Here is a 54,382-nt window from a genome sequence, read left to right as displayed (position 1 = left end):
GTGTTCGAGGGAGGGTTCCGGGGAGTGTACGAGGAGTGGGAGGAGTGCAAGAAACAGGTGCACAAGTTCAGCGGCAACCGCTACAAAGGGTACCCGACTAGACACGAGGCGGTTGCCAAGTGGAGGGCGCACCAAGCTAACAAGAGCAAGATGAAGACCTTCCTTGTGCTCTCGCTCTTGCTCACCATCGTCGCGGCGGTACTCTATTTCATCCTAGTGTAGGCGGCGGCCGGTGTCACTTCGTTTGTATCTAGAGATGATGAGAACTTTCTTAATTTGCATGGATTATGAGTTGTATGGAGCTATATGTATAACTCGATCGGGCTCTAAGTAATGTGATGATGATGTGATGATTATATATGTCCATATTATATCTGTCTATATTATATCAGTATATAACCTGTATACGGTGTATAAAACCAGTATAAAACCTGTATAATACACCAGGGAGCACAAAATCGAGTATACCCGTACATAGTTCCGTGGCGCACCAAAAAATAATTCCGTGGCGCACTCTGTTTCGTGGGCGCAGCTACACCACATGCGCCACGGAACTACTTATTTCGTGGCGCACCTGGCCCGGTGCGCCACGGAAACCTTATTTCTGTGGCGCACGACCAGGTGCGCCACAGAAAGCTTATTTTTGTGGCGACGTTTCTGTGGCGCACCACCCGTGCGCCACAGAATCACATTTTCGTGCGCCACTGATGAGGCTTTTCCTACTAGTGCCATCATCACCACCGACGCCTCTCCATCGACCAGCCATGTTTCCCCCATCCATGTGTGAGTAATTCCCCTGCTGTAGGCTGAAGGGGATGGTAGGGATTGGATGAGATTGGTCATGTAATAGTGTAAGATTGTTAGGGCATAGTGCCTAGTGTCCGTAATTGGTACTTTGATGATATTGTTGCAACTTGTTATGCTTAATGCTTGTCACTAGGGCCCGAGTGCCATGATCTCAGATCTGAACATGTTATTATTTCATCATGATATTCATTGTTTATGGTCTTACCTGCAAGTTGTATACACATGTCGCTGTCCGGAACCAATGGCCCCGAAGTGACAGAAATCGGGACAACCGGAGGGGATGGTAGTGATGTGAGAATCACATGTGTTCACGGAGTGTTAATGCTTTGCTCCGGTACTCTATTAAAAGGATTACCTTAATATCCAGTAGATTCCCTTGAGGCCCGGCTGCCACCGGCTGGTAGGACAAAAGATGTTGTGCAAGTTTCTCATTGCGAGCACGTACGACTATAATTGGAACACATGCCTATTGATTGCTTTGTACTTAGACACCGTTTTATTATTATCTCGCAAATGCCCCGCTTGATCGTTACATGAGTTTCTCTCATCCATGCAACGCCCGTTATCCGTCCCCGTGCCTACGGTATTTTAATCCTGCTCGTTTACTATAATCACTATCGCTGTCGTTGTTACTCTGCTGTTGTTATTTCACTACTGCTACTGCTATAAAACTGTTACTACTGATAAACTCTTGCGAGCAAGTCTGTTTCCAGGTGCAGCTGAATTGACAACTCTGCTGTTAAGGCTTTCAAGTATTCTTTGTCTCCCCTTGTGTCGAATCAATAAATTGGGTTTTACTACCCGCGAAGACTGCTGCGATCCCCTATACTTGTGGGTCATCAAGACCGTTTTCTGGCGCCGTTGCCGGGGAGCATAGCTTTATTTGGAAGTTCACTTGGATTGATATTGTTCACTGCAAATTCTCCATCATGGGTAAAACTCGCGATCCTAAAGTCGCCATATTACCATCCACTACAAGAAAAGGTACAACTTTGAGTACCTCTGCTGCTCTTGATTCACCATCTGTGATTGATAAACTTGTTTCACCGCCACAAGCTTCACTTGTCGGTACTTCTGCTGAATCCGAAAACTCTTATGATATTGATAATGTCTCTGCTGTGCTTGATGATAGTGGTTCATTGGGATCCTTTCTAGATGCTACAATTGCTAGGTCTAGACAAATTGAAAATACCGAAACTCCTAATGCTACTACACCTGTTAATTCACCTGAACTTGATTATTCTAGTGATGATCCTGATGAAGATTATGTGGAGCTTAATGATGATTTTATTAATAGATGCAATGCTACTACTGATGCAAGTAAAATTAAAAAGTTTCTCAAACAATATACTGTTAGACATAAGTTATCTCCTGATCCTAAATTTGCCACATCTCCTATATGCATTAAGGATAAAGATTATGATTTTTCTCTTGATTTATCTCATATAGCTATTGTAGAGAAAGCACCCTTTTGTGGTACTGAAAAAGAAAGTGATGTAGAACACATGATTGAACTTTCTTCTATGAGTAGCTTGTTTTCTGATGATATCAAGATGCGTACTTATTTTGTCGCTAAAATTTTTTCCTTTCTCATTAAAGGATGATGCTAAAACTTGGTATAATAATTTACCTCCTGGTTCTATTAAAAGTCCAACTGATTTGCGTGATGTTTTCTTTCGAAAATATTTTCCTGCTAGTGCTCAACATGTTGCTTTACAGAAAATTTATAGATTTGACCAGGGAGATGAAGAGAAATTGCCTCGAGGCTTGGGCAAGATTTTGTTCTCTTATCGAGCTCGACCTGGACATGATTTAGAAAAGAATGATCTACTTGATATATTTTATAGTGGACTAACCATTGAGTCTAGGGCATATTTGGATAGTTGTGCTGGTTGTGTTTTCAGGAAAAGAACTCCAGACGAAGCTGAAGAATTATTGGCTAAAATAGGCCGGAATCATGATGATTGGACTACGCCTGAACCAGTTCCAACGCCAATATTGAAGAAGAGGGGTTTAATTAAATTGAATGATGAAGATATGAGGGAAGCCAAGAAGTCTCTCAAGGAGAAAGGTATTAAATTTGAAGATGTGAAGAATCTACCTCCCATAGAAGATATATGTGAGATAATTCCCCCTTCATCCATGATTGAGGTAAACTCCCTTCAGCGCTTTACTAGGGAAGATATTCCGTATTCAAAACCTCCTGCGCAATGCTTAGATGAGTTTGATAATTATATTGTTAAGCAAGAAAATTTTAATATGAGAGTAGAGAATCACTTAATGGAAAATTCTCGAGCTATTGGTGAATTGCATGATATTGTGGAGAGAACCTCCAATGATGTTAAGATGCTTGTTAAACATTTTCAAATGGTTCAAACTCAAATTGATCAACTCACTAAAGTGCAAAATGACTTATTAAAAAATAATTCTAAAGAGAAACATGCTTATGAAGTAACAACTAGAGGTGGTGTTTCTACCCAGGATCCTCTATATCCTGAAGGGCATCCAAAAGAATTGAACAAGATTCTCAACGCATTGAACCTAGTGCTCCATCTAAGAAAAAAAAAGAAACATAAAATGTTGTAGAATCCTCTGAACCTGTTAATGATCCTAATAGTATTTCTATTTCCGATGCTGAAACTAAAAGTGGTAATGAACATGATAATAATAATGGTAATGATAAGAATGATGTTTCTGATAAAGAAGAAGTTGAAGATGAACCTGAAAAGCAAGATAAAAATAAGAAGTATACTAAAGAAGATTTTATTGCTAAGAAACATGGTAATGAAAGGGGACTGATGTCTACGGGTGCTTCTATTCTTGTAGACAGTGTTGGGCCTCCAAGAGCAGAGGTTTGTAGAACAGCAGCAAGTTTCCCTTAAGTGGATCACCCAAGGTTTATCGATCTCAGGGAGGAAGAGGTCAAAGATATCCCTCTCATGCAACCCCGCAACCACAAAGCAAGAAGTCTCTTGTGTCCCCAACACACCTAATAGGTGCACTAGTTCGGCGAAGAGATAGTGAAATACAGGTGGTATGAATGAATATGAGCAGTAGTAACGGCGCCGTGAAAATAGCTTGTCTGGCGTGTGGTTGATGGTGGTAATATGGTAGCAAGTAGTAACGCAGAGAAAACAGTAAACAAGCAGCAATAGCAGTATTTAGGAACAAGGCCTAGGGAATAGACTTTCACTAGTGGACACTCTCAACATTGATCACATAACAGAAGATAAATGCATACTCTACACTCTTGTTGGATGATGAACACATTGCGTAGGATTACACGAACCCTCAATGCCGGAGTTAACAAGCTCCACAATTCAATGTTCATATTTAATAACCTTAGAGTGCATGAAAGATCAATTCGACTAAACCAAGTACTAACATAGTATGCACACTCGTCACCTTCACACTATGTAGGAGGAATAGATCACATCAATACCATCATAGCAATAGTTAACTTCATAATCTACAAGAGATCATAATCATAGCTTACGCCAAGTACTAACACGGATGCACACACTCGTCACCATTACACCGTGCAGGAGGAATAAAACTACTTTAATAACATTGCTAGAGTAGCACATAGATAAATTGTGATACAAAACACATTGCAATCATAAAGAGATATAAATAAGAACTTCACTATGCCATTCATAACAGCGAATAAGTATTCTGTGAAATATAGCCTAAGAGACCCACACGGTGCACACACTGTCACCTTTACACACGTGGGACAAGGAGTCTCCGGAGATCACATAAGTAAAACTCACTTGACTAGCATAATGACATCTAGATTACAAGCATCATCATATGAATCTCAATCATGTAAGGCAGCTCATGAGATTATTGTATTGAAGCACATAGGAGAGAGATGAACCACATAGCTACCGGTACAGCCCCGAGCCTCGATGGAGAACTACTCCTCCTCATGGGAGCAGCAGCGGTGATGAAGATGGCGGTGGAGATGGCAGCGGTGTCGATGGAGAAGCCTTCCGGGGGCACTTCCCCGTTCCGGCGGCGTGCCGGAACAGAGACTCCTGTCCCCCAGATCTTGGCTTCGCGATGGCGGCGGCTCTGGAAGGTTTCTCGTACCGTGGCTCTTTTTGTCTCGTAGTTTTAGGTCTGGGACCTTTATATAGGCGAAGAGGCGGCGTCAGAAGGTCGAAGGGGCGACGACACCATAGGGGGCACGGCCCGGGCCCGGCCGCGCCACCCTCGTCGTCCGGGGCCCACGGGGCCCTCCTCCGGCGGCTCTCGGGTGTTCCGGATGCTTCCGGGCAAAATAGGAACCCGGGCGTTGATTTCGTCCAATTCCGAGAATATTTCGTTACTAGGATTTCCGAAACCAAAAACAGCAGAAAACGAGAACCGGCACTTCGGCATCTTGTTAATAGGTTAGTTCCAGAAAATGCATAAATATGACATATAATGTGTACAAAACATGTAGATATCATCAATAATGTGGCATGGATCATAAGAAATTATCGATACGTCGGAGACGTATCAGCATCCCCAAGCTTAGTTTCTGCTCGTCCCGAGCAGGTAAACGATAACACAGATAATTTCTGAAGTGACATGCCATCATAACCTTGATCATACTATTGTAAGCATATGTAATGAATGCAGCGATCAAAACAATGGTAATGACATGAGTAAACAACTGAATCATAAAGCAAAGACTTTTCATGAATAGCACTTAAAGACAAGCATCAATAAGTCTTGCATAAGAGTTAACTCATAAAGCAATAAATCAAAGTAAAGGTATTGAAGCAACACAAAGGAAGATTAAGTTTCAGCGGTTTCTTTCAACTTGTAACATGTATATCTCATGGATAATTGTCAATGCAAAGCAATATAACAAGTGCAATAAGCAAGTATGTAAGAATCAATGCACAGTTCACACAAGTGTTTGCTTCTTGAGGTGGAGAGAAATAGGTGAACTGACTCAACATAAAAGTAAAAGAAAGGTCCTTCAAAGAGGAAAGCATCGATTGCTATATTTGTGCTAGAGCTTTTATTTTGAAAACATGAAACAATTTTGTCAACGGTAGTGATAAAGCATATGTATCATGTAAATTATATCTTACAAGTTGCAAGCCTCATGCATAGTGTACTAATAGTGCCCGCACCTTGTCCTAATTAGCTTGGATTAACACGGATTATCATTGCATAGCATATGTTTCAACCAAGTGTCACAAAGGGGTACCTCTATGCCGCCTGTACAAAGGTCTAAGGAGAAAGCTCGCATTGGATTTCTCGCTTTTGATTATTCTCAACTTAGACATCCATACCGGGACAACATAGACAACGAGATAATGGACTCCTCTTTTAATGCTTAAGCATTCAACAACGATTAATATTCTCATAAGAGATTGAGGTTTTATGTCCAAAGCTGAAACTTCCACCATGATTCATGGCTTCGGTTAGCGGCCCAATGTTCTTCTCTAACGAGTATGCATACTCAAACCATTTGATTGTGAAAACCGCCCTTACTTCGGACAAGACGAACATGCATAGCAACTCACATGATATTCAACAAAGAGTAGATGGCGTCCCCAGGAACATGGTTATCGCACAACAAGCAACTTAATAAGAGATAAAGTACATAAGTACATATTCAATACCACAATAGTTTTTAGGCTATTTGTCCCATGAGCTATATATTGCAAAGGCGAATGATGGAAATTTTAAAGGTAGCACTCAAGCAATTTACTATGGAATGGCGGAGAAATACCATGTAGTAGGTGGGTATGGTGGACACAAATGGCATAGTGGTTGGCTCAAGGATTTTGGATGCATGAGAAGTATTCCCTCTCGATACAAGGTTTAGGCTAGCAAGGTTTATTTGAAACAAACACAAGGATGAACGGTGCAGCAAAACTTACAGAAAAGACATATTGTAAACATTATAAGACTGTACACCGTCTTCCTTGTTGTTCAAACTCTTTACTAGAAATTATCTAGACCTTAGAGAGACCAATTATGCAAACCAAATTTTAGCAAGCTCTATGTATTTCTTCATCAATAGGTGCAAAGTATATGATGCAAGAGCTTAAACATGAGCACAACAATTGCCAAGTATCACATTATCCAAGACATTTTACCAATTACTACATGTAGCATTTTCCGTTTCCAACCATATAACAATTAACGAAGCAGTTTCAACCTTCGCCATGAACATTAAAAGCTAAGAACACATGTGTTCATACGAACCAGCGGAGCGTGTCTCTCTCCCACACAAGGATGAACTTATTCAAACATAAACAAAAACAAAAACAAACAGACGCTCCAAGTAAAGTACATAAGATGTGACCGAATAAAAATATAGTTTCAAGAGAAGAAACCCGATAAGTTGTCGATGAAGAAGGGGATGCCTTGGGCATCCCCAAGCTTAGATGCTTGAGTCTTCTTGAAATATGCAGGGATGAACCACCGGGGCATCCCCAAGCTTAGACTCTTCACTCTTCTTGATCATAGTATATCATCCTCCTCTCTTGACCCTTGAAAATTTCCTCCACACCAAACTCGAAACAAACTCATTAGAGGGTTAGTGCATAATCAAAAATTCACATGTTCAGAGGTGACACAATCATTCTTAACACTTCTGGACATTGCTCAAGGCTACTGGAAGGTAATGGAACAAAGAAATCCACCCAACACAGCGAAAGAAGCAATGCGAAATAAAAGGCAGAATCTGTCAAAACAGAACAGTCCGTAAAGACGAATTTTAAAATGGCACCAGACATGCTCAGATGAAAATACCCAAATTGAATGAAAGTTGCGTACATATCTGAGGATCACTCACGTAAATTGGCATAATTTTCTGAGTTACCTACAGAGAATTAGACCCAGATTCGTGACAGCAAAGAAATCTGTTTCCGCGCAGTAATCCAAATCTAGTATCAACCTTTCTATCAACGACTTTACTTGGCACAACAAAACACAAAACTAAGATAAGGAGAGGTTGCTACAGTAGTAAACAACTTCCAAGACACAAATATAAAACAAAGTACTGTAGCAAAATAACACATGGGTTATCTCCCAAGAAGTTCTTTCTTTATAGCCGTTAAGATGGGCTCAGCAGTTTTAATGATGCACTTGCAAGAAATAGTAGTTGAAGCAAAAGAGAGCATCTAGAAGCAAATTCAAAACACATTTAAGTCTAACATGCTTCCTATGCATAGGAATCTTGTAAATAAACAAGTTCATGAAGAGCAAAGTGACAAGCATAGGAAGATAAAACAAGTGTAGCTTCAAAAATTTCAGCACATAGAGAGGTGTTTTAGTAATATGAAAATTTCTACAACCATATTTTCCTCTCTCATAATAACTTTCAGTAGCAACATGAGCAAACTCAACAATATAACTATCACATAAAGCATTCTTATCATGAGTCTCATGCATAAAATTATTACTCTCCACATAGGCATAATCAATTTTATTAGTTGTAGTGGGAGCAAATTCAACAAAGTAGCTATCATTATTATTCTCATCAAGTGTAGGAGGCATAGTATAATCACAACAAAATTTACTCTCCATAGTAGGTTGTACCAAAAGACCACTATTATAATCATCATAAATAGGAGGCAAAGTATCATCAAAGAAAATTTTCTCCTCAATGCTTGGGGGACTAAAAAGATCATGAAAACCAGCTTCCCCAAGCTTAGAACTTTCTATATCATTATCAACAATGGTGTTCAAAGCGTTCATACTAATATTACTACCAGCATGCAAATAAGGTTTCATAGGTTTTTTAATTTTCGCATCAAACAATCCATGTTTTAAATCAGGAAATAGAATAAGAAGCTCATTGTTGTCCATTATGCCAAACTAGTGTAAACAAGAAACAAAAAGATGCAATTGCAGGATCTAAAGGAAATAGCTTCGAGCACAAACACAATGGCGCCGAGAAAAGTACGTTACCGGGAACCGGAGTATGAGTGCCTTTTTACCTTTCCTCCCCGCAACGGCGCCGGAAAATAGCTTGATGTCTACGGGTGCTTCTATTCTTGTAGACAGTGTTGGGCCTCCAAGAGCGAGAGGTTTGTAGAACAGCGGCAAGTTTCCCTTAAGTGGATCACCCAAGGTTTATCGATCTCGGGGAGGAAGAGGTCAAAGATATCCCTCTCATGCAACCCTGCAACCACAAAGCAAGAAGTCTCTTGTGTCCCCAACACACCTAATAGGTGCACTAGTTCGGCGAAGAGATAGTGAAATACAGGTGGTATGAATGAATATGAGCAGTAGTAACGGCGCCGTGAAAATAGCTTGTCTGGCGTGTGGTTGATGGTGGTAATATGGTAGCAGTAGTAACGCTGATAAAACAGTAAACAAGCAGCAATAGCAGTATTTAGGAACAAGGACTAGGGAATAGACTTTCACTAGTGGACACTCTCAACATTGATCACATAACAGAAGATAAATGCATACTCTACACTCTTGTTGGATGATGAACACATTGCGTAGGATTACACGAACCCTCAATGCCGGAGTTAACAAGCTCCACAATTCAATGTTCATATTTAAATAACCTTAGAGTGCATGAAAGATCAATTCGACTAAACCAAGTACTAACATAGTATGCACACTGTCACCTTCACACTATGTAGGAGGAATAGATCACATCAATACCATCATAGCAATAGTTAACTTCATAATCTACAAGAGATCATAATCATAGCTTACGCCAAGTACTAACACGGATGCACACACTGTCACCATTACACCGTGCAGGAGGAATAAAACTACTTTAATAACATTGCTAGATCAGAGTAGCACATAGATAAATTGTGATACAAAACACATTGCAATCATAAAGAGATATAAATAAGCACTTCACTATGCCATTCATAACAGCGAATAAGTATTCTGTGAAATATAGCCTAAGAGACCCACACGGTGCACACATCGTCACCTTTACACACGTGGGACAAGGAGTCTCCGGAGATCACATAAGTAAAACTCACTTGACTAGCATAATGACATCTAGATTACAAGCATCATCATATGAATCTCAATCATGTAAGGCAGCTCATGAGATTATTGTATTGAAGCACATAGGAGAGAGATGAACCACATAGCTACCGGTACAGCCCCGAGCCTCGATGGAGAACTACTCCCTCCTCATGGGAGCAGCGAGCGGTGATGAAGATGGCGGTGGAGATGGCAGCGGTGTCGATGGAGAAGCCTTCCGGGGGCACTTCCCCGTTCCGGCGGCGTGCCGGAACAGAGACTCCTGTCCCCCAGATCTTGGCTTCGCGATGGCGGCGGCTCTGGAAGGTTTCTCGTACCGTGGCTCTTTTTGTCTCGTAGTTTTAGGTCTGGGACCTTTATATAGGCGAAGAGGCGGCGTCAGAAGGTCGAAGGGGCGACGACACCATAGGGGGGCGCGGCCTAGGCCCTGGCCGCGCCACCCTGTCGTCTGGGGCCCACAGGGCCCTCCTCTGGCGGCTCTCGGGTGTTCTGGATGCTTCCGGGCAAAATAGGAACCTGGGCGTTGATTTCGTCCAATTCCGAGAATATTTCGTTACTAGGATTTCTGAAACCAAAAACAGCGAGAAAACAGAAGCTGGCACTTCGGCATCTTGTTAATAGGTTAGTTCCAGAAAATGCATAAATATGACATATAATGTGTACAAAACATGTAGATATCATCAATAATGTGGCATGGATCATAAGAAATTATCGATACGTCGGAGACGTATCAGGGACCTTGGGTGCAAAAGCAAATGCCTTTTCCTGCTAAGAAACTAAAATCAAAGGAAGAAGAACACTATAATAAATTTTGTGATTGGATGAAACCTTTATTCTTACAAATCCGTTTGACTGATGCTATTAAATTGCCTCCTTATTCAAAGTATATGAAAGATATTGTTACTAACAAAAGGAAAATCCCCAATGAGGAAATTTCCACTATGCTTGCTAATTACTCCTTCAATGGCAAAGTTCCAAAGAAGTTGGGCGACCCAGGTATACCTACTATTCCTTGTTCTATTAAGAATAATTATGTTAAAACTGCTCTATGTGACTTGGGAGCCGGTGTTAGTGTTATGCCTTTTTCTCTTTATAAGAGACTTTACTTAGATAAGTTGATACCTATTGATATATCTTTGCAAATGGCTGATAAATCTACTGCTATTCCTGTTGGTATATGTGAGGATGTTCCTGTTCAAGTTACTAATAATCGCTTGATATTAGCTGATTTTGTTGTGTTGGAAATGCTCGAAGATGATAATATGTCTATTATTCTTGGGAGACCTTTTCTTAACACCGCAGGGGCTGTTATTGATTGCAATAAAGGAAAGGTTACTTTCAATGTTGATGATAGGGAGCACACTGTCTATTTCCCCAAGAGGATTGATAAAGTATGTGGAGTTAATACTATTTCTAATGTGAGAACTATCAAAGTGGGAACTATCGATTGTCCTATATATGAGCCTAAAGAAGAATATCAAACTCTTGTGATTGGATCCATATCAATACAATTCAAGGTAACATGATTGATTTGAGGTTTATTTCTTCTTATGCTATGTAAAATTTATTTGGTGGCAAGACTTGATCAACCTTGTTAACAAATACTTTTTATATGCATAGAGGAGGTAAACAACATCTCTTTCTTCCTCCACTTGTTCTACTTGCTGTAGCACTTTTGTTTTGTAAAGTTCCTTAGTTAATTAGAGATTTCAAAAAATTTCCTGGCCAGTAATAATAAACTTAATATCCAGAAATGTGCATTTTTCAAAGTTTTCAAAAATTTACAAAAATTATACCATTGGTCCTATTTTTCGACGAGGCACCTGGGAGCACCTGGGGATGACCAGTGGGGCACCCCAGGGTGGCACCCCACAGGCCGGCGCGACCAGCAAGGGGGCGCGCCACCCTGGTGTGTGGGTCCCCCTTTGCCCCACTTCAGCATCTCTTCCTCCCACATTCTTCTCTCTCCCGAAAAAACTCGCACCAGGTTCCTCTCACTCGCGTTTTTGCTCAAGAACTCCAGATTTCTCGATCTCTTTGCTCAGCCCAGACTTCTGTCTGAAATTTGGCACATTTGCTCTCCGGTATGTGACTCCTCCGATTATCCAAGTAGAATTTTGTTTGGTGGAGTATATCTCGAATATTTTGCTGCTGTAGGTAACATGTTTAGTGAGCTTGCATGCTTGTTCTAAGTGGTAGAAACTAGTTTTGATGCATGATTAGTACTCTAGCAAGTTCCTATGGTAGTTTCCCTCAATTATATGTCACCAAATCAAGTTTTATATTGTTTGTTGAAAAATTTCAGAAAAGGGGGATGGACAACTTTAACTTTGGAGAAGTGTTCCAAGGGGAGACAACAAGCACGGGGAGGCCCTCGAGGTCATCCACCCGATTTAGGCAATCCTACAATGAGGATCTCATCGCACCAAGCTTCGCACCCGAGGAAGACAATGGAGTCCCTAACGCTTCATCCTTCCCATGTTATGACTTTTTGAGAAATGCAGGTTTGTTGGATGATTTCTTGACCCTCGTCGGTAAGGCGAGGCTTAACCACCTATGTGGGAGATGAGAGTGAGCAATACTACACGCTCACTAAAATCTTTGTGGAGAGCTTCAAGTTCAATAATAAGCACTTTCACCCGACAGTTTCATTCAAGATCTATGGTAAACCTATTACTATGAAGTTGGAAATTTTTTGTGCTTGCATTGGGTATTGTCCACTGTAGGTACAGCAAGGAAGATCGAGGACAACCCCAAGGAATTGCTGGAGCTCTATCGAGGGATCACCAATGATGATTGTCGCACCATTCAGCGTGGCAAGATAAGAAACATCCAACTCCCCGCCATTAAGTGTTTTGCTTATTACATTGACACTAGCATTGTTGGTAGGGAGAACACTAGTAACATATCTAGCTATCACCTTGGTTTCTTAATTGCTGCACTCACTGGGGACACGCCTTATCATCTTGGTGCTCTTGTTGCTCGCCGCTTGTCTAACAAGGGGCCTATATTTGGAGGAATTATTGCTTCACGCGTTTTAGCATATTTAGAGCTTCCTCTTGACCCTAATGATGTAAAAATAACTCCTATGAGGCTCGATATTGGTGCTATGAAGAGTCATCAATTTGTTACAACCGACTCTAGTTTAGATAAGATTATCTATAGAATATTGTTTGCTGACGGGGAAGAGAGGGAAATCCTTTTGCCGCGACCAGATTTGTTCAGTATTGACAGGAAACCATGGTCGCGCACTAAGGAGGAGGTGGATGAGCAATTAAAGATACAAGGCTTCCACCAGCAGCATGACTCCGAGGACGCCGAGCCCTCCTACGACTACACCGTCACGTATCCGGGTGCTTCTTCTAGCACATACCCGAATATGATCCATCTTCGTACTACGGAGGTGCTACTTCATGGGCACCATGGGATTGATCTCCACTTAGGCCAAAAGCCTAAGCTTGGGGGGAGGTATACTGGCATCACTCATTCTTTGCATATTATGGTTGCTGGATACTTGTATATACTTGTTTAGTTTCTTTGAGTGGTTTTCTAATGAGAGGAAGATGATATTTGGGGAAGTGCTGCCTGAAAACAGATTCTGGACTGTTACTAAAAAAAATCGTGCGCACAGCCAGAACGTTATTTTGAGCTGCCAATTTTTGTGCATGTTCCCCAGGTTGTTATCTAACTTTCATTAGTTGAACACTTTTCGATCTGAGCAACGGAAGTTTTTTGTAAAAATCGATTTCTGTACTGCTGTCAGGTTTTGGCAGATTTCTGCCATCCTGCTTTTCTGTGTTTCTTTTAGTTTTCATTTTCTTATTCTTACTTTGTTTATTTCCTAAAACACAAAAAGACCAAAAATATTTCTGTTGTTTCTCTTCACCACTTGTTTATTTTAGTTTCTTGCTTTTATCATACTTTATTTGCTATCGTTGGTTTGCTATAAGAAAATCCAAAAAGATTTTGCTTTGTTTGCTTGTTTCCTTTTGTTCTTGTTTCCAAATTCGAAAACACCAAAAATATTTGCTGTTCTTCTTTGGTTTTGTAAAGTTCTTTATGAGTTCAATGGTCTTCGGTGGCTGGAGCGTGGTTTTTATTCCATATTATTCAAGCTACACAAGTGAAAAGGCAATAATGACGATCTACGACAATCTGATTGTGGTGAGAGGCTGGTATGAACTCTATTTGTTTTCATTTTTGTACATATACTCATCCATGTGAGCATGCTTAGTTGGTTCATGTGAGGTATATGTCATTTAAGAAAGTCTAGTAGTTCATGATCTCTCATGTTTAGCTCCAATTTATTAATATGAGTAGCATGTCATGGATGTTTGCTTGCCTTTGTTTTATTCATAAATAGATATGATATTGTGGTATCCTCCTCCGAATAATTCGTTTGGATTAACTTGGCACATGCTCACGCATGCATATGACTGAACAAAAGTCAATTAAGCCTCGATGATTTACATTGCTTCGAGTTCTTGTATCACTCTTATGCCTCGGTTAATTTATTTTGCCGCAAGCATGATTATGACGATTGTTGCTCTCTTGATTTGTCGCTCCCTAGTCTTTTGCTAGCCTTCACTTGTACTGAGCGGGAACACTGCTCGTGCTTCCAAACCCCTGAAAACCAAGTTGTTCCAAAGTGTCCACCATAAATACCTATGCATGGCATTTCAAACCATTCCAAGTAAATTCTCATGCGCTACCTTTAAACCTTCAAAATGCTTCTCAATTTGTGTTAATGTTTCATAGCTCATGAGGAAGTATGTGGTGTTTAACTTTCAACCTTGTCATTTACTCTTGACGGACTTTCATTATGGACTAGTGGCACATCCGCTTATCCAATAATTTTGCAAAAGGAGCTGGCAATGGGGTTCCCAGCCCCGATTAATCAAACTTTACTAATAATTCTCTTCACATGTTTTGCTCTGATTCATCAGTAAGCAACTTAATTTTGCAAATAGACACTCCTCCATGGTATGTGATTGATGGAAGGCACCGAGGATTCGGTTAGCCATGGCTTGTGTAAGCAAAGGTTGGGGGGAGTGTCACCCATAATAAAACTAAAATACGTGTGTAAACAAAAGAGAAGAGGGATGATCTACCTTGCTGGTAGAGATAACATCCTTCATGGGAGCCGCTCTTGGAAGTCCGGATGGCGAGGTAGTTGGTGTACCCATTACCATTCGTTGACAACAACAAACACCTCTCAAAACAATTTTACTCCTGTTTAAAAAATGAAAAGCTCTAGCGCATGTTAATCCACTGCTTCCCTCTGCGAAGGGTCAATCTTTTACTTTTACATTGAGTCTCCATCCTTTCTTTGAGTACTTTCTTGAGAGCACAGCTGTCATTCTTAGTGTAATATGCTTGTCTCAAAATATGATTGATTGTGGTATAACTTTGATGCTTTTATCTTTGACAATCACTATTTCTAGTCTTTCTATGAACTTCAGAGGTGCCTGAGCATTTATGTTTTGCTGATCAAATATGGGCAAGCGAGATACCACTTTATCATATCATTCTATGAACATTGCAATCCTGCTTATATACATGATTCATGATGCTTATTATTAATTGTTGGTACCTTTCCATGATTGACATAGCTATTAGATGATCTTATTTGCATGTATCTTATTATGAACTGCCTAAGTGTTAGCCATAGCATGAGAATATTTACATCATATGAACAAATGTGTTCGTGAAAGTTCTTTTATCGCTCGGTTGTTAACTGAATTGCTTGAGGACAAGCAATAAGCTAAGCTTGGGGGAGTTGATACGTCCAAAACGTATCTACTTTCCCGAACACTTTTGCTATTGTTTTGCCTCTAATTTGTGTATTTTGGATGCAACTAACACGGACTAACGCTGTTTTCAACAGAGCCGATTACGGTGTCTCGTTTTTGTGCGAAATTCAACTTTCCAGGAAAATCCTCGGAATTTATGCAGAAGGTCCTATTTTCCTAGAATATTGGCGGAGCCAGAAGGGCGAGCCAGGTGGGGGCACGAGGGCCCCACACACTAGGCCGGCGCGGCCCAGGAGGGGCCCGCGCGGCCCTAGTGTGTGGCGGCCTCGGTCGGCCCCCGACGCCCTCTTTCGGACTACTTATTGCCTTCGACCTAAAAACGCACGGGGAGAGGTCGAAGTCGCCGAAACCCTCCGAACGCCGCCACATCGCGAAACTCCGTCTCGGGAGCCGAAGTCTCCGTTACGGCACTCCGCCGGGACGGGGAATTGGAGGAGATCATCGCCATCATCACCACCGACGCCTCTCCATCGACCAGCCATGTTTCCCCCATCCATGTGTGAGTAATTCCCCCGCTGTAGGCTGAAGGGGATGGTAGGGATTGGATGAGATTGGTCATGTAATAGTGTAAGATTGTTAGGGCATAGTGCCTAGTGTCCGTAATTGGTACTTTGATGATATTGTTGCAACTTGTTATGCTTAATGCTTGTCACTAGGGCCCGAGTGCCATGATCTCAGATCTGAACATGTTATTATTTCATCATGATATTCATTGTTTATGGTCTTACCTGCAAGTTGTATACACATGTCGTCTGTCCGGAACCAATGGCCCCGAAGTGACGGAAATCGGGACAACCGGAGGGATGGTAGTGATGTGAGGATCACATGTGTTCACGGAGTGTTAATGCTTTGCTCCGGTACTCTATTAAAAGGAGTACCTTAATATCCGATAGATTCCCTTGAGGCCCGGCTGCCATCGGTCTGGTAGGACAAAAGATGTTGTGCAAGTTTCTCATTGCGAGCACGTACGACTATAATTGGAACACATGCCTATTGATTGCTTTGTACTTAGACACCGTTTTATTATTATACGCAAATGCCACCGTTGACTTGTTACATGAGTTTCTCTCATCCATGCAACGCCCGTTATCCGTCCCCGTGCCTACGGTATTTTAATCCTCGCTGTTTACTATAATCACTACTGCTTGTCATTTGTTACTCTGCTGCTTGTTATTTCACTACGCTGTCTGCTATAAAGCTGTTACTCTTGATAAACTCTTGCGAGCAAGTCTGTTTCCAGGTGCAGCTGAATTGACAACTCCGCTGTTAAGGCTTTCAAGTATTCTTTGTCTCCCCTTGTGCCGAATCAATAAATTGGGTTTTACTACCCGCGAAGACTGCTGCGATCTCCTATACTTGTGGGTCATCAGTAAGCATGGATCCTTCTTAGTCAGTCACTCTAAAATGAAGCTTTTGATAGGTTTTTGAAATTTCCATGTTTGAAACCCAAAACCACTTCTCTTCATGCTTGACTTCATAAGATCAGAGTTAGGGGGTAGATATACATGATTTGTCTTGTTTGGATATATCTAGACCTTGTTTATCAACTTGAATGCTTACGATATGACACAAGAAGACTATGTGCTTTTGTTTTTCATTTTTCTGATTTTTTTGAATTTTGATGCCCATTTGTATCTTGGACAAATCCTAGGTTTGACAATGATTTAAACAAGTTTAAAATATGAAAATGCAAAGGTAAGCATGGATCCTTCTTAGTCACTCTAAAATGAAGCTTTTGGGAGGTTTTTGAAATTTCCATGTTTGAAACCCAAAACCACTTCTCTTCATGCTTGACTTCATAAGATCGAGTTTAGGGGTTAGGGTATAGATACATGATTTGTCCGGTTTGATTATGTATAGACCTTGTTTATCAACTTGAATGCTTACTATATGACATAAGAAAACTATGTGCCTTGGTTTTTCATTTTTCTGATTTTTTTAAATTTTGATGCCCATTTGAATCTTGGTCAAATCCTAGGATTGACCAAGATTTAAACAAGTTTAAAACATGAAAATGAAAAGGGAAGCATGTATCCTTCTTAGTCACTCTAAAATGAAGTTTTTGGGAGGTTTTTGAAATTTCCATGTTTGAAACCCAAAACCACTTCTCTTCATGCTTGACTTCATAAGACATAGTTTAGGGGTTAGAGGGTAGATACATGATTTGTATGGTTTGAATATGTCTAGACCTTGTTTATCAACTTTAATGCTTACTATATGACATAACAAGACTATGTGCTTTGGTTTTTCATTTTTCTATTTTTTTTGAATTTTCTGCCCATTTGAATCTTGGTCAAATCCTAGGTTTGACCAAGATTTAGACAAGTTTAACACGTGAAAACGAATAAGTAAGCCTGATAATCCCATTTGTTGACTCATTTAACTAGTTAATCCCATTTGCTGACTCTCTGTTGACCATCCACTTGAGGTAAAACTGAGTATATTGCACTAGCCAGTATTAGTACTCAAGGGGAAAACTGAGCACACACAAAATGCTAAATTTCCAGGGTTAGACTCGAGTACGCGTGTTGCGGTGCAGAAGTGGAAGACGTGCAGTTGTTGACGCGTAGACGCGGGTCGCGGTGCAGAAGTCGAAGACGTGCAATCGTGGACGCGTGTCGCGTTGCTTGCCCAAGACGTGCAGACGTTCAATGGTGGACGCGTAGGACGCGGGTTGCATTAACCACCCCTCGCCTTTATAGACGCCTCCTCGCACTATCTCTGTCACTCTCACTAGCTCATGCAGCGCCTCCTCTCACGTCCCATCATCTTCTCCAAAGCAAAAAACCCTCTCCCTCTCTGCCGGCGAGATGGCCAAGGAGAATGCGAATCCCATCGTCCATGACGCCGTCGGCTCCAAGCGCGACGCCTCCCTCTTCGACGCCGTCCCCTCAACGGCCGTCGCCGCCGCCGGTGGCGGTCGGATCCCGCCGGGATGGGACCCCTATGAGGAGGTGCCGTACATCTCGCCTCCGAACCCCTACGACACCTGCATGGACGACCCATGGAACGAGGTAACTATGGTTTGCTCCCTTTTTTGTTCCCCAATCCATTTTGAACCCTATTTTTGCTGGTTCCCATAGTAACTATTAGTGCCGATCTGTAGATGGATGAGTATTGGGTTAATATTTGCGCCGATTTTATTCCATTTTGCTTCGATCCCTTCTTGATTTCGCTTAAGATTTGGAGTTCGGCCGTTCGGTTAATTTATGCAAGTAATAATAAGATCTCAATCAGTTAATTTATGCAAGTAATCATGGGATCTCAATCAGTTACTTTATGCACGAATCAAAAGATATCAACCGTTTAATTTTGCAAATAATCTGGAATCTGTTCAAATTCAGATCTGGAATCTGTTTCTTTGCCTATGATGAATCGTTGGGCACAAATTTTCACAGGGAGGTTTCAGTGAACCATTGCTGTGTACAAATCTGTTGTGCATGAGCTTTGGTTCACTGACTCCATCCCTGTAGACATATAATAGTGTCTACTCTAACAGAGGCTGGCTCTGTTTTTCCTTACTTTGTTATCATGCACGTTAGTCATCGTTTCAACTCATTCACTCATAGTTCCCGTTTGATATGGATCAGCTGTCTGGCAGCGACGTTGGCAGCGACGAAGAGGACCAGCACGTCAAGACTCGCCAGGTGCTGCGGAGGCTGCAGGTCGGCCAGTACGTCTCCTACTTCGCCAAGGGTGTCTACAGGTGCCCCTTCTGCACTAGGAGACTCGGCGGCACTGACTTCAACTGCCTCCTCACGCATGCCGAGAACATCGGCAACACCTTCCCCAAGGTCGGCATGACGGTGAACCCCTACTCCTTCCGCGCCAAGCACAAGGCGCTCGGCATGCACCTCCGCAGCGTCCAGCGGGTGGAGATCTCCGCCGGGCGCATGCCTCCGCTCAAGCCCAAGGCTCCCAAGGGGAGCAACAAGTGGAGGCAGAGGCAAATGGGGTAGGCGGAGTCCTGTACGTGTGTTGCTGCTGCTGCTGCAAAGCAGCTTCTATTTTGTTGTTAGCTAGGGATCCCTTGTTGTTATGTTGTTAGTATGATGGTGTTGTGAAGAACCTCGAACCTGTTACTATGTTGGCTGCTGTGTATGCAGCTTATTATCTAGGGAGGGATCCCTATTATCTATCCCTATTCTACTATATTTTGTTGGCCCTACTTTGTTTTCTCGATTTACTATGACCGTGAATTTGTCGTACATTACCCTGGAGATTTGCTTCTAGATGTACATACATATGGAGCAGAGGGAGTACTCCTACTAGATTTGCTGCCATATTGGGCAAACAACGAGGGCCAAAAGGCACAAATAATTATTGAAGAAAGACAGAAATGCAAGCTTCTCTAGATTTGATACTAATTTGGTGAAAAAAGACAAAGAGAGAAGGGGAAAAGGTGCTCTTAAAAATGCCAATTTGCGCCGAGAGAGACAGAACCCAGCTCCTGCTCACGTACAACCAAACGCGGTCACGTCCTGTCCCACGCGGTCCCTTTCTACTAGCCCCACGCGACGCGACCCCACACGACGCAGCCCCACACGTCAGCACCGAACGGTCAACTAAACGGGAAACCTCCCGTCTGAGCTCCTTCTGCGGGTTACAAATAAGGGCTTGGGGAAAACTGAGGAAAAACATAAGAGCAACTCCAATAGTTGGCTATAAGAATGTACAGTACTACTTTTTCAATGGATGGCCCACCTTTCATTCACACACCTTGCCTAGGAGCACGTGCTAGAGCTAGCTCTTGCATAAGAGCCCACTCACATTCTCTCTCCTCTTCTCTCTCCTCCAACTAGACACAAATATATTATTTTAATCCTTGCAGCCAGCTGACTAGACCTTATTGTACTTGCTCTAAGGCAATCTTATTGACTAATATAGCTGCTTAATTAATAAAAGGATTAGCTACAACGTGCTCAGTTTGCCCATTTATTAAGGTATAAGACTGGCGAGTTTGCAAAACAAGTTCCAATAAAGGAAGAGGAAAGAAGAGGACATTGTGGGCGAGATTGAACACCTTTTTTATGTGTTAAGCTGAGGCCTCGTTTAGCTGAGGATTTCGACTTAGGCCTAATAGCTCAACACACCCACAAATAAATCTCATTGCGCGCACCACCGTCAGCAAAAATAACAAAATTAGCACGCAAGATTAAGAACAAAGTGAATTTAAGTAACTTGGTTAGCTTTTCAAGCAATATATTCAGAGAAAGAGCACACATGTTCAGCTCGAAATAATTGTCAGAGAAGAACAATAAATCTAAGGCACCCCACTTCATCGGCATAAGGGCGCGACAACGCATGGATTCATACCTTGAGTCGACGCTGGCTCGTAGAAGGGCGGCCGCGCCTCGAGGATGCCGGCGACGTCTCCACCTCGGTCTCACATGTGACTTCTTCTCGGCAGGCGGTGCGCCGCGCTATGTAGAAGATCTATCAAGAGAAGAGAGCCCGATGACGCTACCGACGCCTCAACCTTGATATCACCGACCTGTTGCTCCGCACCGAGATGCGCCATGTGGAAGATTTAGCGGATGCGCCAATTTTAGAGATATGGCATGATCGTTGTAACAAATTTCAACGTGATGATGATTTGATCCTGCACTCGGCCTTGAACATAAGTACTAGTACAGTCTCACAATTTTTTTATCATTATACTTTGCGAGATTTAGCGGATGCGCCAAATTCAGAGATAGATCATGATCATGGTAACACAATATTCAATGTAATGATGATTTGATGTTGCACTCGACCTTGAACATAAGTACTAGTACGGTCTCACAATTTTGTATCATTATACTTTGCAAGTTTTAGCGGATGCGCCCATTTTCAGAGGATCATGGTTACAAATTTTCAACGTGATGATGATTTGATGTTGCACTCGACCTTGAACAGAAGTACTACTACTGTCTTACAATTTCTATATCATTATACTTTGCAAGATTTAGCGGATGCGCCAAATTCAGAGATAGATCATGATCATGGTAACAAATTTTCAATGTGATGATGATTTGATGTTGCACTCGGGCTTGAACAGAAGTACCGTCTCACAAATTCTTTATCATTATACTTTGCAAGATATAGTGGATGCGCCAATTTTAGAGATAGATCATGATCATGGTAACAAATTTTCAACGTGATGATGATTTGCTGTTGCACTCGGCCTAGAAGAGAAGTACTAGTACGGTCTCACAATTCTTTTTATCATTATACTTTGCAAGATCTAGCGGATACGCTAATTTCAGAGATAGATCATGATCATGGTAGTGACCGGTATTTAATGTGATGATGATTTGATTTTGCACTCGGCCTTGAACAGAGGTACTAGTACGGTCTCACAATTTTTTATCATTATACTTGGACGGTAGCCAAATTCAAAATCTCATAGCGGCAAAACTTCCCGCCCACAAAATACAAAAATTTCACACGCTTCCAAATTCCCATTCTACCCCTGTGGAGATGGCAGCAAAGTCGGTTGGTGGGGGGTATGCCCGTCATTTTTTGGATCACCACCTCCCTAGCCCGGAAACCCTCCCAAAAAAAATTCATTTCCCTCAGACCACCCACCGGAACTTCCCAAGTCCCTCTCTCCCACCTCCACGACCACCGCACCGGAACATCCCCGCCGGACTTCCCCGGCCTACCCGAGCCCTCGCGATCCTCGTCATCCGGCTGCCTCGCCGGAGCCGCTTCATCGACGCCGTCATCAACCGGACCGGATCATCCCCGCCGAACCTCGAAACCATATGCTCATCCAGCAGTCTACCGCAGTCGCTTCAGCTGCGGTATCGTCCACCCCACCGGAGCCGCTTCGCCGGATCCGTCGTCCACCGCATCGGATCTTGCTCACCGACACCGCTGTGCATGAACCGGATCTGCTTCACCGGCGCCGTGCATGATCTAAACTCTTCTACTCGTCGCTTTTCTATTGCTTGCCCGCAAGTTCTTGTTTAATCTTGGGGGAACTTGTTTGTGCTAACGACGCACCGTTACGTTTTTGCGGATGAGATGAGTAACCATGAAGTGTAATGGCCGTCTCTCCAACCCCAAGTAGCACATGTAGCGTACTTCATCACCGGATCTATCAACCCCGGGAAGATCTGCTTGTGACTCCCACGAGTGCTTCTCCTAATGTAAGTCCCTTGTTTTAGCGCCATGTTCTGGGTTCAGATGCTTGTTTGTCTGAAGCTCTTTTAGTTCATTCCTAGCTATGACCGTAACACCTTGCTATTTTCTAGTTCATTGCTAACTTTAAGCGATTGAACATTTTGGTTTGCATTCCCTGCTCCGTAGATGTAGCCATCATAACTTCTATCTTGCTCGGCCGTTGTTACAAAAATTATAGGTATTATAGTAACATCCTGCTATTATTTAGTTCATGGCCAATTTTAAGTAATTGCACATGTTGGTTCGCATTCCCTGCTCTATAGCTTTTGGCATCGTAACTTCTATATTTGGTTTACATTCCCTGCTCTGTAGATCTAGCCATCATAACTTTATCTTGCTCGGTCGTTGTTACAAAAATTATGGCCTGCTACTATGTTGTTTGTGCCAATTTTTTACTCCATGAACATGTTGGCTTGCATTCCCTGTACTACAGGTGATGCCATTGTTTTGTATCTAGTTCATTGTAAGCTAACAAAGTAAGGACTTAGTTTGGCATGCTATCACTCGCTATCTAGCATCGTAGTACAAATAAACTTGTCATACTACTAGATAATAATTTTGCGTGCCATCTTGTTCTTCAAAAGCTGCATTATTGACTTGTTTCTCCGACTTGGCATGACGCTCACATATGGAATGCTGAACATATTGGTTTGCATTCCCTCTTATACAAGTTCACGAGTGATCCCACTATATTACGTATCCGGTCCATCCTAAGCTCCAGCATTAACTATCCTCTATGTGTTGCTCATTACAAGTTTATATCCCGAAACATCTTGATTTGCATCCCCTTCACTATAAGTTCAGGAGTATTATTTAGTTCACGGCCAAAATGAAGTAATTGCACTTGGCACATGTTGGTTCACATTCCCTCCTCTTTAGCTTTTGCCATCGTAACTTCTATTTTTGGTTTACATTCCTCGCTTCCGTAGATGTAGCCATCATAACTTCATCTTGCTCGATCGTTGTTACAAAATTTATAGCCTCGCTACTATGTTGTTCATGCCAATTTTGTACTCCCCGAACATGTTGGTTTGCATGGGACTCGACAGTAGTAAGTCTGCTGTTTCATTCTAACATGCTCTGTTATATTGGCTGTTGGTATGCGGCATGCACTCTTTGTTTGCTTATTGTGCGCATTACAATGATCTTCTTATAACGACGAAATGATGAGTTCCAAATTCTTTGGCAAACAATATTGTAGTGTCTTTGCCTTTCCATTGTTGTTTGTCTTAACTTGTAATGTCTTTGTTTCGGATATAGGTGCTGCATGGACAACTTAAAAGATTGCCGAATCGCTTCATTGTATTGCTAGGTTTAATTACCATTCAATTTCTCCGGGTTCCGTAATATTTTTTCAAAGCCTTGCGACTGATGTAATATTTAGTTAGTTTTTATAGTTCTTTCGCGCATTTTTTCTTTGGTGCTTGTGGTAAGTGAGGCTATCCGACATAAATCAATTGCTGCGTAAATATTCTCAGTATCTAAATCACGAATTCCCATCCCTTAAACGGCCCAATTAAGCGAAATCACATATGTGCCGGCCCGCAAAATCCTAAAGCGCCTATTATGCCGGCATATAAGCAGCAACTAAATGGGCTGGCCCACTTACTTATTGGGCCAGCCCACTTGATTTACTGTGGACCCCACACTCTAATTGGGCCGGCCCACTTGCTTTAAGGTGGACCCCACCCACTACCGGGCACAGTGGGCCCCAGCTATGGCCCACTAGCGTGTCGGGCCAGCCCAATTGCTTCTATGGTGGACCCCACTTACTAACTGGGCCGGCCCTTTAAGAGGAAAGTGGGACCCACCTGTGTTTTTGGCCCGGCCCACTATCTTGTTGGGCCGGCCCAATTACGTTATGCTGAACCCCACATACTAAATGGGTCGGCCCTTTAACAGGAATGTGGGACCCACCAGTGTTTTTGGCCCGGCCCACTATCGTAGTTGGGACGGCCCACTTACGTATATGGTGGACCCCACATACTAAATGGGCCGGCCCATTAACAGGAAAGTGGGACCCACCTGTGCTTTTGGCCCGGCCCACTATCTTGTTGGGCCGGCCCACTTGCTATATGGTGGACCCCACATACTAAATGGGCCGGCCCTTTAACCGGAAAGTGGGACCCACCTGTGTTTTTGGCCCGCCCACTATCTTGTTGGGCCGCCCACTTGCTATATGGTGGACCCCACATACTAAATGGGCCGGCCCTTTAACAGGAAAGTGGGACCCACCTGTGTTTTTGGCCCGGCCCACTTTCTTGTTGGGCCAGCCCATTTGATCTAATGTGGACCCCACGTACTAAATGGGCCGGCCCGATAGCAGGAAAGTGGGACCCACATGCTAATTGGGCCGGCCCAATAACTTCTTGGGCCGGCCCACTTGCTTTAAGGTGGACCCCACTTGTTAAATGGGCCGGCCCGATAACAGGAAAGTGGGTCCCACATGTCTTGTGGGCCGGCCCTTTTGCCCGTTGACCGGTCAAACGAGTGCATTCGGCCCGACCCACATGCTTAGTGGGCCGGCCCATTAATGTTTTGACCAGTCAACCTTAGAGGTTAGGCCCGACCCACGTAACTAATGGACCAGCCCAGCTATATAGTTGACCGGTCAAACTAAGTCAGCTGGCCCGGCCCGCAAACTTAATGGGCCGGCCCGCTTAAGACGTGGCAGGCCTCGTGTGGGCCTACCATCTACCACGGGGTTTCAGCCGGTTAACGCCGTTAACTGCCAGTTAACGGCGTCCGCCACGTGTCAGTTTGCATGACGTCAGCAGTCAACGGGCTCCCGGAAACACTTGGGCAACGGTCCGATTTTCCGTGGCGGAAGGGCGCCCAAGCGCGACGGACCGAAAAAATCGTCGTAGGACTTTGCCTGACGCAGCTTCGACAACAGAACCCATATCGTCGGGTTAGGCCCATAGGCGACGAAAAATACCCCTTAGCGGACGATTTTGAGACGTTGTCTATCAGAACTTTTCTTGTAGTGGATGCACCCTAGTTGCATGTTGTACCCTTTGGCAACCCACGAAGGCTCCAAGGGTAGGCCACTTTCGGAGACTAACGTGAAAGCATCGGTGACGTTGGCGAGCAGTTGCGGCCTCCGATCCCTCCTTGGCCTCCTTGCCGTCCTCTTCTTCTTACCCTCCTCGGGGTTGCCGCCGCTATCACCTTCCGTGCGGTTGGCCGCGGTCTCTTCACCGGTCTTGGCACCGTCGTCCCAGGTCTCGTCCTCGTCGCCGGTGTCGGCGGCGGCCCCCCGGCCCTCCCCCTCGGCGGTGGCGGCCCGGCCCTCTTACTCATCGCCGGTCGACTCGGCGGTGGCCTTCCGGCGCTCTCCATCGTAGTCCTCCCAGAAGTCCTTGTTGACCTCTCTCGCGTCTTCGTCTTGGCTCCTGGGCTTAGAAGTGCTGCCCGACATGTTTATTTGCACTTCATTAAAAAAGAGGCAAAAAGTTAGTACAAAAGTCAACCAAAAAATTCAAAATTTTGGCATGACCTTTGCTAATTTTTCTACGTAGGAGTGCCCATTTCTCAACCAAAACGGAAGTGAATCAACGCTTTGGGAGAAATGGGCAACTCAATGAATTCCCTGCAAAAATATCCACCATATACACCATATATCCACCATATATCCACCATACAAAGTTGCACCATAACCACCATATATCCACCATATCAGTTAATACTACAAACCAGAAAACCTGGACATATATTGCTGGACATATATAGTTCCTGGACAATACAATGCAGCTCATCTGCTAGTGGCTCACTAACATGAATTCATTATATATGGGCAGTAGCATTGGTACATCATCTAAATATGCAATATCTGCTTCATATCAAATGGAGCTTCATATTTTCTATCTAGCATATTCACTTCATATATAGTGTATATATAGTATATATAGTATATATTATATACTGCAACCATCTATGCATTTAATCATGTATTTAATCAATGGCCATAGGTGAACTAAAACCATCTATTTAATCAGTGGCCAGAGGTGAACTAAAACCATCTATGCATTCTTATCTTGCAACCAGGGAGCATGAGCATGATCATCTATAATATCTATAAAGTTCATCCCCACTAAAATGCATTTAATGTTTGCAAGCTGAAATATTGTGCAGCCACATCACCCCAATTATTTATATCCGTGTGATTCAAAATCTATGGTCATTATTTGTTTCGGCTATAGCCCATTTGCTAGCATCCACGCGACTCCGCTGCAGTGTTGCGTTTGGCCTCCGTGCCCGCAGCACACTCTCCGGAAATGAACCGGCCTAAGACTTCACTCATGGCAGGCGATCAGGCGCGCGGCCGCCTCTTTATTTCCCACCACCCACCAGCTATTTAAACATGCAATCTAGCTGCTGCAACCTCTACACATGCAAGGTATCCACCTCATCAAGAACGTCCAACCAATCCTAGCCTTCCACCTGAACAGTCTGCCATGTCACCATTTTGTTTTATTAGATTGTTTATATAGCTGATTAACAATTTATCACAACGTCACTAAAAATTATCCGCATGTTTTCTCTCCACACCGATCACTAAATTGACCCTTGCCCTCCTCAAACGATCACAACATTGATGGACATTAATTAATTTCTTTGGCATGCACCTTCGCTCCTTCCTCTCCTCGCAGAACTAGGGGCAAACCGAACCACCGACCCAAGTCAACAGCCTGCCCTGTCATTACTTTTGTTTTTCATTTTTCTGGAGCTGATAATCACTATGGAACGTCAGCTGAAAATAGAACATAAGTGGGGCACGTTTCTTCTCCATTATTGCAAGTTTGTAACCGATGTGTAAATTAGCCATTGCTCTCCTCAAACCGCCCGTCTTTTAATTGCACAGACATGATTTGCTTCGTCTGCTATTTGAGAACTGATCAGTATTTAACTTGGTCTTGGGAGAGCATCTTTGAGGTCACCTATCGGCCAGGTTGGTCGTGGGATGTGTGGACCAGATATTCTCCTGTTAACTTGCCCTTCGTGATTTGATTTGACTGCTTCTTCTAATCTCCCCTCCGCGGACCAGATCTCCACCTGTAAATCTCCACGAGCTCCCTGGAGTACCATCGGCCAGGGTGTGATGGCTTCATGATTATGGTTGCAACTTTTGTGAAGTAACATGAAACTTAGTTTCACAAGCAGGCTCAGGTTGCAGTGTGGTTTCGTTGCTTCTTTTCTACATCATTACCTCCTTTGATCGATGAAGGATTTTTGCCTCCACATGGTGCTTCTAGGGTTCTACTTCCATGAACTATCTGGTGCAAGGTTGGCATTCATTTGCAATATGCACGAGCTTCCAGCCATTTCATACAATATGCACGAGCATTCATCGCCGTCACATAGTCCGACTGCCAAAAAAAGACAAGTTGGGCTTCGAGGCCAAATGATCATAGGAACGGCGTCATCGGCGGCTTAACTTCGAGACGTCCTCCTCGTCAGCGATCTCCTATGGCACCTCCATCGCCGGCACGGGCTCCACGGGCGCCGACGGAGGCATCGGGGTGTTGGTGCCGATGCTGTTGCGGACGCTGCTCCAGCAACTTGCGCCGCCAACACCTCCTTGCCGATGCGCTCGCGGTACATCTCGTGCCACGCCCTTGCCAATGGGTCCATGTCCGCCATGTCTGACATCAAGATCTTGGATTATTGAGTCATCTTGGCCAATGAAAACTGCGTCGCTTCATTCGCGGCTTTCATGGTGGCGGCATGAGCTTCCATCTTCGCCGCCTCCACCTTCTTCCTCTCCAACTTAATCTTCACATCTTGCTTATCCATTATTGCTTTCGACATGGCGGCGGACCTATCCGCCGCATTCTTGTTCTCCATGGAGATGGAGGACATCATCTTCTCGAAGGAGGCGTCCATGGCGGCCAATCCCGACGCCGCATTCCTCTCAGCCTTGGCCTTCTTGTTGCCAATTGGGCGCCCGGTGGTGGAGGCGGAAGCTTCGACCAGCCCATCTTCTCCGGCGTCGTACTTGTTGAGAGTTAACTGGACGGCGTCCCACTTCTTGCAACTCTCAAGTTTCTTAAAGCAATGCATGAAGAGGAAATCTTTACCGTTATTTTAGCTCTTGTACATTTCAAGGGCGTCGAAGAACTAGCAAGTGAACAATAACACATGATCAAGTTTATTGAAGCAATGCATGGCAACAAGATAAGCTATGACACATGATAAAATGGACATAGAACAAATGTACCCAATCCTTTGCTCTCTTTTCGGTTCTTGATCTTCTCGAAGTAGCCATGAAATTTTCTACATGCCGCCTTGATTATGTTCCAATGGTGAGAGAGGGCGCCCTTGTTTCGGACCATGTGAATGGTGGTGTAGTCACCATAATTCTTCCTCTCATTGAATTGAGCAAGGAGGCGCTCTTAGTACTTGCCGGAGGTTTGATTGGCGCCAGTTATGGGGCAGAAGCTCACTACCTTAAACGAGTCGATGAGGTACTCCGCCTCCAAGGCCTTCCACCTAGGCCCACGAGTGCCGGTGGTCGGCTTCTTCCTCTTCTTGGTCGTTGTTACGCCGGTGTCGGCATCAATCAGCGCCTCCTCCTCGGTGTCCTCCTCCTCTCAGTCGGCCTCTTCATCATAGCCGTCACTGCCAACGCTGGGTTCGTAGCCGTCGCCGCGGATGAAGCTACTCAAGGTCTCGGCACCGTCCATCTATGATAAAAAAAAACGATTTTGACTCGTCGGCGGTCTACAATATGTGTGCTAGATGAGAAAACTCACGTCGTCTTCGTGGCCAGCGTTGCTGCCCAGGACGCGATGGCACAAATCTGGCGACGTATTAAGGTCGGGGAAGCAAAAGGCGCCGTTGTCCCTCGCGCCAGCCTGATCCAGCCATCGTCACCATGGACCCATCTAGAGAGGCGGCGGCGATGCCGATGATGCAGCACGGCGGCCTCCTCTCCTCTCCTCTCCTCTCCTCGCAAGAGTCCAAGTCTAAGTCACACGCGACGCACGCGTTAGATACACCCCTCTCGGTACTTATAGGAGAAGGTTTGAGGTCTTGGAACAAGCAGTTCGAATTTTAAGTGGAAGAGAGGGAGGTAAGGCGGGAAGAAGATGAAATTTCTTTTCGATCTCTCGTCTCCCTTCGTTGGTTTCAGGAGCCATAAATGGAAGGACGCCCGAGATTGAGTAGTGGCGCGGATCGCTCACATGGATCCCTAGTGAATCCTTGATTTTCTCATCTCATGCATGCGAGCGGCCAGCCGTAGAAAGTGGTGATCCAGCGCGAGGAAATAATACCACAGCCGTTGCATAAATTGAGGAGGTGTAGGCAGATCTCTAAAAATCTGGACCGTAATTATTTCCATTCAGTTATTAGTTTCCACATGTAGCACTATTTTTTTTTTTTTGAACGAAACATGTAGCACTAGTGGTAATCCTGAAACTAGTAAATTGGACCCATGGCGCACCCACATTGAGCTAGCTAGGGTTCGGTAGAGGAGGAGTCTTATACCGTACATAGAGGCAAAGGAGGCAAAGATGTGGTACTCGTTGGACAGACTATATTTCTCCTATACTTCATATGTATACTACATAGGGCGTAATCTTTTAGGCTCGTTGATTAATGAAGGTTTCAACAAGGCAAATTTATCCTTACTTACCCCTAAAATAGTGAGATTTCTTCCACCATTTTCTCTCCCTGATTAATTGACTGGCTCTCGTTTCTCTACCTCATGGCATGCCCTTCTCTTCTCTCTCACCGCATGCATGCCCTTCTCTTCTCTCTCACCACATGCGACACGCCCAAGATTTACTAGTGACACGGATTGCTCATATGCATGCCAAGAGCCGTCCACAGCTGTTGCGTAAATCGAGGAGTTGAATCAGGGATCTCTAAAAATCTAGACCGTAATAAGTTCCATTCACTTATTATGTTTTCTAAAATTCTAGGATTAGTTTCCGAACGTATCACTGCTTATAATCGTAAAACTAGTCATTGGATGCATGGCGCACCCACAATAAGCTAGGCACCGGTCGAGGACTCTTACTGTATGTAGACGGAAGATGTGGGGGGTCAGTAAAGGACTCTTATTGGGCGGACTATATTCCTCCTATATTTGACTATACTCATCTCACAAAGAAGTTTTTTTATTAGACTTCACACATATTTATGCTGATTCATATAGAGAGATAACCTAAGGATATTATGTCCAAGATTCATAAGGAAGTTGTCTATCAGACTATATGTGCTTTGTTTTTATCTTTTGACAGATTTCGCTCGTTCCATAAGTGGTGAATAATCAACTCGTATAATGAAAATTAGAAATTTTGGCACAACCTTGGGTATTTTCCGGACTTTCAAGATCACACGACAATTAATATATATACACTTCACAAACTACACAAGTGCAACAGCACACCTCATGTGGCATTCAACCATACCAGAGATCGAACCAAACAAAAACCAAACGACACTAAACCACAAACACCAACGAAAGCTGATGCACATGTCAAAAGTTTCCGCAGTCGACCATGGGATGGTCGCATACAACACATAAATGCCGCGCTACAAGATGCTATCGAATGTGAAACCTTGGCTACTCACACACTGCAATCATCAAGCTTCCAAGTGATGCATCAGGCTGCGGGCAGCAGCTCCAGGTTCCACCTAACTTACCCTGGTTGTCATCCTCATTGTCCTTGCACAGAAACAAAACAAGATGGTCAGCTTTGGAGCAAATACATAGCATTTGTGCCTTTGCGTGCTTGCACACATAGAGAGAAATCATAGCTAAAGAACCATAGTTTAAAATAGCCGGCTATAGCCGGGCTATAGCCTTTCCCGCATGATGCGGCTAACTGCATTAGCCCGCTAAAAGGTGTCAAAGTCCTTAAATAGCCGGCTATAGCCAGGCTATAGCCGGGTTATAGCTGTTTTGGGAGGCCGCGGCTATATCTTGTAGCCGGCTATTTTAAACATTGTAAAGAACTGAAAAGACTAGCCACGTATTGGAATTTATCATACACAGAAAACAAAAGCCCGTCCATCCATCTTAGCTACCTGCAATCGTACCAGATTAGTGGAGTGAAATGGCTGCAGCGTTTTGGCACATTTCCAAGTCAAAGAGAAAAGTCAAGTTACTATTGTACCGAATGTTACGAAAAACCTGGCCAGCAACTTGCTAGACTAGCCGGACATCAATCTGAAAATTCACTACACAACACACAGCTAGATATCAAACTATGTTCAGCCACGACATTACATCAACCTAAATAATCCAGAGTCACTAGGAGCAAAGTCTTTCACCAAACTTGTACCAAAACTTAACTACAAAACAATGATAACCGCAGGCCCCAGTATATAATATTAGACAATGAAAATATGTCAAAATAGAATCCGACGCCAGAATCCAGGAGAAGCAACAGCTCACCTAAACCATCGAGTTGATGAAGAGGCCACCGTGCTTGTGGTTGAGGAGAAGTGAACTCAATGCAGCAACTAGTCGAAGCCAAATGTCTACCGCGGACAGCACAACACCAGGTCTCGTAGTAGCTGCCAGTTATAAAAATTGAGGACATGGAAGAAAAAATTGTAGAGTGGCCAGTTAGGCATACAAGTTCAAGTCTCATAACAACAAACACGTGAATTTATTCAGCCAACTATAGCAACAAGAACTGATTTCATTAGGACAGACAGAAAATAGAGTTAGACAAGAATGACGCGCAAATGTTAGTGTGTTAATTTGGTTTCCTTTCTTGAAACTTGAGTTTGAGGTACTAAAGTACAACCAGTACAGTGACTACTATTCTCTTTTTACTTATTGATGAATTTCGAATATACAAGGTTCAGTTTAGCAAGAATTTTCATATCATGAATGGGATTCCGGCAGAGATATCCATACAAACAAGGTAAATGTACGCCTATCAAGAAAAAACACTATTGTTTAACGCTGATAACTCAGGATCTCTCCCTCCTTCCAATGGATTTGCCTTTTCTCTGAACTAGGCATCAGAGGCACACATAGCAGTGAACAAGCAACTATAGTTGGCATCAGAGGTACACAGAGCTACAACGGCAATTGTCTATAAGTAATTCAATTCCAAAGTACATGATGAAATCAAATCCACACAAAGGCAGATAAGCCAATAACCATATCCACATGAAACAATGAGTAATTCATTCAGTGCAAGGGTTCAAGAGTCTACACGTGTTAGAACTAGCATTGGTTAAAAATAACTAACCTGCACATGGTAGAATGTTAATTCAATGAATAATTACTCCACAACCATGTGAATGAACTAGGCAATTAAAGCATGGTCAATTAAGCCTGATCACATGATGAAGTCCTAGAATGCACAATAATCAAGTTAGATGCACAGTAACCAAGTTAATTTGACTAGCCTTACTGAAGTGATCAACTAATTAACAAGGTCACGAGTTCACAGCAAAAAGTAGATTACCCACTTTAGAGGAGATCATTAACTGAATTAGTGCATCAGGAAAAGATTGCTCACTCTAATAAACATGTCTTTGCAAGATGTGATTTTTTTTCTTATAAAGGACCATCTTGCTGTCATAAAAAGATAGTACCTCGAACAAAATTGTAGCATGCCGCTCAGGACCAACAGCAGGACATATTGTGCCCTTCAGCAGATTCCATGTCAAGTAGCTGCATTCAGTAGAAATCCAAGTGAACAAAACATTGGCTAAAAAGCAAATCAAGGATAATTCCAATAGCTTACAGCTGAGATGTGGAGTATCAAAAATAGATACTAGAAAGGACCAGCGTGTACATGAAGTTTAACTAGAACCATATTTTCTTATTAAAAGATGGAATTGATGAAACAATTTCCAACTGAAGCCTCTCCTTCACTATGCACAATGCCACCACAATGGCATCATACACAAACTGAAGGGAGGCTGCAGGTAAAAAGGAAAGAAGATTTTCAGCAGCTTGACATATAAGCCTGAATAACATGGAGCTAAATCCAACATTCTCGAGCCACAAACAAAATGCATGCACTCACTTCATAAAACCATATCTAAGCACTAAAAGCTCTTTATCAGCCAACATGACAAGATGGGAGTCCTCATTCTAGGTTTTATTGAACTCCATATGGAGGTAATTACTCATTAAGCACTCATATGGTCCTACTTCTGTGCAAAGCCGAAAATCGAAAGCCAGGACAAAACAATAACCATATTCTGACAATGATGCAATCTACTATGCATCCTTTTGCTTTGCCTTTGCTGTACCAGGAACAAGTATGCAACAACCGCAACTCATTATTTAACAGTAGAAGCCCTCTCCAACAGAATCACTAAAGAGAGGTACTCTGCTTCAAAGGTCCAGCGTGGTCCTCAAATCAATCAGCCCGAGCACACGAATGCAAATTCACGTTATTACACCGACAGACCTATTCGTACATGCCTAATCAACCAAAATATGATAGAATAGGTAGCTATCACCCTGTAGATACACTCGTAGGTATCAAGGTATATGGTAGAAACCATATAAAAACTACTAACAAGAAGAAGCTAGTTATAGCTAGAAGATTAGAGGGGCCAGGGCATTCAAGAAATTGTGCAAACTACACAGATGCAAAACAAAACGATTAAAATAATAAGCTTTGATGTTCAGACATAAATTATGTATGTTTTCGTGGCCAAGAATTTAAGGCAGAAATTCACTTACAAACCCCAAGTCACTTCTTTGATGTTCTTCATATCTGAACAAATATTCTCAAGCTTCAGTATTGCGCTAGCAACGTGAATTGAAAGAAAACATGAGAGCAAACATCATCTCCAGCTAGGTACTGAATCATTAAATAAACTTTTTTTTCGCCAAAACAAAAAGGACCTTTGCATCTCATTTCATTGAAAAGATAGAGATGTTTACAAGCCTCGTAGGAGGTGGGTTACAGGTTTCAAAAATAAACCCTCTCAATGTACGATGTTAATCAGAATAATGATGGGAAGTCTTTCTTGCATGACAAAATAACCTCTCAATGTTTACATACTCATCGATGGAGATTGAAAACTTAAAAATTCTAGATGTTTACCGACAATAAAGGGCGACTTAACTTCAGCACTTTAATTCTGGGCATGATAGTAGTATCCATACAACAAAACTACTCCTCATGTTATTGGCAGCACAAAAATTGTACACCACCAGCTTATATTCTGCCTCTAGTGTATTTCTTTTAAGAAAACGCAAAAGAATTTGCGTTTCATTTTATTGAACAGAAAGAAGACATCAAGGGTACAACCTCCACCGGAAGGACACACATAACACACACACATACACACGAACACTGTAGTGGAATCCTCAGTCTAGATGAAGATATTCAACTTTTGAACTATATATAGTTCTAGCAAATACTACGAAGGGTCTAAAGACTATTTATTATTACTCATTTCCTCAACACTTTGTGACCAGCAGATTAAAATGTCAGGTCCTCTCTTTCTCTCCAATTGCAGGAAGGTGCTGCTATAACCCCTTAATACCACCATCCCTTATTTAACAATAACAACCCCATTTCTTTCATTCAGAAAAAAATAATACAAATATAACTTTCAAGCTACAGCCTTCTCCTGTCTGTGATACATGGAGCGACAACAAGCAAAACAGGTACCAGTAAATCAAGCATGAATTTCTATTTCATTACTGCTACCTTCATGTACATTGCTTTTTATACAGCATGCCAAGGATGCCAACAATATATGTACTTCCAACTTATCATCAAATCGAAGCTAGCCAGATGTGTATAGAGGCAATACAGAAACTCAGGAAGAGTAAACGAACACTGCATTGAACTTTCCTGAGAGGAGCAAATACTGACCTTCACATCCGGACATCGCAATCGTAACTGGATCTGATCATCTATTTTACAGGGCATCGCAATCATAACTAGATGATACCCGCACAACATTGTAACATAGATTCCTCGCAGGCCGTGGAAGCAAAATGTGTCTCACGTTGTCTTCCCTGCACAACATTGTAACATAGATTCCTCGCAGAGTTGAGCCCTATAGAAAACTAAGCCCCCACCGCTCGCAATGGGAACGGGCCGTGGTTGCCCCCGGATCCCGGCCGCCACATACATCTCTCCCCACCAAGACTCCGCTCCGTTCGTCTTCGAACAACGGCACAACGGCAACAGGTATGCTCTGCCAATCTCCGCCCTCCGCATTGAACACAATAAAGCCGGCCTTGAAGGCAGTAGAAACTGCTCGGACAATTTGTTCTGCCGCCGCCGTCTTAAAGGCACGCGATGGTGCTCTCATCTGCCGCATGGTTTTCTGACATTTATCGAGACTGTTCGATGTATCTCTACATTTATCGAGTAGAAACTGTTCGGTCCAACTGAGCCATCGCCGTCTCCATGTTAAAAACCACCCCCGTGCTGCCATTGACGTCGACCGCACCCTCCTACTCCATCTATGGCACTGGTCTCCACCATGGTAGCTCACGTTTTTAGTCTCTCTTTCTTTTGTGAATTCCTCAACATGTGTTTCTTAATCTTCCAGGTTACGCTCTGGCTCGAAAGCTGCTTGATGTTAAACGACTTTGGGCATAGATCATCAAGATGTACTCGCGATTTTTTTTGCCAGATCTTTTTAACATTTTAAAATAGGATTAAAATGCATTTTTAAAATCAGGAGCATTTACAAAAATGTTTTTACACCTTTTACCATGCTCGCTCCTGGCACATCCTCCAATCTCTCTCCTCCGTCCTCCCGGAGCCGTCTTTTAGCGCCGCCTAAATCGACTTCTGATCGGATCGGTGGAGGGTTTTAGTGGGGTTCCCGGTTCCGGCCCTAACTCAACTTGCGGATTTCCGAAATAAAGGTGGCCAGCCCCAGCAACCAGCATCAAAATGATACCCATCCGTTAGTAACTGTGTTATGTGAAGGAAAGACATGAGGTAGGTAGAGAGAAGATACATGAGTAGAGGGCTTCCGTCCTTTCTCGTCCGCCGCCTCCATGAGTACCGTATCCATGTGCGTGGTCGATCCTTACTCCAATGAAATTAATCTCGGACTGGTGGTGTGCCAATAAATCCAAAGAAATCTTCAGGTAGCAGATCAAGAAGCCCCAAAATCCAAAGAGATCGGGTGGTGCCTCGATTGCTGACAGCATCAAAACTCAACCGGTTGTTGGGGAACATGTTTTTCGTTCAAATTTAGCCTTCTAATATTTATTTTCACTCAATGGCCTATGTATTTTTTTAGGAGCTACAAAGATGTGCTTGATTGTCAGAAAGTTCATCATTGACACTTTTGTAAATTTATGCATGCTTATTTCTCTAACATACATGTATTTGTTGATTTTCTTTTGTCTTACCAATGAAGATAGATCTAGATATCCACCAAAATAGTTACAAAAGAAAGCTGCATGGGTACATCTTATATGATGCATGCATTATTTTGAAAACTTAGACTAAGAAGTACATACTATATGTTCATTTGCATGAAGCATAATTCTGATGCCCTAAGCGAGCGGGCGTGTTTTCGAAATGCTGATCAAAGTCCACAGGAGATGGCGTACGTCGGAAGCTAGTCGTCGGCGGAGGAAATGGGGGACAGCTGTCAACCCTTGCCATACAACCCCTTCTACAGTATTTCGGAGGGATTTCCTCTACCAAATCATGTTTTTTCCTTTAAAATCTCCGATTGATTGTGTTTGGAGAATTTGGTTCCCGTAACCATGGTTCTTTCCATGGAAAAATTGAATTAGGGAACATACACTTTATATTAATCAAATAACATCATACAAAGACTTCGTCATATGAGAATGGGCCATGGGTCTTTTGGTAAGCACTAGTAAAAATGCCCGTGCGTTGCTACGGGATAAAAAACAATAAAACATATAAAACATTTTCTTGTATAACATCATGCACCACATCCACAATATTTACAGGACGTCTCATTCATATACCCTTTCCTTGAGCAAAACATCGAAGTGTCGACATTGGTTTTTAGTCTTTATCGGTATAATCTTTCATGTGCTGTTGTGCAAATGTCTTCTCAGCAAGATCCCTCCAACATCTCATATATAAGTAAAACAACATCCATCGATAGAAAGTTGCAACGCCAGCATTCGATATTAGGATCAGATTCAAAACCCTAGAGAAGAAACAAAATCAATATCAACATGTGCAAAGTTCATGACACATGAATTCATAAATTTGAACATATCTCAATCAATTTCGCGAAAGATATTCCAATGTCCTGCTATACATATACATAGTAGGCGCGGTGGCTCAACATTACCCAACTCCAGTCACTCTAGCGTTATCCCAAATTTAAAAAGAAATATATATACCAGCTTTGCCTCCATTTCTATTCGCTCCTCCTTTGTGTGCCACTCACCTCAACCTTCAACTCCAAGCACTCGCACCTTCATTGCTAATCTGTGTGCGTAACTCGACCGACGACCATAAAACTATAGAAGATGGTACCATTATCGATGGAGGTCATGGTAGTGCACATAACAAACCTAATGATCCATTTACATTGGGATGTCACCATAAGTAAAAGAGCAGAATTTTAATGTATCAACCACAAACCTTGATCCTTAAGTATTGCATGATAGTGAAATCAATCTCCAGAGGTTTGCACTTGACAACACACACAAATCTTGTGTTTATAATTGAGATTGAAGTAGATACTGAGTATTGTCTCCTTAACTTTTTCTTCGAGAGAATCTCACTCGAGTTCATAAAGTTCTGAAGAACTGAAGAGTATAGTACACCAACACTTGGTAATCAATCAAAATATGTAGTACTGCACCCTGGAAATAAATAAATAGTTGAGCAAGCATACTAACCAAAATATTTTTAAATTATCTAACAGCCAAGAGTAGGCAACGGCCAAAAGGACGGAGACAACAATGTATTTTAGCATAAGTGCAACAATTGAATGTTAGGTCATCTAGCACCGATGTTTATACAAAGTATGAACACTAAACTGAGATAAATAGAATTCATCCAGACATGATATGATGTAATCACACTATGAATGGAAACCTAAGCAACTACAGTGATGTTTATGACCCACCCAATGAAAAACATTCTTAACTAATGTGATGCGAACAAATATTGGTAAATGCTTACGAGCATACACACTAAAAGCAGATGTACATGTAATTATAGCTTTTATTATTCCTGAGATAAATGGCAATGTTGTCGTAATAGTTGGTACAAAAATCTGCAAGAGCATGGCATCGCGCGGGGCGCACAATCTCCACGCGGCGTAGTCTCTCGACCAACCAAACTTAGACCATTAGCCTTACTGGAGTAGAGCATTAATACGTTTAATTAGTAGATGATTGTTGTACCTCCGGATGTTGTTGTAAGTAATCCATGAGGCTGGCCCTCTTAACCCTGAATACCAGTTTCTCCTTTGTTCTTGGATTTCTCACAAATGCATTAACCAGAAGAATCATCTGGTCTCATGCAGCAAATCATATAGTCATGTAGAAGCCTTTTTCTATCACACACATTTTAATTTCAGATGTCCTGTCAAAAGACGCTTCCTGTCCCAACAAGTGCTGCATGGTGGTGTAAACATTCATGTATAGCTTTTCGTGTAGTTAATGAACTCATAGAGGATCAGATACCTAATAAAAGACAAAACCATGTTGTCATTCAGAGAGCACGAATCATATAACCCAAGCTTACATGTCTTACAAAGATAATCTAACATAAATTATACTCGACAGTACGTATACAACGAGATAAAACATCTTACATGTATGCATCCGTTCATGCAACGCTGCCACCATATTCCGATTTGTGCAGGTTAGATTAATTGAGTGGCAGCCACTACAGATAAGGAGGCGAATCGGAAAGGTAGGGCTGCGAGCCCGCACCGTCACGCTCCTTCTATGCCTCCATCCTCGCCGCCGCGTGGGACGGAAAATATTGTATGCACTCGGTGAATGGTTAACCAAATAAACATGTACATATAACATGCAATGCCAATATTATATGTAGTACTGAAAAATTCCAAGAAAATCAACCCTATTTCTAAACACAAAGGGAGCTCATACCTTGTTGGGCGGAGCACATGGGGCGAGGACGGATGGCTACTGTGTCTGTAGAAACTGGAATTCAATCCTTGATCTTCGCAACTGAAAAACCGAATTAAGAAGATAGAGTTAAATCTTCACGACTGAAATACAACAAATCAAAACAATTACTCTTCAAGTAATTTTTACGAAAAGCTATCCCAAGAGTATAAACAATGACAAGAGATATAAAGAAAGAACATAAGTAATTGTGTCTTACTCAAGATAATGAACAATCATATTTCTAGGAAGACAAGGACGCTAGCTTTGCTTCTGAAGAATAATTATTCGACAGCATGATTCACTCTATTCGTAATCCAAGGAAAATGTAGCTCATGTACTTGTATGTCAGCTTACTGTCCAACAACACAAGGCACCATGAAGAAAATGGTAACCCATGTATTGCTAACCTCTAGCTTCTGCCTTGGAAGGACCTCCTTCAATAACACTTGAGAATGGTGACGACATATGATCCACAACATCACAACTAACAGTGCTGCAAGCATGGTCTGGTTGTCTTCTTATTCACTTAGTCTTTTAAACAGCCAAGCAAATTATAATCACATCCGATGCAAAGTAAATGCCCGGACTCTTCACGTTTTTTCAGTTGACCATAGATCTTAAAATCAATAGTGTATAAGAGGAGTACATAGAAAAGCTATTTTACAAACATTCTATGAGATTCCTAAGGACGTGGACTGTGTTACACACCTATGTGGAAACTGTAGCATCGTCTCCAATGAACAAATCTGTGCTGATAGCTTACACCTGACAGTCATCGCTTCATCATGCATCGTCAAAGCCAAAGGGCATTCTGCCACCGTACGTGCACAAAGCTCAAACTGACGCTCGGATATGAAGTGCACAAAGCTCTTCGATGTTCACATATGCCTCCCCAAAGTGCATGCCAGCCTTGCTAACAAGATAAATCAGAGAACATCAGTAACTTGAAAAATCTGCAACAATTCGTAACAGTAAACCTGGCTGATCTCCAGGTAAATACACTAACTAATGAAAACCCTAAATCTCAAATAAATCTACACTATTAAATTCATTTAGCAGTTCTGTTTTCCGCATAAGTTAGGCTTTTACCATATTACCAGAAGCTAGCAGAACCAAAGCATTTATATAATGTGACCAAATAGATTTATTTTGACAATGAAAGTGGATTCCAAAACCAAGAAACATCTGCACAATTAAGCACTCGCCCAATAGCAGATATAAGACGGACTGGATCCAGTTAGTAACTTCCAGTCCAATCATCCATGATTCTATTTCCTTTGAAGGTCAGTATGGAAATTTAAGAACCTATCAGCCAACATATGATGCATTTCTGAATTAATCTAGTCAGCGACATAAAACGTAAGTCCAAAATGCAAAAATGCATGTTCTAGTGAGACTAAGCATCACAAACGCGCTGTTTCCTTAAATGTTTTCCATTTTTTCTTCTTTTTTTAGTTTTCCTTTATTTCTCCATTTCCTCGTGTCCTTCCATCTCATTTTGTTCTTCCATTCTTTTGTTCTTTTATTTTTTCTATGTTTCTTCTTGTATTTATTTTTTTTAAATTTTATTTATCTATTTCTTTTTAGTCTCTTCTTCTTTTCACGGATTTCTTTTCTTTATGTTATTTCAAAAACATGATTTTTTTTGTTCTATATGATTTCATTTTCGTTCCTCATTTTGATTTTTTTTTGTTCCCCGCCATATAGGCTTCGATACCCTGCGCGTGCATCCCTGCATGCATCCTGGCTTCCGCCCCACAGGATGCAACGCGCCATATCGGAACCCGGGTGTGGTGTTAAATGAGCAAGGGTTGGGCCACCACCGTCTTAGTGGCGCGCCATATCGGAACCTGGATGTGGTGTTTAATGAGCAAGAGCCGAGCCGCCACCGTCTTAGAGCAACTCTAGCAGACACCGCATCCAGCCCCATCCGCATAGTAATTGCTATTTTGTGGTTTTGGAGAGGAAAAGGGGTCGGTCCAGACACCGCATAGAAGCCCCATTCGGATTTTTTTTTTCCACTCTATCTAGTTTCGTGTCGCGGAAACCCCAACCACCCAGTTTTGTGAGGCCTTCCGAGAGCGAACCCCATCCCGACTCCCACGTTGGCGCAAAAGAAATTTCAGCCCAGCGGTGACCGTACGGGCGCCGGAGTCGACCAAAATTCGCCGGAGTCACCGGAATCAGGCCAAAATTCTCCGGAATCGGTCCAAAATTCACCGGAATCCGGAGCGGGCGGCCGTCGGGTGCGGGCAGCACGACTGCTAGGAACGGGTGACTAGCCGTGGGCGGCGTGCGGGGGTGAGCGGCGAGGGTGCGCGCTCGGCTACTAGGAGCGTGCGGCCGGCGGGGGCGGCAGATGGTGGCCGACGGGGGCGGGCGGCCGTTATCGAGTGACCGGTGAGGGTGGGCGACCGATGGGGCGGCCGGCCGGCAGCCAGTGGGAGGTTTATGAAGAAAGAAGAAAAAAATAAAAAAAGGCTAAATGTGGGGTCATGACAGGGTATATGCTGCTTTAGGGAGTCCTTTTGCGGTCTGGGTTGCATCCCGTTCTTTCAGCCCGCAAAACACGTTTGCGGTGCCCTCCATCAATATATTTTTGGTTTGCGGCATCTGCTAGAGTTGCTCTTCGTGGCGCGCTAGACTTTCACTGTTAAGGGCTTGATTGGTTGCTCGCATTGGTGTTTCGCGTTTTGTTTTGTCGCATGCAGGGGCGTTTTGTTTTGTCGCATGCAGTTTAACCTAGTAGCTACCGTATGAGTGATATTTGGAAGCTAACAAAAAAACATTATTTTGGGGCATTCGTCTAGGACGCATTTTTTATCCAGCGCCCTCAAATGGCATGAAGCTACCGGCTCGGGATGGTCTAAATACAGCATCTCAGTCTGAGATCAATGTGGCACTACTGCAAAATAGCATGTCTTATGTTACTGTGCAGTTTTTTTTTCCAGAATGACTGCAGTTTTTGGATATTGAAAAAATTCAAAATAAGACAAAGGACACTCGTCAAGTTACTAGTGAATTTCGAGTCCATTACTAAAACACAAGTACACAACACTTTGGTCCGGGGTATGGCAGCCTCACCACCAAGGAACAAATTCCCAAACCACTTCTCCCTTCATAATAGTTAAGGGGATACATAGTATCATCAGCTTCTCCTCAGATGTAGCCCAATATTTCTAAGGGCATCTATCTTAACTGCATGCAGCACCACAAGTTCCCTGTAGATCTTCAGGCTCTCGTCCTCATTAATAATGTCTTCAAATTTACGGGCATCCCTCTTAAGCCTTTTTACCTCTCCCGGGGTGAACTTCTGAAAGAATTGGTCATTACATGAATGACAAACTTTCATAAAATGTTAAGCATTTACAAAACATTACCTGCATGTCATGGTCTGTTATTTCTAGGGGGTCAAACATGATCTTCAGGGCCGAAGCAATCTTCATCATTTTCCAGCCTGCCGAGTCAATGCCAGAAACATCCTTCAGCTTGCCAGCAGCCCAATGCAGTTGTTCACCATATCTGTTCTCAATCACTTCAGCATCATACAAGAGGCATGCTGTCACAACAACATCCCCCTTAACCTGGGTACAAAAAGAGGATTGTGTTGTCACTAAAAGAACAAAAAAGGGGTTTTAACATATCACACCAAGAGTTTTGGGCAGGGACAATCAAGGATTCTATGTGCACATTGCACAAAGTATCAGATAATAATAGTGTAACAATAAAGCACAAAACATTTCATCTCATACATAGAGACAACTTTTGAACTAACCATCTCTGGTTTGACATCAAAGCCATGACGATCAAGGAACATTTTTAGTCCTTGGCTCATTGGCAAGCGGTCCTCCTGCGTCAGCTTCAGTTCTTCTTCAGGAACCAAACTATCCATGAGATTCTTCAGACCCCACATCACCTCCAGCACAGCTTCATCGAAGCGGCAAGGTACACCCGGCTGAAACAAGTGGCAGCAAAATAGATGTTCAAGTTTTCAACGATCATAAGCCAACAAGGGACCTTTGAACTTACCAAGCTTTTTTCAATGATTCCTTTATATTCAGATTTTCCAACGGCCAGTGTCTGATAAGGGTGGTGATAGCGCGAGATCATCTCACTAAGCTCTCTACTGACACCGGTAACATGATTAATGGCACTGGACTTGTCATTGAACATTTGGAACTCTTTCAGCCGAGCGATCTGATAAAAGAAATAAACAAGAACAAGCAAGTTAAGGGGCAAAAATGAGAAGTACTCAAATATCTCGCCATGTCTCCAAATCATGACGCAGCGATTCAGTATGTACACCGCAATCAATATTACAAACAAACACTAAGTGGAAAGGAATCAGCTATGCCAAGCACATCGAGTACTCACATGTTAAATAGAGGAAATTTGGCATAATAGATAAGAGAAGATGACAACAACGTAACATCTTCATCTCCACTTTGGTCCACGTCCCTCCATAGTCCAAGCCATAAAATGCTCTAGGTAGGAAAGCGATTAGATGTGGCGCCTAGGTTCTAAGCGACACGTTGCTGCTCTGCCTAGTTACTCGTTAGCCTGGTTCACAATGGTCGCACCGCTTTTCAAAATGTGCTGCCTAGCACCGTTTGTTGAAACTCTAACAAAAATCGTAAAAGATATAGCCTTGTACACGTCCTTGAATTCCTGCTACGCAGTTCAGAATATGTTACAGCTCAATCATCCATGGATAGCAGAAGAGGAGAGAATTGCCAATAGCATATATTTCAGCCTGCCATCCATTCTTTTAAAATCTCATTTTTAGTTTCTGGTCCCTGTACTAAGACTTGGTTTCATTTTTGAATGGCAATGGAACCAGGGAGCTGTTCGCCCTGTGAATTTAAAAAAAATCTTTTAAAATCTCTTTCACCAGTGTTGATGAAAATAGCTTTTGATGGTGCATGCATACACTGAACAGCAACACAACATCGCGCTACAGATTTCTAGACAGCATTATAGAAAAAATTATGTGTTAATCTCAGAATGAATTTTGTGCTTGTATGGGTGGGTGCTTGAACCATCCAACGGCTCACATAGACACAAGATTCATATTTCCGCATTTTGCACCTTTACCCCTATGAAACTAGAGTATTAACCTGCACCCCACCACCCAGTATTTGAAGGCACCATGGAGAACACACCGAAAACCTAGTCCCCTCCAGCCCCGTACAGCCTCCACCATTCCCACCCACCTCAATCCCGCGCCCTGTATCCCTCACCGCCCTCCCGTCAGCCACCTTCCAGCGATGGTGCTAGCCACCAACCCTGTCCCATCGCCCCCCCCCCCTCTCGTGGCTTGACTCTCTCCTGTCAGCCCCATCCAGAATCGGCCAGTCCAATCTGGGCTCCTGGAACCTCCCTCACAGGTGATGGCGCAGCACCAACGAGCCTCTGCGCCGCTTGCTACAGTTTGTGCGGGAGAGGACAGATCAGATCTTGGAGAACTCGAATCTGGACATGGAGAGGTCGGATCTGGCATGTTTTAAGTTCTGTTTTTCGATTTAGGCAGATCCAAAAACATGCAAGATCCAGAAGGGCCGCTTGCTCCTTGATGCTCTGTGATTGGGCAAGGAAGGCCCAATCCTTCAATTTTGTTTCGATTTTATGTGATTTTGGTAGTGACATGGGTATGAATGTTAGATGGATTTTCTTTTGAGGGAATCGTGGGCTTCATTGATCACATAACCAAAATGTCATTACAAATATGCTCCTGGATACATTCCGGGGCACTCCTATGAACTGGGACTCGAGGGCCTGGATCTGGACTTGGTCTTTCCTTTTTTTTTCTGTTTTTTTGTAACTATTTCGAGTTGAATCCTGCTGACACTAACGTTTTTCTTGTTCAAACCAGTGTGAAACTAATGTATACTGTTGAATCTTCCATGAAATGAATCCGAAAGAATCGTGTATCACTTTGATGACAAGTGAATATTGACCGGATAATGATCTTTAAATTTATTTTAATAATCTTGTGCAAAACTACTGAATGTTGCATGAAACAGAGTTATTTGATTGGTTTCATGATAGTTTGATACTTTCAAAACCTTGTATGAACATCTGTGTGTCTACGGATGTGACATCAGTACAAAAAATCAGTGAGAGAGAAAATTGTTGATGGCATGCCCAAATTCATACCTGAACCATGTATAATCTACGTAAAAACAGTTTGAAACTTCGCTGGTGGTATGGCTAGACTCATCCACAGAAAAAGGAACACATGAAACATGTGAAAGCTGAAAAAATAAGGGACGCTGTGCAAAATTGTAATGGGCTTAAGAACCAGACTAGACAGAGGTGGGAGGGGCCTTTCGTAAAAACTGTAGCACAAATCTACAGGTTTTGGACAGGAAAGATAGCCCAATCACCCACCTGTACAAGCACATAAGCATTTCCCATGCAAAAAAACAGTAAAAAATGAGCTTGTGCTCATATTATTATTCCCTAAAAGAACTGAAATGAATAGCATATATTTCAGAATACCATCCATTCTTTTAAAATCTCTTTCGCTCGTGTTGATGAAAATAGCTTTTGATGGTGCATGCATACACTGAAAAACATCACAACATTGCGCTACATATTTCTAGACAGCATTATAGATAAAATTATGTGTTCATCTGTCAGCACACAAAAACAGTAAAAATGAGCTTGTGCTCATAATATTATTCCCTAAAGGAACTGAAATGAACATGAAGATCATGAATAGTAAAAGAAGACTACTCTGTTTAAATTGGCGACAAAAACGTATATAACAACCATAAGGATTAAGGAAAGAATGCAGAGGCAGGGGCTTACCCCTCGTGACCTAAAATCCTCGCCAAAGATTGCCCAGATATTCTGCAGGAGATACAAAAACCAGCTAAGCCGATGACAAACTAAGAGACAAGAAAGCAAGCACATGAGTAATGGAGCAGGGAAGATATGACAACGCAAATAGTACCTTCATAGCGTCTTGTTGGTTGAGGTAGTATTCCTTCATCGAGAAAACTGCGAAGCCAGAGGGCGTCTCAAACAGTACCAAGATCTCTGCTGCATATGCTGCATAGTTGCCGAAGCTGGAACCTGCAAACATGTAAACAAATTTAACATTTTCCCAAATTCAGATGCCAAGCATGACGCCAGCAATGGATCCGACAGAGGCTAAAGGCCCAATCTCTAAGCCGCCCCTTACCCTACCAAACCTAAATGGCCGATGGAGGAAGTCTGTGGGATCGAATCCAAATCTAAAATCGTCTGGCCATATCCATCTATCCCGATGTGCTTCTACAACCGCTCTAGAATCTTACGGGAAAAGAAAACGCTCTAGGGTTTGCTTTCTCATCGTAAAAGGCTATGAGTTGGTGGGATTGATAGAGGAGGATAACGGCGGGAGGCGGGTGGCTCACCTATACTGGGAATTGACTCCGCCGGAGTTGAAAAAATCTTCGAGGGAGAGGGAGATCTCTTTCGTCCGCTGCGTTGTCGCTTCCTCGAGGTCGAACCTTTTACTCCGGACGTAGGTTCTGGGATCGAAGGACCACCGGGTGGATCACTGCCGGCAATCGCCGCCGGCGGACGAGGAGAGGGGTGGCCGCGTCGGCGCCCCATCAAGTTCAAGGGTGCGATATTTCCGTGGGAGTTGTGGTCGCGGCGTGGTGGTATTGTACCCTTCCCTAAATCTCGCTTCGCCCTGGCACCGAGAATTCACTAGCCTTATTTATACTAAATCTTGCTTGACCTTTGGGCATCGAAAATTCACTAGCCTTATTTATACTAGAAGTTACCCCGCGGGTTGCAGCGAAAATTTCTATGAAGACAATTGTTCAGAGTACGTACTATCTAAAACTCATATCAATAATGTATTATGTTGCATAATCTGGAAGGTCATATGAATTAATCTTAAAATTAGATATTTTTGTAGAATTTTACATGAAATTGGTCAAACCTAAAAGGCTTTGTGCTAATACAAAATCAAAACCTTGAATTAAAAAACAGCAATCCAGAATGGTTGGAAGTAATGTCTATGGTTTGCAGCAATGCAGTACACAGATGCTATCAAGATATGTGGAGTCAGTTGAAAATTGTTCAATTGATGCATACATACGACTATGGGAATAGTAGACCCTGAACTATTACGCATCATTTTGCTGCAAGTATACAGATCCTAGCAAGATATGTGGAGTCAGTTGAGAATTGTTCAATTGATGCATAAATCATATACTACAGGAATAGTAGATCCTGAACTATTACGCATCGTTCAGAAAATAAATGTTTAAAAGCCATGCTTCGGTGAACTTTCATTCATTATTGTTTCCTTTTAAAACCTGGAAGCACCTTCTTAAGCCCTTTTTAGATAGGCGTACGCTAGGCATTCTGAAAAAAGAACCACAATAAATATGAATACATGAATAGATATAACTATAACATAATGGAGATTGTAATTTACCAGTAGTCGCAATTTGATCGAAGATGTGGAAGATTTGAATGAATGACACTGATGCGCGTGAAACACACGTCCGTTGGGAACCCCAAGAGGAAGGTGTGATGTGCACAGCAGTAAGTTTTCCCTCAGAAAGAAACCAAGGTTTATCGAACCAGGAGGAGCCAAGAAGCACGTTGAAGGTTGATGGCGGAGGGATGTAGTGCGGCGCAACACCAGTGATTCCGGCGCCAACGTGGAACCTGCACAACACAACCAAAGTACTTTGCCCCAACGTAACAGTGAGGTTGTCAATCTCACCGGCTTGCTGTAACAAAGGATTAACCGTATTGTGTGGAAGATGATTGTTTGCAGAAAACAGTAAAGAACAATTGCAGTAGATTGTATGCGATGTAAAGAATAGGACCGGGGTCCACAGTTCACTAGAGGTGTCTCTCCCATAAGATAAATAGCATGTTGGGTGAACAAATTACAGTCGGGCAATTGACAAATAGAGAGGGCATGACAATGCACATACATGATATGATAAGTATTGTGAGATTTAATTGGGCATTACGACAAAGTACATAGACCGCTATCCAGCATGCATCTATGCCTAAAAAGTCCACCTTCAGGTTATCATCCGAACCCCTTCCGGTATTAAGTTGCAAACAACGAGACAATTGCATTAAGTATGGTGCGTAATGTAATCAATAACTACATCCTTGGACATAGCATCAATGTTTTATCCCTAGTGGCAACAGCACATCCACAACCTTAGAACTTTCCGTCACTTGTCCCAGATTTAATGGAGGCATGAACCCACTATCGAGCATAAATACTCCCTCTTGGAGTTAAGAGTAAAAACTTGGCCATAGCCTCTACTAATAACGGAGAGCATGCAAGATCATAAACAACACATAGGTTATAGATTGATAATTAACATAACATAGTATTCTCTATCCATCGGATCCCGACAAACACAACATATAGCATTACAGATAGATGATCTTGATCATGTTAGGCAGCTCACAAGATCCAACAATGAAGCACATAAGGAGAAGACGACCATCTAACTACTGCTATGGACCCATAGTCCAGGGGTGAACTATTCACTCATCACTCCGGAGGCGACCATGGCGGTGAAGAGTCCTCCGGGAGATGATTCCCCTCTCCGGCAGGGTGCCGGAGGCGATCTCCTGAATCCCCCGAGATGGGATTGGCGGCGGCGGCGTCTCAGTAAGGTTTTCCGTATCGTGGCTCTCGGTACAGGGGGTTTCGCGACGAAGGCTTTAAGTAGGCGGAAGGGTATAGGTCAGGAGGCGACGCGAGGGGCCCACACAACAGGGCCGTGCGGCCAGGAGGTGGGCCGCGCCGCCCTGGCGTGTCGCCGCCTCGTCGCCTCACTTCGTTTCCCTTTCGGTCTTCTGGAAGCTTCGTGCAAAAATAGGACCCTGGGCGTTGATTTCGTCCAATTCCGAGAATATTTCCTTTGTAGGATTTCTGAAACCAAAAACAGCAGAAAACAACGAATCGGCTCTTCGGCATCTTGTTAATAGGTTAGTGCCGGAAAATGCATAAATACGACATATAATGTGTATAAAACATGTAGATATCATCAATAATGTGGCATGGAACATAAGAAATTATCGATACGTCGGAGACGTATCAGACACCACTGAACCATTGCTGAAAATTGGCGAGAAAAAGGCAGAAGGCATATGATTCCTAGCTTTATCCTGCTGACAATGTATGTGCAACTTACATACCAGTATGTACGATTCTTAGATTAATTACCACCTGCCCCGCTGAGAAACAAAATATTGGAAGATCAAGAAGCCATCTCTATATCACAGTGTACTAACTGAAGCTATGGATGCAACCTTTTCGGAGCAGAACCTGCAAGGCAATCAGATTTTTCATTATCCCATGGCAGCACGACGTGGGAGCCTCGATGCAAAGCTCAAACGGGGGTGAAAAAACAGGATAATTCAACCTGAAAAACAGAAGGTTAAAACTATGGAAGAGATTAGTTTCTTGGCGTGGCTCATGGTTGGTAGCAAGACCAGCAGTGCCCGGCGGCAGTTCAACGACAGCTGAGGTTGCTCAGAAGTTTGGGGCGATGAGAGAGGGAGGCGTGCAAACAGTCTAGCTTCTAGCCACGAGCCAAGACACAGACATAGAAAATAAATAGCAACTCAACTTGGATGGTCAGAGAATCCCATCAGGCACGATTGCATGAATGGACGATCTACGTGCTAGTAATTGAAGGAGTTTAAGCGCCCAGCCAAATTCAATGGGAGTTAAAACCCATTTAGAATGCGTTAGTGCTGCATATGGTGCATAGTGAAGAGACTCTCCATGTTCAGATCAAACGGCAATTGCTGGACAATGACGTGGGCATTGGTTTTTTTCTAGCTAGTGATGTGGTTTAGTGATGACATGGCTGAAGGAGAAATGACGTGGACCAGTTAGATGTTTGATGAGGTGGATAGGCTTCATGTGATCACACATCATTCACCATGTCATCCACCACATAATCAGGGAAAAAATTATAGCATTATGCCATTATTGTATCTGATGTTAAACACCAAGTAACACCACCCCACCATTATTCTCGCCATTCATTAGCGCCTAGCGCTGGGAAGTTCGGCATGTTCGTTCGCCTTCAGCACCCCTCACCTTCCCATTCTCAGTGGTCGTCTCCTCCCATCCCATCCCCCACCACGGCCATTCCCTTCAATTTCATCCCTCCACGATGCTTCCTCTAGGTGTATATATACCTACTTCCTCTCACGGTCCCTCCTCGCATCACCTTGGAGAACGTCATTTCTTGCCTGCCTCCCATGCCACATGTTCTTGCAACCGATGCTACCTTTTATTTTGATGATCACTGAATATCAAGACACAATTGCATGGCAATAACCAGTGGCCGCGCGGCCGAACGACTCCTCCTCCCACTTCCCGTACATTTAATCCCCTCGATGCGTATTAATCTTGATCCCTGGATGCTTCTATGCCTCTTCGTTTCTCCTTCTACACTAGGCTGAGACCTGAGAGCTTCCTGGGCCACATTGTCCTCGCCCCTTTCTAGCTCCTCCACCTCCACTTCCCATTTATAAGAAATCACTCGGTGGGAAGCCCTATATTGTTTATGCTGTTCGTGATGCGTCCATATTCTGATGAATTCACTGCATCTACTGGCTCTTTATGTCCATGTCCCTCCATCCCTTTCTCAAATTTATATTGTGAAGTTCGAGATGGAATTGGGACTTGGATTTCAGATTCTCAGCATCGGGGATTTATGGTCGCATAGGTGCCCTTGGGAAAGAGATTGTGATTTTTTTATTGAATCTGATTGCTCAGTTCCAGTATCTAGAGCCTCTTGGGATTATCCTTCAGATTGATTCCTTACATTTCTTATTTTATTCCTGATTATTTCGGAGGCTTCCAATCTGATTGATGTTGCAGCGCTGGAGAAGGTCCATCTGGACAATCCTCTCTTCCTTTACTGCAAGAAGAACGAATCCGCTGGCAAGGTATCCATAGGTACTCTAAATTAGGATTGAGATTCATGTTGTGTTTTGTTGATGTGGTTCTCAAGTTCTCCACCGATATGGCCGTGAAACTCAGACCTTGGCAGCAATAATTCTATTGCAAGATCATCAACATTTATCCAGTGGTACGTGCGTCTTTTTATATATTAAGATTAAGATATCGCCTTAACTATTTGTATGTGTGGATCCCTGAGTTTGTCCCCGTATTCTATTTTGGCCGACTGTACATGCTATCTCTTGATCTTCTACTACTCCCCTTGCATATCGAAGGGCATAAATCATGTCTCTGGCGACTTGGGTCAGTTAAATGTTTGGTCAATGTCTACTGAATTCATTCTCCCATTTCAGTTCAGATTCCTCTGTAATATGATTTCAACTATTTTCTGCTGTTACATGTACCGCACATGATCGCAGGGCTGAATCTACATCTGGCCGCTCTCCATCTCGCATAAAAGCTATGCTTTTAGTTACTTTTATATGGCTTAGATATCAAAACATACTTTTCCCTGTCAATATATAGGCCTCTTGGACTAGATGTACATTTCTGTGCCTAAGATAATTCTTCGCAATGTTCTTTGATGGGTGCCATTCTGCCAGGTAAGTATCTCTTCCATATATACGTTCAACGCAATTTCTTACGACCAACCTTTAACTTCTTAATGCATTATTTTGTACCTCCCACTTTATTATGTTGATAATTCTTCGCCATGTTCTTTGATGGGTGCCATTCTTCCAGGTAAGCATCTCTTCCATCTACATGTTTAACACAATTTATTACGACCAAACTTTAACTTCTTAATGCACTAATGGCTAAGTGAAATACATTAATTATGTTTGATATAATGTTACTTGATATGTTACTATAGGTACAAAAATATGTTACAAATTAATATTTTATGTTATGAGAATATGTTACCACCAATGTTACTCTAGCTACAAAAATGTGTTACCAGTGCATCTGGTAACACATAATATTCGTGTTACTACAACGTAAGTTGTAACAATATTTTTAACATATAGTAACAATAATTATGTGTGACTCGGGAAGCCACTTAGTAACACGGCCTAATGGAACACATCTCAAAGTCCGTTACTATATGTTCTAGTAACACTGTTTTGGACCTGTAGCAACACAAGACTATGTTACCAAAGTTCTGTCCTGCTATAGTGATATGAGCGGCCTAACATGATTATGGTCATATTTGTAATACCTGTGTGGTGGATCCTTATTCTATGATATTGTGCTATGAGATCTAACCATATTATGTGTAAGTTGTATTGATAGATGCATATTATGTACCCATTTCTTAAGTATTTGTTCCGATCCAACATCTATGCAAGAGTGTGTGTGGGGTGATGTGTGTATTAGATGGAGTAGCATGATTTTAGTGATTGGATAGTGACAATATGTTGAAGATCTATTATGACTTTGCCTTTTCTTTTGCTACCTAACTAGGGATAATGTGAATGCATGTGCTATGTTCGTCACGTGACAATAGTGATGATTTTGTTTGTTCAAGGTAGCATATTTGATATTCAAACTTCATGTCAAAGTACTTATGGCTATGCTCTGTTAATTCTTAATACAAGATTGATGAAATTTATTTCTTGTGGAGTATAAGAGAGATGTGTTGCATCATCTCTATGTTAGGACGTAATGCCCATATTAATTCTGATCTACGCATGCTATTATTTGCACCTTCATATCTCATTGATGAATTGTTATTTGTCCACTAGAACTTAAAGAGAGAATAGTTAAGTGAACCCATGAACCCCGATCCACTTTTTATCATAAGAAAACACCATTATATTGTTTTTATCTTGTTTTCTATTTACTACACTATTTTAATACAAAAATACAAAAATATTTACTTTTCTTATTTGCATTCAAATCACCAAAAACAATCAACCCCTCTAAGCACTCCAGATCTGAGGTCAATCTAGTTGAAAGACCCTCCATTTCAACAAATCCAGTGTGCAGCTGATGACCCACAAGTATAGGGGATCGCAACAGTCTTCGAGGGAAGTAAAACCCAATTTATTGATTCGACACAAGGGGAGACAAAGAATACTTGAAAGCCTTAACAGCGGAGTTGTCAATTCAGCTGCACCGGAAACGGACTTGCTCGCAAGAGTTTATCGAGTAGTAACAGCTTTATAGCAGTAGCGATGAGTGAAATAACAGCAGCAGAGTAACGGAAACAGCAGTAGTGATTTTAGTAAACAGCAGGATTAAAATATCGTAGGCACGGGGACGGATGACGGGCGTTGCATGGATGAGAGAAACTCATGTAACAATCATAGCAGGGGCATTTGCAGATAATAATAAAACGGTATCCAAGTACTAATCAATCAATAGGAATGTGTTCCAATTGTAGTCGTACGTGCTCGCAATGAGAAACTTGCACAACATCTTTTGTCCTACCAGCCGGTGGCAGCCGGGCCTCAAGGGAATCTACTGGATATTAAGGTACTCCTTTTAATAGAGTACCGGAGCAAAGCATTAACACTCCGTGAACACATGTGATCCTCACATCACTACCATCCCCTCCGGTTGTCCCGATTTATGTCACTTCGGGACCATTGG

General features: G+C 42.7%; 1 protein-coding gene across 1 annotated transcript; it reads right to left on the bottom strand.

Moving 5' to 3' along the window:
* Positions 1-42,833: 42,833 nt before the first annotated feature.
* LOC124653408 (probable nucleolar protein 5-2) lies at positions 42,834-47,487 on the bottom strand. The gene is made up of 7 exons (XM_047192472.1): positions 47,226-47,487; positions 46,781-46,902; positions 46,636-46,677; positions 43,852-44,019; positions 43,598-43,777; positions 43,203-43,406; positions 42,834-43,135 (listed from the first exon to the last, which is right to left on the bottom strand). The coding sequence occupies exons 1-7, from the start codon at positions 47,425-47,427 to the stop codon at positions 42,971-42,973; spliced, it is 1,083 nt and encodes a 360-aa protein (XP_047048428.1). The 5' UTR covers positions 47,428-47,487; the 3' UTR covers positions 42,834-42,970.
* Positions 47,488-54,382: the final 6,895 nt, after the last annotated feature.

Source organism: Lolium rigidum, chromosome 5, assembly GCF_022539505.1.
Source record: "Lolium rigidum isolate FL_2022 chromosome 5, APGP_CSIRO_Lrig_0.1, whole genome shotgun sequence".
Classification (NCBI taxonomy): Eukaryota; Viridiplantae; Streptophyta; class Magnoliopsida; order Poales; family Poaceae; genus Lolium; species Lolium rigidum.
Note: the sequence above shows the minus strand (reverse complement) of the source record. Positions and strands in the feature narration are given on the sequence as shown.

Coding starts and splice junctions, on each gene's coding strand:
- LOC124653408 (XM_047192472.1), bottom strand. CDS start 47,427: ATGGGGCGCCGACGCGGCCACCCCTCTCCTCGTCCGCCGGCGGCGATT. Junction 46,678..46,780: donor ACCAACAAGACGCTATGAAG/GTACTATTTGCG, acceptor TATCTCCTGCAG/AATATCTGGGCAATCTTTGG. Junction 44,020..46,635: donor AGGATTTTAGGTCACGAGGG/GTAAGCCCCTGC, acceptor TTCTTTTATCAG/ATCGCTCGGCTGAAAGAGTT.